The sequence below is a fragment of the Danaus plexippus genome, chromosome 10 (genome assembly GCF_018135715.1).
Source record: "Danaus plexippus chromosome 10, MEX_DaPlex, whole genome shotgun sequence".
Taxonomy (NCBI): Eukaryota; Metazoa; Arthropoda; class Insecta; order Lepidoptera; family Nymphalidae; genus Danaus; species Danaus plexippus.
Genome location: NC_083543.1, coordinates 3,305,323 through 3,377,411, shown reverse-complemented (window position 1 = coordinate 3,377,411; position 72,089 = coordinate 3,305,323). Strand labels below are relative to the sequence as shown.

The 72,089-nt window shown below is 29.0% G+C and overlaps 5 protein-coding genes across 5 annotated transcripts; 2 read left to right on the top strand and 3 right to left on the bottom strand.

The window, feature by feature from the left end:
• Window positions 1-20,655: 20,655 nt before the first annotated feature.
• On the bottom strand, window positions 20,656-23,735 carry LOC116767036 (max-like protein X). The gene is made up of 5 exons (XM_032657189.2): window positions 23,505-23,735; window positions 23,350-23,426; window positions 22,981-23,091; window positions 22,519-22,716; window positions 20,656-21,932 (listed from the first exon to the last, which is right to left on the bottom strand). The coding sequence occupies exons 1-5, from the start codon at window positions 23,578-23,580 to the stop codon at window positions 21,765-21,767; spliced, it is 630 nt and encodes a 209-aa protein (XP_032513080.1). The 5' UTR covers window positions 23,581-23,735; the 3' UTR covers window positions 20,656-21,764.
• Window positions 23,736-24,152: 417 nt separating this feature from the next.
• Window positions 24,153-36,317, top strand: LOC116766705 (F-box only protein 28). Its single transcript, XM_032656754.2, has 8 exons — window positions 24,153-24,305; window positions 24,588-24,883; window positions 25,097-25,345; window positions 25,463-25,658; window positions 29,920-30,124; window positions 30,806-31,004; window positions 31,593-31,709; window positions 32,199-36,317. Exons 2-8 carry the CDS (start codon window positions 24,617-24,619, stop codon window positions 32,448-32,450), a joined length of 1,485 nt encoding a protein of 494 aa, XP_032512645.1. The 5' UTR covers window positions 24,153-24,305; window positions 24,588-24,616; the 3' UTR covers window positions 32,451-36,317.
• Window positions 36,318-40,418: 4,101 nt separating this feature from the next.
• Window positions 40,419-57,767, top strand: LOC116766931 (putative carbonic anhydrase 3). Its single transcript, XM_032657076.2, has 7 exons — window positions 40,419-40,621; window positions 53,151-53,195; window positions 53,681-53,845; window positions 54,072-54,210; window positions 54,635-54,740; window positions 56,155-56,382; window positions 56,634-57,767. Exons 1-7 carry the CDS (start codon window positions 40,576-40,578, stop codon window positions 56,889-56,891), a joined length of 987 nt encoding a protein of 328 aa, XP_032512967.2. The 5' UTR covers window positions 40,419-40,575; the 3' UTR covers window positions 56,892-57,767.
• LOC116767023 (coiled-coil domain-containing protein 12) lies at window positions 57,333-58,901 on the bottom strand. Its single transcript, XM_032657169.2, has 3 exons — window positions 58,525-58,901; window positions 58,252-58,372; window positions 57,333-57,607 (listed from the first exon to the last, which is right to left on the bottom strand). The coding sequence occupies exons 1-3, from the start codon at window positions 58,668-58,670 to the stop codon at window positions 57,395-57,397; spliced, it is 480 nt and encodes a 159-aa protein (XP_032513060.2). The 5' UTR covers window positions 58,671-58,901; the 3' UTR covers window positions 57,333-57,394.
• A 1,234-nt stretch (window positions 58,902-60,135) lies between these two features.
• Window positions 60,136-70,408, bottom strand: LOC116767022 (putative uncharacterized protein DDB_G0271606). The gene is made up of 2 exons (XM_032657168.2): window positions 70,299-70,408; window positions 60,136-62,430 (listed from the first exon to the last, which is right to left on the bottom strand). Exons 1-2 carry the CDS (start codon window positions 70,305-70,307, stop codon window positions 60,784-60,786), a joined length of 1,656 nt encoding a protein of 551 aa, XP_032513059.2. The 5' UTR covers window positions 70,308-70,408; the 3' UTR covers window positions 60,136-60,783.
• Window positions 70,409-72,089: the final 1,681 nt, after the last annotated feature.

Below are 72,089 nucleotides of genomic sequence, written 5' to 3'. Positions count from 1 at the left end.
ATTCATATTTTATTTTATTACGTAACTTCTAAAGTACGAGATATTCAATAATTTAAATTGTATAGTAATCTGCAAGACTCATGAGAAGATTTGAATAGTCATAGTAGTCGTTTACTGGTAAGTAAAATATGTTTAATAAATACTATAATCTGATAGAGTTAATATCTATAAAATTATCAGTAAGGAAGTAGAGATTGAAAATTATAAACTAGCAAATATTTTTTTCCAATCTGGAGTAATGAAAGGTTTAGGCAGATATGAATATCAGAAATAATAAAAACATAACTGTTTCCTATCCTTATTTATAGCGAGAAAAACAGATTCGAATCTGACTTTGTGCTGTCTCAAACTGTTAGTATATTCTAATATTGATCTGTTAGAATATAAAAGTACAAGCGTGTACAAGTTAAAATCCTGATGAAAGAGTGACATATTATTAATAATAAAAATATTAAAAAAAAACTATATTGTAAAACCAACAAAAATATATACTTTAAAAAAAATAGAGATTTTATAGGAGACAACTTAGGGAATGAAATAATTTTAAATAACATAACGTGTACACTTGAACAGAAGACAGAATTGCATAGATGGTAGTAATAAAATTAATTTAGAATATAGAATCAAAACAGTAACTTTGATAAGCGATAACACTAGAATTGGAAGACCATCACTTTTTGTTGTATTTATGAATTAAACATATATGAAATATAAAAAAAATATATCTGGTATAACAATATATAATCTATTTAAAGAAGAAGGGGTAAACAGTGTCCCCTAACAATAAAAAACAGGAATTTATTTTTTTAATCTATAGCAAAAGTAAATGAAAACTTTGAAATATTTTCAAGGCTTTCTGCTTCAGTGATTTAAATAGAAAAATTCTAGGGAAGGGAAAGTTAAACGAAATCGTAATCTCTTAAATTCAAAGATATGCTTAAAATATTTTTTTGTTTACTTATTAACTATTCAATGTGATGTGAACTTTCACTTTGACTAAACATTAGCAAACGGCTTTACCATCACAGAATTAATAAAGTAAAAGCATTGTAGATTTCTGAAATACCTGCTTTTATGAGTTATGACAGCGCCCTTAAAACAATTACTATGATAATAATTATACGATTGCACGTCGTTACAATGGCATGTCATTACTATTAGAGCAAAATGATTATTATAAAGTAGTCGTAACGTTAAAAAATATTAAATTAACTTATAACGTGGAATAAACCAAACACTTTTTTAAAAATACAACGTTCCTTTCTAGTTTTATTTAACAGAAGGTTATTTTATGAATAAATATAAAAGCACATTTTATCCAAGAAAATTATAAAAGTGGGCTTAATAAAACATAAATCTTTACTAGTTTTTGTCCGCAAATTTCATATTCTTGAATGTATCATTTAGATTAAGAGAGACATGTACAATAATTAATATGGACAGCAACGGACAGCGCCATCTATGACTGTATCATACAACTTAATACAAAGTATAACTATTATGGGTTTGGTTTTGAGGGACTAACAAGGAATTTTAGAATAAAATATATACAGAAAAGTTTTGTCATAATCTGTTCAGCAGTTTAAGTGTAATAAAGCCTTGTTGGCTTACGTAAACTACGTTTACGTTCACCTATTTATTTGTATATTGTTAATAGTGGATTTTGTCATCAAACGTTTTAGAGCCGCAGAAAAAAATTTCGCTTTTTAAATTACTAAAAATATTAATAACCTGTATAGAAGCGTAATTTTCTTAATAACATAATTATACGTAAAATAAATTATGTTTTACAGAATATGTATAAAGTTAATAAAATGGTAAAGTATAAAAGAATTTCTAAATAAGAAATTGCTTTGTAAAATAAGTGAAACTAAGCGAAATTCTTTATACATCAAACTCGAAAGAGTCAAATAAAAGCTAACACGTGTTTTATTTATTAAAATGGTACATTAGAATTTGCTTATGCAATTTTTTTTATTTTCATAATATATAAATACGCGTGTATCTGTTTAATATGGGAAAAATATGTTGAAAGAATGCATACTTATACTTTAAACGAGGTTTTAATAACCACGGTTACTAATTATAATTTTTTTTTGCAAGAAATTTTTTAATTTTGATCTTGATTTCAAAACTCTAAACTAAAATTATTTACTCACAAAATAAAATCAATATAACAATGTTACATGTATCTTTAAGGTACGTAACATCTGAAGTATGTGCCTGAACCGTATAATTTATGCCTTTTTTTCTTTACATATTTCATTTAGTCAGTGTGATAAGTAGAGTTAGTCGCAAAATTATATTTGAATATTGATATTTGAATTCGTTTTAATTTTTGCAGTTGGTAATTCCAAAAAGAATTGAATATAAATATCTATATTTGACATCTTATACGTTAAGGTCAAAAATAGAGCCAAGTATTTAATTTTTTATTCATGTGTCATAGATGACAAAAGAACAGACGATCCATCCGATAGTAAATAGTTCTTGTCGTGGTTTTTTTTTGCAGTACAAGGGGTATAAATAGGTTACTAGAATTGAAAGCTGAGGGAAGGTATCTATGAGCGTGACTATTAAAAAGCCCCATGTAGCTCTTTGGGAAAACTTCGAGAAAGAAGTCGTTAAAAAATTATTCGTGACGCTCGTACAGTCTTATCATAAAAGGCATCTAGATGATGTGGATGGTATCCTAAGATACGTTCTCTGTATAATAAAAACATGTGGCCTGGCTTGAAGCATTTCATTGTTCTAGTGTTGTTTTTTTAGGGAAAGAGCCTTCGAGGGATAGAACTGAACAAGAATCAGTTTTCCCATTTCAGTAACCTTATTCAAGAAAGTTTAAAATTCAGACGAAAGCTTTATTATATTTTCTTCCACTTGCTCCTTAAGGATATTCGTCCGGCTGATGTTTAATAGATCATCAGTACTATCATCCGCATAACAACGTATCTTGTTTGTTTGCAACATGTCGTTGATATGCAGAGAGTACTGTACCGCTGTTAGTACCGAATCTTGGGGTACACTAGCATTAATGTTTAAAGCATAGTTTGTTAACAACGACCTTTATGTCCATCTTGTAAGAAAGCTGGTGACCCTACCGCACAATCTCTCGAGTAATCCATAGGATGGTAATTTCGATAGAATAACTTCGTGCCAGACTCGATCGAAGTCCTTCACGATATAAAGGCCGACTACCAAAAATGTTCGTTTGCTGGCGCTGGCTTCAGTCCATCGACAAAATAGATATATCAGAAGATCCCCAATACTTCATCCTAAACGAAAACCATATTGGCATAACTATAAGCCCGTTCCTTTCTAGATAACCCAAAAGCTGATTGTTGATATTTCGCTCTATCACCTTTTTCAGCAAGGAAGTAATCGCTAGGCTTATTTATGGGTTTGTTATTAGATTGATCTGTCTGGTCACAATCACAGTTCTTGAGAATAGTGTGAAAATTTACATTACTTAAAAACCTTAAAAAAAAAAAATTTTGTTAACTACAGTGCCAAAAATTTACCATAGACACAGTAGGAACTGTTAAGAGGTCGCCAAAGGTTAAGAGGTCAATTGAAAAATTTAGGTAGACTAGTTCTGTTTTAGACGCTGTGTACATTAGTATTCCAAAACTTATTTTCTCCTCGGTTGAATAATGTCGATATCGATGAAATTCAACATGATGGTGCAACACCTGTACAGACAGGGAAACAAATTTATTACTACATGAGAGATTTTTTAGTCGAAAACCTACTTTCTTGTTTCCATGATGAGAATTGGCCCTAAATCTTATGATTAAGAACTTTAGATAACTTCCTTCTGGGGTTGTTTGAAGCTACTGCTATGTCAAAACTAAAATCACAAACGCATTACACATAAAATTTTGATAAAAGAGTGTGTATGTACCAGAAATACCGTGGAGTATATTTGCGCCATGTGTGTCTTCGTAGATATGCGAAGCATTTTTAGATTCAGTAAAAAAATATGAATTTTGAGAAGGTACCTGAAGATTCCTTCAAATAGTTTGCTTCAAATTATTTATTAATAAAGTTTTACCTTTGTTTAAATTTGAGAAACTAGCAATTTTATTAAAAAAATACTTCAATAGATTTATATATACAGCCTTCTCGTATTGAAAATATTCCTTTTCGTGTATTTTGTTCATTATAATTGTTTTCAAATTACCCACTTCACCGATGTAAATAATTTTAGTAATACATCAGGTGATTAGTTTTGTACAAGTACCCACAATTGTAATACAGAATTTACCATATAAAAGTCCAAGCATAATCGTACTGAATTCATTCTACATTGGTCGCTCTTAGGAGCCACAGTGGTAGAATCTCTGCTATACAATTAGTGATGTAGGTTTGAAAACGAAGTAATTTATGTTTATAAAATTTAATACCGTATTTTTGTAAATAGCTTTTCCATAAAAGCTTTAGGAATGCCAATTTTTAAAAGTTGTAAAATGGATATAGTACGTTATCCTTAAGGTATAGACATATGCCGCCGCGGACTTTTCTGTAGACCTATACAAGATACACAATTCCTCCATACATTATTTTGTTGTATCTCAAAGACTAAGCAGCGTTTTCGTTAAAAGATCTCAGACGGCTCATGTTTTCCCGATATCTACACCCAAGTAAATACAAAAACTTAACAAATTATACACTAAAACCTTCCTCGAGAATCACGCTATGGAGTGGTGATAGTCGTTTGATAATCCTTGCAGTAGTTTTTCCGTTTATCGCGAACAGACAGACAGACGCGGCGAGGGACTTTGTTGATGATGATTGATTGATATACATATATTCGAATTTCCTTAATTTTCAGAGTATTTATTTCATCACAAATACTACGACGATTGTGATATGTCGTAGACGATTAAAACATATATATCAGATTTATTACAAATTAATTATTTTAAAGACAGGACGCCAGCTTCCCTGACGTCACTTATGTCACTTCTTTCAGTACGTTCCAGATATTTTAAAATGAAACTTCAATTCTTCTAAATGTTCTTGTATTTCTCGAAGGTTCTTCATAATCACATTCTTTATGATCCGCACTCGCTGAACTCTGCATTCCGCTGTCGTGCGTCCAGACGTCATATTTGTACCAGAATTCAAACATAATTCTATTCTCCTTTTAAACAGTCTTTGATTTCGTTTTACTTTTAACAATAATAAGGACGACCAATAAGTTGTTATAATAATTCATGACAGCCTTAAGTAATTTTCATGTTGCATCCGTCATTGAAGCTGATAGCGCCGATATATACAATTGAAACGAATAAAACAGAAAGGGGAGATATTTTTTGATATCATGTCCATCCGAAATACCATCGATAAGAATTGGAATATTTAAAAAATAAAGATACAACGGACTACAATATACTTGCACTTATAATCTTCATAGCAACTCCACAAGAAACTATTAAATTTAGTACGTTTAAAGAAATTATGAACAAGCAATTGAGGCTAATGTTAAAATCCTCAGTAAATCTACTTCTTCGATTGCTACATATTACAACGACGCAATAAACACTTTGACAGACAGTAAGAGCAAATTTGTTTTACTTCAATGGTTATAGTTATTTTGAGCTTTTACATTTAAATATTAAATATATATTTTTTTATTTTATTTATATAATCGAAAATCAAGTAACATACAATCAAAACAAAAAATGTTACATGTCTCTTTCGAAAAAACATTATAAGATCATGTTTTGTAAATATGAGACTTTGAAATCCCTTTCTATTCTTGTATCGATAATATGGTACATGAAAATGGTGTACTTTTAATGTTTTAACGTATCATTATATAACTAATTAAAATAAAGATAATCCTCTTTCAAACAGACTGTTTTAATTAAAGATATTTTAGCACAAAACACCAAAGGAATAGTCCTATTTTATTTCTATATATAAATAAAGTGAGCGTTCTACCACAAATATTTTTATTACAATCAATTAGATTTCTTAAATTCCTAAAAGTGTATAGAATGGTAAAAAGAAAATATTTTTTGAATTATTTACATCAACGTACTTTTAAAAATGAAGATATTCGACACAGTGAACGGTTTTGTTTACATAGAAATTAAAAAGAAGGAAAGCATCTGTATTTTTATTCAATATTTCTTGTTTAGTAAATATGGAGATGGATTCCGTGACTAAAAATACTTATTGGGTAATTGCAATTGTTAAATTGCTAACATTTTAACACCTCTTCGAAGACAGTCAGAAAATAATCTGGTGCTTTCTAAGGCTCAGTAGAGTTATATCTAATATCTCTAATATATTTGTATATCACACGTTTAAGTTGGTGTGCGAATTGGTATTCATACTCAACACCCAGAAAGAAATTATTTTACTACAGTTACTAGAGAAGACTGAAGTACTTCTATATTTTTTTTTGATTTCATTCTGCCGTTTCTATTACTTTCAGCAACTGTACTCAAGGGGAGAGGACATCTACCGCTAAGCATTTCTTAGCTTTCTCTCGTACTGCTCTGGATTCACGCAGTAGGTATTCGAAAACCGTATCTCGAAGTCTAAAAGCAAGCAACGTGGGAACTGCATATATATCTTTGATGCTGGAATCCCAGGTGTTATATATTTGCCAGCCATCGTCTCTATTGAAATAAAAATTTATTTTAATATCAATAACCTAGCAGGATACTTTTGATACTAATTTTTCTTCACGAGTAAAGTCTGTGGATTATCAAAACGATTGTATTTGTTTTTGTTATTGGATAAGATATTTTGTTATTGGATAATATCCAATACATGTTCACGAAGTACTTACTTCAAAACACGTGTATTTTAATGTCCGATTTATGTCCTTAACACTCTTACCATCGCTCTCTTCGTAATACATGACAAGCTACAGTCATAGTGACTTTGTATTTAACTTATTATTAAAAAATTGATCGAAAAGACTTACTTTTTTGTAGTTTATTTTTTTTTTGTTTTGATACCAAACTTGAAGATGTAAAATATTCTGTTAGTAAATCCCTTTTGCACTTAGCAGCGAAGCACGGGTTGGATGCTGGTGGTGAGAACATGGTTTTTTGCTGCATCACGTCTTCTAGCTGGTCAGCATCGTAATGGTACTGGGCTCTCTAAAAAAAGATATTTCAACAGTAGCATTGGCTAATCGAGGCATAGTGTTGAACCATCGCCTAAAATATGAAATAAGAATATTGGAGAGTTAAATTTAAAAAAAGATATTTTTATTTAAAGGTGTACTACCGAAATCTTTAGATATCATTATGAAAATAGATTTTTATTTTAGTGTAAATTCCTACAATTTTGGGCATCCAAATCGAAAATATCATCATAGTCAAGAAAGGGCAACAAATGGGGGCTATACAAGCATAATTTGCCTCTGTCAAAGTAGAAAAGTTTGCATACACTTATGAGATTGTTGGGACGGATGCATTTGCCGTCTAGTGTCAATTATTTGCAAATCCGAAGAAAAATATTTCTCAAACATAGTACAAAGCTTTTAAAGAAGTATATTATCAGAAGAAGGTATAAATTTTGGCATTTAGAACCAGACCAAATCAGTCAATCCATTTCTTGCTTACTTGGAGCTCAGAATTAAAATTAAGAATCGTGAAAATGAAAGACAGGCATAAAAGAAAGAAGACCGCCCTGCGGAACATCAGCATTAAAATCAGGCCAATCTAACGATGAGTCATCGGAGCAGACCTTTTGCCGGCGTCTGTATAGTTAAGATCAAAACCAGTTAATCATGGGTGGAAATATATTGAGACTAAAATTCTGAAACCCGTTACTGAAGACTAATAAGGTAAGCTATTACAGAGAGGTGGAGAAAAATTCAATTTCTTTTCAATAAAAAACTTGTTAAAATTTCTTCCGCTAAGAGAACAAGTCGGGAAATAAATTTTAGGAGAATTAAAATTGACGGTGTTAGTGGACATAGACCTATTTAAACCCAGTGACTTATATTTGAAACGCTTTTTAGCTCGATCTCGTATCTTCCTAATTTTTCTTACATTTTCTGTAAGAAATGGGCCAAGAAAATGATTAATTGTGATTGATTTAAATGAAACAATTTTTTTCGGATATACTTAGTATAATATACTACTACGCGTGCTTTATTTTTGTAAAAAACTACATATTCTCGACGTTTCGGTTACTTTTCAGCATCCGTGATCACGGGCAGACGAGGTGTGAATGTGTGTCATTTGGTCCTGTTATTTATTATCTACTGCCATCGATTTCTTAATTTTCTGGCGTATCGCTCTGGATGCCGGCAGAATGCGCTTACAGTGTCATGAGGTCCTGCTGTGTAGTCACGGACATAGGATTTTATATTTTTAAGGAGGGGATCCCAGGTGTTGGATAGTTTCCAGCCATCTTCTCTTTTGAAATTGGGATGTTTTTTAATTTCAATAGCCTCGTGGATTAACCTCGGTATGTACCTGTCTTCAGGAGCGAGGATTTGTGGTTTATCAAACCGAATATAGTGGCCTGGTTTGTCCATTGTGTGTTCACATCCTGCTGAATTCGACGCGCACCTATTTTTGATGTCTGAGATGTGTTCCTTCACTCTTGTACCGATCCTCCTCTTTGTTTGTCCAATGTACACATAAGCCACAGTCACAAGCCAGTTGGTACTCTTGATAGGTCTCAAAAATTGGCTCACTTTCTTATGTGGTTTGTAAATAGTCTCGATCGAAACTTTCTACAAGATGTCGCTTATTCTGTCAGTAACCCCCTTCACATATGGTAATATTGCAGGTTGTCGCTCAACTGTGGATGGCTTCAAGTGGTTCTTGCGATGCTGGCGAGGCACGGGCAGGCTGTTGGTGGTGATAGCATGTTTCACACGCTGCAGCTTGGCTTCTAGGTGGTCAGCATCACAAAGGTGGGCTCTCTGTAACAAAGTTTTGCCAACGGTAGCTAACTGGATAGGGTCGTGGTTTGAGATTCAACTGTGATAGATTTTATGGGTACAAGTTTTCATAAAGATTAATGACAGATTTTAAAATATGCTCCTTGGAGTCAACGTCTCAAGAGTGTAATAATTCAGACGAAACCAATCTTTTGGTACCAAAGCGTAAATCTTATAATTTAATATATTTTAGGTTATTTCGTAGAATAACCTTGATGCTTCGAAAAAAAAATATATAGAGAAGGAATAAAAGATCTTTCTAAAAAAGATCTTCCAAAAACGGAGAAGCTAGCTGCCCACAAGCTAAAACGTGATCACAGTTTCAAACCATGATAAGGTCTACGAGAGATTGATATTGTAAGAATTAATTTTACAATTTTTAATTGCTGAAAGTTAATTAATTGAGATAAAAAAAAAAAAACACTACCAGTTATTAGTAAACACATCGACTAAGCCCTTAATTATTTTCGCTTAGAATATATAAATGTCTTTAGTAGCTTTAAAATCATTTGATTTTTTTCTTTTAACTATTAGTAAACAGGTTGCTAAAATTATTCTTATTTAACTACTAATATAGCCTGACTCTTGCATATTATTGTCGAGGTCAACTGAGTCTTGCTACTTTGAACACCCATAAATCGCGACAACTGTTTGACTAAGCTCCCAAGCCCTAAAATTACGGGAAAAGAGCGAGGTTATTAAATTTATGGTTAATTGGTTTGTGTGCTTAAGTGTTATTAAAAGAAAATGCAAAAATTTTTTACGACTTGATATTTCCTCCCTACTAGTTACTATTATAATACAAGATGTAAATAATTACTAAATTAATATGATTAAAATAAAGATTTCTCTACATACATATTTGTATTATTTTCCACCTATTAAATAAATTGATAATAATGTTTCAATAATTGAATGAGAAGAATGAAGGCCGAACTACGTTGGTTCATACAAAATCCCAAAAGCAGAAAGCTTTCAATTTCTAAAAGGTAAAATGTAATTATAATTTTCTTAAACTAATTTTGTTTTCAGTAAAGGTATGGCACATTTAATCTTTTGATCTTAAAATTATTTTCCTTATCACTTCAGACCAATGGAGTCGTGATATTTACAAACCAGATTTAAATCTAAAAATATTTTCATCTTGATCGATTGATTCTCGGCAGCAGCCGTTAAAAAAAGACACGTAATCTATCATCAGCTAACATGTAGGTATATTTATTCAGTATGTTGCTAAGAAGAAAATGAGTTGAGGAGAAAAATTTTTATGAAAACATAATTTTTTGAAAGATTTAGTAATATATAAAGCTATACCTAAAAATCTCAAAGGCAAGCTTAGTTTTCAACCGATATCGAAAATAGACTCGCATTTTTTAAGGAAATAGAGCAGCAAGAAATACACAACCCACCTGTTGGAAGATTTTATGGACTAATTCGAGCTCGAAGGCTGTAACTAGCTTCCAAATAGATTAAAATACCAGGGAAAAGACATTTTTTTAAACTCCATATCGTTTATTTCAACCAATTTATGTAAAGAAAAAGGTAACACGCTTAAAACAATAATTAAAAAATGTTACAACATAATTCCCAACCTGTTAATTAAATAAGACAATCACAAGTAACATGTTATTGGTATATACTAAATTAGTTGAAATGAAGATGATATAAATAATACAATAAAGAAATGATATGATTTTATGGAATTCCTTCATATCAGTCTAAGAGCAATAAACAACACAAAAGGCTGAAATAGCTTTCGGAAAAACGCGCTGAAAATTGTGATGAGCTTTTTTTTTATTGCACAACATTAATCCGAAACCGCATCTATTTTATCATTTGCTTTATGATCATTGTTTCCTCGTATTAAAGTCACTGACTATTTTTGTGATACAAAAAATATTATCGTTCCATTACTGTTAACGTATGTGAAGTTTTCAATAAATGTCACGGTTAAGGCGGAATGGAAAATTATCTGTCAAGATGTGGCATTTATTGAAGCGGCATTCGTTGAACTACAGAGATGTATACACAGCATATAAATATCTAAGGCGACTTTGGATCAGTAATATTTCAGGGACGAAGGAGAGCGCACGTAACGTCCTTAGGAAATTACTATTTTAGATAAATAGTGTTGGTAAAAGTTGAAATCAAGCTTTATCGTGTTTGGTGTTATCAGTAACGTTAATCGATAAAATTATCTCAAAACATGACATCGATAAAGTTGGCAATTTTGTTTCGAAGTTGAACCGCCAGTAAAGAAAAAACTAAAGTTTTGATTTGAAGGTGGTTTGCTACAATAACATCTAATTGGAAAAATATAAATAATATCATAATGTAAATGTCATGAAAACTTTAAGGTAAGAATAAAATTTTATTTTATATTTATTAATTATGTTTCAAATTCGTTTTCATTGTTTATTTGCCTTCTAAAAAGAAATAAAATATTGATATATAATTAAATTGGTACAGGTACAATTTTTGTCACAACAACAAAAAAACTTTCAAATTTCGAACCCTTTCATCGTAATTACTTAAGATATATTTTCAAAGTACAAGTCTATTTCATTATATAAAACAATCAGCTAGCAAATAATTCTGAGTATTTATAGGAAAAGCGTTAAGACATTTTAAGGTTTAATTTCTGTGAATATTGTCTTTGTCAGTATTCCATAAATACATTGTACTGACATAACATTTTTAGAATCTCGTCTGCCCGTGATCACGTTTGCTGCAAAGTAACCGAAACGTCGGGAGTAGATAGTCCTATATAGTTTTTAAAATAATAAAACACGCGTAGTAATCCGAAAAATATTAGTTTCATTTTTGGAATTATTTAAATAAAAAATTATATTAATAAAATAACCGTTTATGTGTAAACTAAAGAGTATCAAAATTTTTCTTATAAATAGCGATTAATGGATTTTATACAGAACGTACATACAAAACCAATAAGATGATATTCATATAAGACTGAAAGTCACAGAAACGAGCCTGGTTATAAATGATACTAGTTATAAATCGCATTTAATAATTATGTAAGATATCATACTTACTTTGAAGTGCCTAGAATTAAAAACTTTTTTTTTATATTTTAATTACATGATACTTGAAATATATACTTTTATTTTTCTTTGCTTCTTATTTTATTGTCTTGAACCATCGATCCTTCCCTTTAACCTGTGACTTAATTCAATAAGAGTGTACTTTTTAAGTTTCAAAAAGATGAATTCCTTAAACCTGACAGCATATTTATGTAAAAGCTCTTATATCTTATCTTTTTAGGAAATCAATGACCGTATATATAGATCTCAGTGTTAAATATTAGCGATAATATATAGTCTGAACTTTATAATGAATCAAGTTAAATCGTTTATATTTTATTTTAATCTTTAAACAAGTTTTGGCAATCTTCAGAAAAATATTAGGTTTGACCGACACTTATGACAAGTGTCTTAAAGAAGAAACCAGAGCATATTAAAATATTACAAGAAACACTTTCATCATGAACAGAAGAACAATATGAAGATTTAATGAAACCCTTTGAATCAAAAGTAAAGTCAAAATCTTTCATTACATGTTATTGTTATAGTTGGTAACAAAATTAATTAACGTTTGAAACAAGTAACTTATTCTATTAAGTGAGACATCAAGCGACCACTAACCTCTTCACCTTCAAGTTGTATCTAAAACATATAACTGATACAAGATACTTACACTTAGGTATAATAGTTCATTATTTACGCCAATATTATATTATGTAAGTAACCTTGTAGAAGTTCTCCGAGAAAACTTAATGTAAATCCTCTCTTCATCAATAAAATCCCTCGAAAAGTATTTCCAATAGTATTAGAATATAAATTTCTTGACAAAAGTTCTACATATCCAAAATAACAATAATGTTCTTAGTTAATACATCATTTTTTATGTTCGCATCCCATAAAAAGATTGCAAATAATAACGTCTGTGCTTTAACAACTTTAATGCCATCAAACTTTGTAATATACTTTATCTTTTAATATCGGGGTCTTTTTAGCTAATAATCTTTGAAGTTTGTTATATTATTTTTAAACTAATATTATGAAGATGAAAGCAAGTACTGTATTACCTATACCTTAAATAAATAGACGTCGTTTTGACAAAATAAATAACTGTAATCCAACAGACGTATAGATTTATAGGAATTATTGAAGCTGAACAGGGTATAAAAATAAACGTATTCAAAATGTACGTCTGCTAGCACCATTCTGTTTGTCGTTTCTTTCAATTGTGTTCACTGCACGACTGAATGCGTGGAAATTCATGAAAGCCGTTTAAACATACAGTTTTCGAATGTAATACTTTGAAAATAAATGTAATATTCTATAAAGATTCAGTTTATATATCTGAAAACTTATTAAAATAACCTTGTATATTACGATAATCCATGGAAATTTATGACAATGGAAAACTTTCTGTAATTAAAACTAAAACTAAATGTAAATAACTTATAGTTGAGACACAAAACAGAGTCAGTTTTAAAGATCGGCACAACATTTACAAACAAAAAAAAAATTTCATAGCAACAAATTTCAACCGTCCTAAGTTGACCCCGTTAAAGTATTGATAATTATTCCTTAAAACAAGTTTCAATAAAAACCACAGGTATAAAAAATGACGAGCATATTAAAATTTTATCAGTACACATTACACAATTTATTAATATAATTTAATTTTAGAGAGACAGCGACATCAAACAAGTTTGTAAGCGGCGCCGCTGTAGTTGGAAAACAAATTACTATGCTTCCGCAACATGCGGTGTGAGACTTAAAACCAATTATCGATGCACTCAGAAACTTTACCAATCTTCAAATACAACAGAAAATACTTAATAATCAACCGATACCAACCCAAAATGTCCTTCCGTTCTTTTGAATCCGAGTGTCATTATTTAAAATCAAACTGTCATTAAATTGAATATCGTGTTGCAAAATGTCTTTAAAACCTCGTATCGTAGCAACGTCTATTGGCTGTGTTTTATTTCAACAACAAAATCAATTTATTAAAACTCTCCATAAAACAGTCAGTCATAAGCAAGAAGAAAGTCTAGTTAAAAATGTTTTCTGTTAAAAATTTAATTATATTATATGTAAGTTTTATAAATATAATAAATAAAATTTTGATTTTAAATTATGAATTGTCTAAGGTACTTGTATAATTCAATTCAATGACATTTACATCTTCGCGTTGCGACATAGTAGAGTTGATTGGAGATTAACTGCGATGTCGGAGAAAATTGTTTTCTCCGTGATGAAGGAAATATACCACGTTTATTTGCGAATTGATTTTAGACTCTTATTATATACAGAACATAATATACATAATAATTACTCTGCAGATTTGAGTATAAAAAAAAATCTTATACGTAATATTAATAAATTTCTTCTTTACTTTAAAATTTATATAAATAAATTGTCTTTGCCGTAATTCTTGATCACGAAATGTATTTGTATTTCATTTTTTTTTACAGATTGGTACGGTTTTTTGAAAATTATACTCTTTATGTTTATACTTTATTTAAAAAACTAATTCCTTTAAAGAAACTGGTCTCTTCATACATAATTTGGTAGTGAAAGAATTACTACCATTCCTTTCTTTTTAAAATAAAGCCTTCAACTTCAGAATTTCGATTCCTATTTTAATTAATATTAATTATTATTGCTCACCGAGAGCCTTTGCTTCTTTTAAAAATATGGTGGTATGACTTACATCTGCAATCAAATGAAAATCTAATAAAAGTAGCTACATTCTAATAAACTTCAGCTTCTGGTGGTTTATTGTATACAAACATATTTTTTTTCACAGATTCTTTAATAATTCTATATTTGATAAGTGTTTATATCTTTCCATTTGATTTATTTGATTTAGTTATATTTCAATATACGTATGTATTAACAAATAACACTTATTCCTCTTTGCATCCCAATTATAAACCGTTATGCGACAATCCAATTACTGGATACAAAAGTTTTATTAGTTACTATGCCATAATCAATTATTATATACAGTTGGTATTTTTATATAATTCCTTATTAAATGTGAGTAACGTACTTGTGAATGATATTTCAATTTACTTAAGTTCCATAATTAAATTTGTTCAAGGATTACTTGTTCTTAGCTGTGCTCTACTTACAAGTGATGATATTGTTGAGCTAACCGAGGTCGTAATCAATAAATTTTAATATCAACTTAATACATATTAGCTGCTCTTATGTTATTAATTTAATGATATTAAATTTTGGCTTGTAACAAAGGAAACATTTATTGTTACCTAGCATATAAAACCAGCAATTCAAATAAAAATACCCATTAGATGTAAAAGGGAATACTTTGTATTTTTGCCTTTTCCGACCTAATTCCGCTTGGACAACTATATGTCTACACAAGTATAAGTAATATTAGATTTTGATTAAAGATTGGTCCCGTATTATTAAACCGAAAGTAAAATGTTCTACTTTGGATTTAACTTTTATTTTAAATGAATAACAAGAACAATTAGGATAAAGTTATACATTTACATATATAATTTTAATTATTATTGCTTTTGGTATATTGAAATTAGTTTAAAACTGTTCGAATTTGTAAGGTCATAACAAGCCACTGCCAAGGCAAAGTTTTAGCCGAAGAAAAGCCACATGCTATATCCGAAACTATCACATGGCTGGCAACACTGATTCCACAGATGCAGAATAAATTTAAATACCTTTAATTATCCCTGCAATTACAGCATAGGTAATATTCTTTCTGTGCTGTGAACGAACTAAAAAAAAACCTACAAATAAAATTCTAAAACTATTAACGTCTTTATACCGTTTTGCTCAAAAATATTAATCTATTAGTAAAATTAAATGTTCCCGCTTTATAATATCTTGATTGATAGTAACCAATGACATAAACAAGTTGGGGTATTGGTAGCTTGGAAAATAAAATAATATTAAGGTGCTAACTGTCGAGTAATAAGCGAGGAAAGAAAAAAACACAATATTTCTATTTATATTTAAAAAATTACTCTTATTGGCTTCCAATGTATAACAATTCTTATTGTTTTTAGTAAACAGATTATTTTTCTGATTAAGATGAATTTATCTTAATAAATATTAGAAATATGTAGTCATATATTAGCCATAATAATTTAATTACTCAATACATACTTTTTCTTTTTCGAGCTAGATTGGCGAGTGATTCAGAACTACGCAAAGAAAAGTTTATGGTTCCGTCAAAGTGACCTTTACCATTCATTTTTATTAGTCAATTATATTTCTATAAAATAAACTACATAATTTTAATCTTGACAGAAGGCATACACTCAATACGCTGTAAATAATATCGGCTGGAAATAGAAAATCATTTTCTAATTTCGTTTTCGAAATTAAATCCAATATTTACAGTTTACTACAGATTTTTAATTGGTCATTAATCGAACACACTTGTTCTATTTTAGGGATTTATACAATTGGTAATCGTTGTTTGCGTTTTAAATACACGAATGAGAATTCAAAACTCTAAACATTGTAGTAATCTCCATGAGTATAATAAAATCATTTTGTAAAAGTTAAGTTAAAATAATACGTATGTACAATTTTTGTCATATATAGTATAGTAATAAACGATAATCAAATTATTATAAGTGTTAAGTACAAGTAACCATGAACACTGTACAAATTGCAATTGCTTTATATAATAAAGTTTTTAAGTTAAAATAATATTATAGATATTTTCCTGAACTAGCGCGCCAACTGCCAGCTATAGCTACAAGTTTCTCCATTAAATTGAATGGTAGTAAAACAAATACTTATTCCGGGAGTAAATGAAATAAAACTGGGGCACAAATAGATTGTTTCACCCAGTTTCACATGATAAAGTGAACTGCAGCGTACAGTTCCAACGGTGACGCCATTGTGGATAGATTGACGTATTGTTTCTGTTTAACTGATTCTATTTTTAAATATACAAAATATCAAATATGTCCACTATAAGATGAGCCATATATATAGCTTTTGTGTAGCTTCGCGAATTATCTTTTATGCCTACTTTATGGCAGATAAATCTTTTTAATGTTTATTTAGCGCGAACAATAGTGGGGATTTACGATTTAATCATAGAATCTTTTCAATTATGTTATTTATGTTTTTGGCTTTTCATTCATTCATTCTTGTACTTTATTCGTATTATTTATTAAGATTCTCCTTCTTACATCACGATACGTATATATTGATGGTCAATTTATAAAGCCATCGGCTGTTAAACACTTGGCTAATAAACTCCATAAACCTAGCGGCTTTGGCGGTTTCGACATAAAAGTATGTAACAGTAAAATATAATATTGTTTCAGTACAGAGTTACATATAAATTAATGTTGTCGAATAATACTATATTTTTCCTAATTAAATAAGCTTTGCGTTGATAAATTTAATTTTACGTTTATTAGATTTTATTATATGTTTGAAAAATAAATACTATAATTTATTTGTTTGAAAAGGTCGGGAGTATTGTAAATGTTAACGAGATTTGTCCTTTTCGATGTTTAAATAATTAGATCATTATTATAAGATGAATCATAAAGTAAGAAATATAATATCAAGTTGGTAACAGGACTCATAACTTCAAGGGAGTAAAACGGAGGACAACATAAAACAAGCAATTATTACCGTACCAAATAAATTTTTCTTTCTTATATAATTTTCAGGTTCAAAATTCTCGTGTTCTTGTAAGATTTTTATTTAATCAGCTCACTTTTACTTTACGTTACACATTTTAATGATTATTCTTTTGTATTTGCAACAAGTTTATATCTTCTCTTTAAAAAAATTACATTGTTAATGATTACATGAAAGAAGCGTCTTCCTTTATTTCAGATTGTAACTTAATTAATGATTAACTATAAATACTGTTTAATTTAAAATAATATTATACAGAGCTTTTGAACGCTTACTAGTGCTTCAGTAATAACAATATAATAATTAATGGACTTTCAAATTGCGAGAATAATATTATTAGACTACAATAATGAATTGTTTAAAAAACGGGAACCTTTTTACAGGTGAGGATCTACTTTGTATTAAAAATGGCACGAAATAACAACAACAGCATCGAAACGAACGGTGAACTGCGGATCCTGCTTGTGGTGACAGTAGTTATTGGTTTACTACTGATGCTATCCCTACTTATGTGCTACGCTTGTGTCCTTAAACGACTCTGCTGCGGTACACCAAGAGAAAGAGCGAAGAATCTAGCATGTGCTAGAAGAACTGAGAGCTATCCCATGGGAGATGTCACTTTAATCTCACAGCCAACAGAAAGTGAACGGGTCTGATGAATGACAAAACAAAATATTCATTCAATCGTTCATAGTAGTGAATGTTCGATGTTTTGATTAAATGCTTTTACGTTGGAAACGTTGGAATGAAAATGTAACAATAAATATTGACTGAATATATTTTTATAGTTTTATTTTTTTCTTTATCCAGCGGTCAATTAGATATTAATTGTTATATTTTTTATCATGTAGCCGAGTTATGAACTGTAACTATTCCCTTTTTATTTACATTTTTACCAATGATATGGGTATGAGACGGGTTGGCGCAGAATTCCTACCGAATTACTCAATTTCGACCAAAAATGGCTTTTTGTTTACATTGTTAAATGGACTGTTGGACTCTGGCCACAACGTCTAAAACTTCCTCCAGATAGTTACAAACATTTGTTCAAATGCAAAAACAAAGCCTAATCATGCCTATTCAAGCCACCGCACTAGCCGAGACTGATAAAAGCCTGTCTAGTGCATAATCGTTAATTTTAAGACGTTTTTACCGTTTTCTTTCATTGTACGGTCTTAGTGTATGATAATTTTTTACTTCAAGTTATGAGAGTGATCATTAATTTGCGCAAAGTAATTGACTAAAACGTCCGGATTTATGAAACTATTAATCTGATTTTACACCACGCTAATACCTTTGTCACACGCTCTCCGCGAATTTTTGGTGTTGCCATAATTATAAAAGATCAGACCACCTAGCACTGTTTCTTGTTCTCTAAACTGAAGAAGCTACGAAAAAACGATAATGACGATAACGACAAACTAAAACCGCATCGTAGTAGGATCTGTATCAGATCACTAAAGTATTTTCATCAAGTGATTTATGACTTTGAAAAGACACTGGCGTACCTAAATATTACAAGCACAAGTTGTAAAATACGTATCCATTAAGCAGTTACCCACAATACGAACGTAAAGTTCGCTATATTTTTTAAACGGACGTCTTATATAGATATCTGAATCTAATGTGTAAAGCAAATAAATTACTTTTAAATAAAAAAAATATATCACACCTACTAAAAAAACTAATTAAACATTCATAGGTTCATAAAATCAAAATGCTTCTTTAGCAATTTTTAATAACGTTTTTCAAAACTTCTTCATAATAACTTTAGCATACCTACTTACCTTTTATCGTGTTTCTATGACCTTCACAAACTCGAACAGATAGACATCAAAGCTGCTCTAATAGCCCCCTCTTCCTTTTGTAGGGTGGATCTCAGAAAATTTAAATAAAAATCAGTACTACCAACTGAAACCGGTATAACTATGTCCTTCCGGTTCTTTGAATGTTCTTTTCATCTTTTTAACCTTAAAAATACACACTTACGTAAATTACGAATTAGTGATGAGATATTTATATTATTGCATATTCTTGTATTATTTCAAATTACATCTCATTCTAAATACCTTCATTTTTGTCAAGACATTACATTTTCAAACTGAACACAGACAGTTTCTTGTGTTTTAATAAAAAATCTTCTTTCATGAAACTATTAAGGAAAAACTTGTTGAATACTCAAACCCGTAGTGCCTAACTAAATATTAAGATTTTAAATGACTACAACAAAGTGATATTTAAATAAGAATTCTAGTTAGTTAAAGATTATTTAATAGCACCTATAAAACATCAATTATAATTATAAAATTGTCTGTTAACGAGACATTTAATAATAAACGGAACGAATATTACCAAGCAACATTTTTGTATGGACACAATAACGTATAATGTTGCTGACTCCTTGATACGGTCACTTCGAAAATGAAATCGGAAAATTCCATATATACTAAATAATTGAATCACCAAACTAAAGTTTTTCCTCATTAAGATTTTGAATTTTCGTGATTTTATTCAATAATTTTCGCACATGTCAATAATAACATTATAATTAATATAAGGTTAATCTGGCGACTGCAATTTTGGTATTATGAAGAAAACTTATGGCAAGACTATTGTCAAGTACCTTACCTATTTTATATATATATATCTATCCATGTAAATAAAATTGGAGTGTCTGTTTGTAAAATTACAATAACCGTTTTTTACTATATGAAGATATATACGTATACGTTTTATAATTTTCGTCTGTTTGTTTGTTCCAGCTAATCTCTGAAATGGCTGGACTGAGCTTGACGGGACTTTTACTGGCAGGTAGCTGATGTAATAAAGAGTAACATAGGCTACTTTTCATCCAGATCCCGAAATTAAGCATTATCACGCGAGGTAGAGGCAAGCTGCATGCAGTTGTTAAAATATTTTTCTTTGTTTTCTTTTTACGCATTCAAAGTAGCGGGAAACAGTTAGTATATATGTATATACACATTACTAGGTTTACCATAAGTTGTACTTAGTAAAAGCTACAATAAAACGAATAAATTTTTGGTAACAGTTATATTATTTAGAATGATATGTTGTTGTTACAGAATATATTATAATTTTAACTCCTGTAAAGAAGATTGGTCATATATATTAATTAAAAAACATGTAGATATAAATTCTATCACAGACGCTAACATTAGTACTACATATAAAAAAAATCATACATCAAATACAAGCCAATTATGAAACATAAATATTTTATGACATTATAACAGTGCTATATAATATTCCTATACTTGTAAATTGGTAGATATAGTCATATATTTCTATATATATATTTTTAGTAACAATCTTTAGTACAAACTAATAAAGGCACATAGAATTTAAGGCAGTCAAAATCTTACTGATCAATAAATACTAACATTTTATAGAAGACACTGTATTTCAAATTATATAAAAAACATTTGTTAGTATTAAGAATATATTCCAAACATTCATATATAAATATATAAAATATTTTATAAAATTACTACATGATTCTGATGTTTTTAAAAAGCAAGGATACTTTTTACACATTAAATCTAATAAAAAAAATCCACTCCTGACACACTGGTGGGTAATAATGATATATTTATTTAGATGTCTTTGTTAAAAAAAAAATTCACCATGATTATGAACACTTACAACAAAATATTAAAATATAAAACATATTATTTCTCAATTATAAAATTGAGGTTTCGGATAACGTTCATGAACATTAACAAATATGCCATTTAATTATGACCAAATGTTTAAAATTATAAACACGAATAAAAAAAAAGTTTATAAAAAAATAGGACGTCAAATAGATATATGTGGTTACAAATTAAAAGCACAATGGCGACTATTACGTATATGTAAGTTTAATATATGTACAAAAAAAATCCACGTCTAACCAGTAATAGAAACGATTTAGTAATAAAACAGACATTATAATATTTTTTTAACATTCGATGGAAGCGGAGATATAATTTCATAAAAACAATTCATTTATAAAACAAAATATATACACTATATAAAACACTAAAGGTTACGTTTGCATAAAATTTCTGTACAAGTATCTGTCAATGTCATTAATAACACCCGGTTCTATGATGTCTATGGATATTTAATTCTATTTCACCTTCTTATGGCGTATAGCTTTGTTCCCTTAAAACTCCATGGACTAGTGTCCTAAGGGATTGCGGCTTGCAATATTCTTCTAGCCAATTGAACACACCAGCTGAGAATTCAGCGAAGTTGTTTGTTGGTACTGACTCGAAGGATTCGAACAGTTTATCCATTATACCCTGAAACTGTACTGCGTTTGTAAGTATATGAAGAATTATAAGTAAATAAATTTTATGTAAAATCTTTAAGAAAAAAAAATCCTATATAAAAACTTCATAGTAATAAAAACCATAAAAAAAAACGAAATCAGAGTTATTTAATCTCGTGAGAAATAAATTAACCATGAAGTATATAGGGATTTGGTACTGAAATAACAATTAAAAAACTGTATAGATGTTTTTAGAGGATTATTTTATATAAATATTGATAGATTGGGTTAAATGTTTTTGACATATTAAAAACTATTAGCAATGAAGTTATGTTACACTGTTTTTATGTATATAACTATGAATAAAACTCGCGAAAATCTTAGATCTCATTATAACTATGTTTGTATCGAATTTTTAAGATAAATCTTTAGCACTTATACAACTATACGAAGATAAAATTATAAACCAATCATAAAAAAATAATGTAATAGATGTCAAATATCATCTTATTACAGATTAAAAAAATATTTTCTAAACTAAATTAAGTATTGTTTTAAAAATTTTGAAACTATTTTATTACTTATTATAAATATGATAAAGAATATTTAATGTATATACTGACCACATGAAACTTATCCTGATCAGAGAGCCGTTGCTCGCTATGACCAGGTACAGAATGCTGAGCTTTTACTATCTGCTCATAGTTAGCTTGCATTATCCTTAAAGCTACGACATCTTTGCGTAGCGCATTACGTTCATCTTCCTGGCGTCTACGTTGCTGCAGTAGATACTGAATATAATCTATTGATTTTTGTAGTACCTAGAAATTTAATCATTAGAACATTACTATTTTTATAATTTTAGAAAGCATGTATGATAAAATTTTGGTATTAAACAAATAGAATATAGTATTTTGTAGTATTAAATTAATATAATTATTTTTAAAACTTATTTGTTAATATTTGTACCATTAACAGTAGTGCTAATAGACTTATAGACACTTTTAAGTAACAGCAAATTTATTTTGATGTTTAAATATAATTTTTATATCTTTTTACGGTTAATGATTTATAAATCAACTTACAGCAGCTTTGCTAGGCTTGTATCCGGAAGCCTCGGTTTGCTGGCAGGTTGGCACCAATTCTTGGAGGGAATCATATCCTTTTTTTATAGCATCTCTCCTCTTCTGTTCAGCCTAGAAATTATAATTGACGAAAAAATATATATAGTTATAAATTTGTTACTAAATATTAAGCAGTTTAAAAACTACATTATTTCAGGTGTTAATTAAAATTAAGAAATTATTACAGCCATTATTTTGCCAAATAATAATTGAAATGGATATATTCAGACGTAAATACTATTTATGTTATTGAAATAATTACTTAGGTTGGAGTCGCATAAGAAATATGTGAGGTTAAATGTCAGATATATTTACGCAATTGTTATCTACCTGGGTATGAGCTTCTCTTCGCCTTTCCTTGAAGCTCAAAGCAGATGCTTTATTATCTCCACTATCATCTTCATCTTCTGTTTAAGTAATAGAGATACGATGATATAAATAAGGAAATGTAGTAAAACAAAATCGTTAGTGCACTGTTTACAAACCTGAATTATGATTAGATGATGACGGCGTTTGATGTATATTCTGCAAAGAACCGCTACTACCTGACCTAGGATACATTATTAGGCACGTTTTGAACTAATATAACAACCATTAAAACTATTATTTTAGGACTTTTTAAACTATAATGCTTATCTTATCGCCATATGAAGCCTTTCATAAACACATAATAGTATCAAGTACTCGCTAATATCTACTACACTAACACAGTGACATTGGACACATGACATCGGTCCATAGATAAAAATATTTGGTGCTTTATGACAACGTTGCTAATTATTTAATTAAGTATGTGAAACTGTATGACAATGCTACTAGTAATATAAAATAAAATCGTAAGAGAAAATCACGTCAAATTAATGATAACAAAAAAAAATATTAAAAAAAAAAGTCAGGCTTTGCATGAAATTTGTTTCACCAATGTCGAATTAGTCATTACTTTATATATCCTTACATGACATAAAATAAAGCATTTGGGTGTATTTATTTCAATTAATCAAGCACATCACTGCAAAATTTTTAGACTGTAGTGCTATATGAAACATTGATTGACATTTAGTTTTATAAGGTTGGTATTTCAGTTGCCCTAAAAAGTGAATGGATTCGGATCGGATTGAATGTCTGATTGAAATTTGAATGATTTGCGAACGTCTTCATCTCCAACAAACAAAAAATATTTCTTGTGAAAGCATACACAGCTCTGATAAAACTTATTGCGTCTCATTAAGTATTTTTTAAAAGATTAAATCATTTTAAAGAAACAAATCATGTGCATGAACTCTTGAGTGAGTGTATTCATCAATTACATTGCAGTTTTATATCAAATTTGTACCCACTTGAACACTCAACTTAAGTGACCTAGCCAGCAATGGCCACCATTTTAGAATAGTTCGGTTGTGTCTTAAATTATTTTTAATTTATTTAAAATTAAACAGTGATGTTGAATAAAGTTAAACACTTTTTAAACATTTATACTGAACCATCTTAATGTATTTTATACAGAATTTATGCGGATGTGGATATATGAACGTTAAAGAGCAATTGTTATAAGAGAAAGTTTCTTTCAGAAATTATAGTACAATTTGTATCGGGCAAGATGGTGTCGACGAGGCAGATGAGTAGTATAGGTGGTGGTAGTGGCAGTGGTGATGGTGCTGGGCCGTCTCACGCGGAGGCCGTGACGGTGGCGCGCGTAACACGCCACTCCAGTGCCTTACTCCCCGGGGGCTCTTCACCGCACGCCGGCAGGAACATCATACAAGCACCCAAAAGCTTTAACACCAATATGTTGGATATGCCCATAGAAGTTTTAGAAAAAATATTCCGCTATTTAGGATTCAAAAGTGTCTCCCACTTGAGAATGGTGAATAATTTCACTCTTGTATAATGTATGATTTCAAATGACATGTAGTTATTATTTATAGGTTTTGGAGGTTATATATTATGTAGTCTTCCACACGATATTCTTATCATTAAACCACAATTCCACAACATTATATAAATATAATAATCAATTTTAAAGTATCTGCTGGTTGATTAACAATTACAGTATCAAGAAGAGAAATTATTTTTTTAGGTTAACCGACAATTTAATACAATATGCAGTAGTATGCTCAATTCAACATTTCAAAAGCTTCAAAACCAGATGCTTAATCGTTTCCAAGCAATAAAAGCTAAGATGCCTCGTCGTGAATCAGCCAGGCGAAGCCACCCTCTTGCCTGTGAATCCGATATCATTGAAACTCTTCATATGAGATTGAGTTTGTTACAAATGACCTTTGGTAAACACATTGAGAGGAAACATTGTTGTTTTTTTCCTGGAGAGGTAATTAGCTTTTGATATCTTAGAGATAATAAATTGATATAATTTTGTTGATAATAGTTAGTTACTAACAGGTTGATGGTGTTTTAAACTCCAGCTTCATGAAGTTTTTGCTTTTAGATACTGGATGAGGTTTATAGTATTTTGTCTTATTTAAAAACAACAACCAAATTAGCGAGGCCTTACAAAGTGACGGATGAGCTCTTTGATCTAACGACGATGGCAATGGAGTACTTCAAGGAACACATTGAACCAAATTTACCAGAGATCACATATTTTGGTACAGACTTTTTTGATATCACCACAGCATTTTCACGTGAGTACAGTTTTAAATTACATTTTATTGTATTGATAATTCATGGATAGCATAAGAAGTGATTGTTAGTTTTTTTTTTTTTGTAGTACAAAGACACCAAGAACATACAATTCAAGTTTTAATCTAACATACTAGGTTTTTGTATCATTTTTTACCTTTCATAATTATGCTTGTCATTGTTACTGAACATCTGATTAATAATAGTGACATTTTATAGACAATTTTTTTTGGAGTATTCATATATATTTGCTCTTTTGGTGATGTAGTATTAAATTTTTATCTTGAATTATATGACTTATTTCTTTTCTTTTAAATTAATTATACAGCTTTGTCCGCTCTAAACTTTTTTTTAAATTTTATTGTGCTTATGTTATTGCGAAAGTGATTTAGTTGGTTTAAGATTTTTTTTTTCTTTATAATGGAATTATTTTAAAGAAGCACTCGTTCTATGAGTCACAATTTTAACTATTAAACCTTTTTACATTCTGCATTAACGCTAAGTCATTAACGTCGTAAGTAATACATACTATGAATCTAAGCGATATATTGTCATCGCCATTTTGAAAACGTTATTTGGTTGTTTAAAGTAATGCCAATGTATGCAATACTTTGAACGTAAAGAGCCAAAGATTAAACTGAAACATTATACAGTATAAAATTGTTCAATTCGTTCATTATTTTTAAGGGCGACTTATTATTTTATTTTTATATAAAACGAAAAAAGTCATTGGTGTTTTCGATAAAATCACGTTTCGAATACAAGACGGGGTCGTGTCTAAAAATATATATATTTATTCAGACGTTTTTGTACTTTTATTTCGATTGAACCCCGATTCATATAATTCGATTATGAATAAAAGATTTACGCAATGTAAATATATTCATAAGTATAAGTGAACTTTGTTTCGAAATATGAATAGATTTATTCGTAAAGTTTACGTGTATCAGTAAAAATGTTCTAAGTTCGTTTCGATTTCGCGATTCTAATGTATTCAGAGTCCGGATTTAGTCTCGAGATCGTTGTCGTTAAAAGTGCAAAAAATAATCGCACAAGCCGGTCAATAGGCACAGCTCAGGATGATTTTAAAATGGTTCTACAATAATAGCGGTTCCTTTATATCTGTAACGATGATTATAATATAAATAATTTAGTAAAGTTTTAAATAATGTGCTCTCATTTTCATTAATCTTCATTTTCACGCCGAATGTTCTATAAATAAAATACGTTTATAACTTTTAAACAACTTCCGTAACATTATTGTCACCTCCCACTTTGTCTATTATTAAACTACGTTCATAAACATGTTTTTTTTTTTACACTGAAAAATTTTATTTATTTTCGGTTGCCAGTTTCTGAACCAGTAGCACGTTTTTTCATAGTCTACCTAAAAGCGCTTGTCGAAGATTTTACATGGAATGGCATTACGAAGTTTTTTTTGGCTTCACGTTTGGTATAAAGTGCTTTTTAAAATCTACATATACAGTTTGAGATATTTGGAATCTTTGTACCTACAAAGTCAAATAACTCCCAAAGGACGACGTCTAGTTCTTTTATTTGTAAAGCCACTTTCAAAACGGTCACAGAAGAGCCTTAGCTAACCCTTAACAAACAAAGCAAGTTAAAGCAATAAAATAAAACTTTGCCTTCAAAACCCTTCATTAAGCTTTGTGCTATTTAAATGTTTATATATATATTTTTTTTTTTTTTTTATTAAAGGCTTTAGAGAAGCTTAGATAGTTTTTTTAAAGGAAAACTTTTATTCTATAATTTTGTATTCTAGATTATTGTTCACCCTTAAATTTAAAATATTCAATCATGTAAAACAATTTACCACGTTTTTCAAACTAGGAATTACGTAATGAAATACTCAAACCCACATCGCGTACAACATAACACAACGTCCAAAGTGATGTCATAGCCGGTATCTACGGAAACGTACAAAACTTGGGTTCCTCGTCGTTATGTTAAAGAATAATATAAAATTAAAATATATCTTGCTAATTGTTGTGACAAATAATTTCCTAAACATAAGAGAAAACATGCGATTTTTTTTTTAGGTGAAAAAAAGGTCTTGTACACGGTAAAACCTCTTTACTCAAAATTTTGCTTTTATTACATTCAAAAGTTTAATTTTGGAACATCATTTTCGAAAATTTTTATTCAAATTCCAATTTACAAAACGCTACCTGGAGAATTCGTCTTTACCTGAATATGTATAAATTTGAGGTACTATCTGGAAGCTACTTAATAGAAGCATGACTGGCGTAGTTTTTTTGTTGAGCGGGTAAATGAGAGGCCCAACTTCATACACTTTAATACGTTCCACTAATGTATGCTGCGTAATTGTGCTCTCATTGGCCGTTGTTCACAACTACACTTGATACGACTGTATCACTATCGTTACTATTGATAGTATAAAAGTTTACATAAAGATAATTTATTTTGCTTACATAATAAACACGTGACAATTGTTAGCTATTTATTATATATGATATATCTAACAAAATGGAGACTAACTTTTTAAATGAATAAACACATTTCTTTAATCCTTTTAGGTATTAAATGTAATGTTATAAAGTAATCGAGTTTTTTTTTTTGCAATATAATTTAACTTAAATTAATATTAATGTGCGAAAAAATAAGCTAAATATAAGCGAAAAATATGAATTAATTTTGTAATGTTGGTTGATTGGAAACACTAAACCGCTACCAAACAACGTCATAACAGAATAATGTTTACGTACAGCTAAACCCGGCTTCGATAAGTTATTTGAAAGCCACAAATTGACCGATTGTAATTATCAACAAAATATATTGTTAGCAGCCAACCGTGAATACGGTTAACCAATGCGAGGAAATGAGATATACCTAAATTACAAATAAATTTATACATAAATACTTTATGGTGTTTTAAAATATATTTCTGTCCTGGCCAGTAACTAGCCACGATTTAAAAAAAATATAATATTACTATTACAACAAGAAGAAACTATTTTTTTTTTTAACACGTAATATAACTTGCTATATATATATATATATATAACATTTATTTTTATCAAACCAGAACCACTATATTCTAATACCTTAGTCAACTAATAGCTCCTAAGTAGTCATTAATAATTTAGGGTTCAATGCTCCGAAAAGCGTAATTTGTGCAACTATACAATGTATTATACAATTGTATTGCATTTATTAATTTATTACACATTTGTTATATATTCAGACCAATAGACATTTATTTCATATTTACTACACACGATATATATACTTTTAAATTGAGATTTTTACTATAAGTTTATCTTTATTATTTTTTTATCATAACTTACAATTGATATATGAAAATTCTGATCATAAGTGTAAGTTGCGAACCCGTTATTACTTGAGATGCATCTCGAACGAGTCTTCTTATATTAAGATCTTTCATAAAAGTAGACTAAGTGCCGCTTGAAAAAAAATGTAGATTCGATATGATCATAGGTAATGATAATGTTGGGAGCATGTTTGATATATTTATAACTAGATGTAAGAAAAAAAAATTTATACATATATTATCTAGTAATAAAGATAAATCTAGATGTAATGATTGTATGACGTGGTCTATACTGTATTTAATCTATATAAAGATTTTAAATAAATCACTTAAGACATTAAAACTGGTCACATATAAGTATGAAAAAAAACTTAGGCTATCATTGATTAATTTATTAATTAAAATTTTAATGTTAAAGTAAATGACTTTGTAACTTTAATAAACATCTATGTTGCATATGGTAATGTCATTTCAAACGACTGCTATGATCTTTAATGACTCATAAATTAGATATAATATAATTGCAGCTAAAACAAAATATAACATTATCACAGTTATAATTAAACTGGACATTGAAATCTTATAATGTTGAAATGTTGTTTTTTTTTATTTATTTTTAGTAATAAACTGAAATCCATATTAATATAGACTATAATTTTTACTTAAATAACCTTAATGGCTCAGTTCCGAATATAGCAAAAGTAGTATTTAATACTAAATGTGCTCCAATATGTAAAAAATACTATTTGAGAACTTAAATTCATCAATACATATTGTATAAGCTTGATGCAACGTGAAGATAAACGTTGAACTAATGGAACCGTGGAAATACACGGCTATTTAAAGATATATATAAATAAACAGAAGATAGGAGGTGATTCAAAATAATTGTCTTCACTCTAAAGATTGACTTAAACCACAATTGAACAGAATGTCTCATATAATTTCAGCTGGAGAGTCGAGTAAGTCCTACATGTGTTTGGACTCGCCTCCGCCCAGCGGTTTCGAGTCCCAACAGGCGAATAACACATCAGAGCGTCACGTCTCCTCGCTGAACCTGTACATGGAGGAGAGCCTGCCGCCCTCACCTCCACCGCCGCAGAGCAATATGGTTTTGAGAAAAAGGATACATAGGATCAAACAGGGGATGAAGAAGTTAGTTATACCCACACACACATGCGCGCACGCACAGACAGACATATATATACATTTTTATTAAAATACATTAAATTACCTAATGGATAAAAATATCGCTTATTGTTATATTCTAATAATGTTATGGATGCGAGAGTTTGTGACGATGTACGGTAATTCGTTACTCTTTTAAGTAAAATATACTGAATTGATTTTGAAGAAACTTTCTATTAATTGTGTTTTGACGAGAGAATATGTGGGCTATAATTCCGTGCAGTTTTTATGGGAACACATCATAACAAATGCATATATGTGTTATGAAGACACGTGACTCAAACGATAGATGTCGCTGAAGCTTGGCAAACATTAATCTATCAAAATGTATTAAGTACACATTAGATTATTCATTTATTATCTATATAAAAAGAATCGAGAACAACGTGAACCAAGCCACGGTGAAAAACGAGGCTAAAGAATAAAATTATGTTATAATACTTAGTATGTTTATATAACTTTTTTAAAATTCGCAACGATTGATTCTGGTTTATCTATCGTATGCGGGTTTTGATTGACGCTTACCATACGGGTCCGCTGGCGAAACTGTGCAAAACATTCACTATGAATATGCTATACACGTTATACCTTTAGAAGCCGGTCTATTTGAAGACATTTCTTTAACTTCTATAACGATCCAATTTACAGGTACAACGATCAACTGTCGGCATTACGGAGCGATCTGAGGAGTTGTAAACGTAAAACTGCGTTACAACAGAAACAGATCGCGGAACAACAGAAACAGATCGCCGAACAACAGAAACAAACACTGGAATACGCGAACCGTCTGGATGACTATGATAAGAAGAATGAGGAGACCAGTAGAAAATTTCAAACTTTATTACAGGTGATATAAATACCGAAATAGATATACCTAAATACCTACCTCCTATTTACTATTCTAGAATTGAAGTCACTGTCATTTTGCATATTATAATTGTATAATGTTTATTATTAACATATCTTGTAAGAATGTAATATGAATTTTCGCTCTTATTTGAAGTTAGTGATTATAATATGTTGTAAATAAAATTGCACGTAAATTAATATTTTTATGGACATTAAATAGTGTATAATGTATAATTCACTATCATTAGTTATGCAACAGTAATTTTTATCTCCTGGAGATGTAACTTTTGTATATTTCTTTACAAATGCATCTTGTTTCAGTATGATTCTGTATAATTCTTGTAAATATATATAAAAACATAATATAATTGTATAAATTTACCTTACATTCTTTTAGATTCTTTGAATATTTTAAGAAGTTAAAGTAATAATTAATATATACTTGATGTAAATCATTTTTTTCCCCCAATTTTCTATTACATATAAACAGTAAAGTCTAAAAATACTATAGCAATATATATAATATAATATATATATTCTATTAATACTATTAATTAATATCGTATCATATTATTATTTATTACAGGAGTTGAACAAATGTAAAACGGAACTGCAGTATTGGCGTTCGCGTTCACCAGCCGTGCCTCCTTTATGTGCGGAGTGCGGGGCTTCGTTGAGACTATCACCAGCACCTTCGTTACAGGTTAATAAAATTAATAGTTTACATATTTTAAACTGTATACATCAAGTAATAAGGGTTATATTACAGCCAGTGTTGCTAAAACTCTAACAATTGTGCACTTAAACATAGATCTGTTTAATTTAACATTCCATTATATGTGTTTGTTGAATAATATTAAATCAGCTTCCTGAATATCTTTTTGTGAGATAAGCCTTAAACTAACTTGTTATTTTATTATAGTATAGTTTATTAGTTTTACTTATAATGTGTACTGGGTAGTTGATATTATTCGTAAATTTTGGGTTCATTAAATCCATTGCCAGGGACGTTTGGTTTAAAGTGTTTTTAAGTATAACAATGCAAGTGTTATTGCTGTCAAAATAGCTAAATAGTAATTAAATTGATATAATAAAACTATAGAGGTTTAGTGCCTTATGCATTTTATTACTAATATCAAATTATCCACAAAAATATTTGTATATTGTTACGTTTGACAAATCAAATTCACAGTGGGCAGCCGGTTCAAGTACGGAGACAAACGAAATTGAAACGGCTAGTGGGAGTAAAATTGTCGAGACGCCAGTCGAGGTCAAAGACAAGGACGGCAAGGACAGCAACAGCAAGGACAGCAACGTCAAAGACAGTAATAGCAAGGATAGCAACGAGGATACGAGCACGCCGCCGTCACGCCGCAGAGCCTCCGCTGACGCCACCACGCCCGATAGAAAGAAGAGGCGACTCACACGACCAAGAAAACTATAACATTATACAGGTGAAACATACTTGGCTTGATAATCAAAGTCAATATACTTCAGTTAAATTTTGACTAAATGATGAAATCATCATCACCACAATGAAACACGATGAGAATACGATTATATGATTGGGATTAGTTTATTTGAATACCAAAATAGATTAAACACTGTCGAGTTTACAATAACTGTTTCTTACTACAACCAAACAATTTCAGTGTGTGATATAGTTCAGAGAGGAATAACAATTAGATTTTTGAATTTATAAAGACATACTGATTACCATAAACATTAATGTCAATTTGAGGAATTAACTATTCACACTATTAGTATTACACATTAGAATTTTAAATATTTACTATCAGTACACACTAAACATATTCTGTTCATAATTCATATATAACATTGAAAAATCAACATATTTTAAAGGTCTAGCTGAATCTAAATATTTATTACAAGATATTGATTTTAATAAGGTTTCTGTTTATTCTCTTGAAAACGAGATAACATCATTTAGTCAAATATTTCATTGTATTTTAAGTACTGTCCAAAATAAGAATGTGAACTTAGTTTCCATATTAATTTTGTTTTATATAGAAAGGATTGATGTCCATATATAAAATCAGTAAGAAAACCGCCTGGCGGATAAAATTTCATAGTAATAATTTTGGGAATGTAGTTGGTTTGAGCTAAGGTAACAATTTATATATATATTATTATTATTTAAAATCTACTTGTATTTATTTCAGCTTTAAAGTATACGATGTTGTAACAAATATTATCTTCTAAGACTATGCGTCCGAATGTAAGGCATATTGTTTCACAAACAGATTTTCACTACAGAGCCCGTACAATATGTAGTCATTCACTTTTCAATACTAATATATTATCTACAATAGTTGTAGCAAAACATCAACTATAACGCAATACATATTTATAGCACAGCAATTTTACCATTTATTATTTATTTATTGCATTTTTATATTCTCAAATATATTACAAATTTATATATATAAAAAAAATAATACATTCTAATGGAAATGCCTGTCATATTTTCGTGTTAAACAGTGAACTGCAATAAGAAGGATTGAGTTGATAACTTAAAATATTTTGTTCATAAAATAGAACACATAATTTACCACTCGCTTTACAAATGCCGTCTTTGTTAAAAAATTATTTCTAATGAAGGCTGATCATAGTAGATGTACATTCAGGGCAGTATTTATATACCAAACAATATATATGTGTGTGTACTATGGATCATGACGAGTTTTGTGGCCAATGAGAGGAATACATATAAAAAATATTTTAAAAAAAGTTCAAATGATGCATTAAACCTGAAGACTTAGTCTCGTAGCATATTGAATTTATTTCAGAAGGTGTTCGAACTAAAAGCGTAGTTCTAGATTTTTAATTTAAGTAATTTAGATGCTCTTCAAAATTGATGACAATATAACAGAAATGTTTTATTTTTAAATTGTGTTATGTAAGAGTTTAGTTAATGGTGTAGTTGTCATGGAATCAAATAAGATTTCCGTGTAATTGTGGTGGAGTAAAAATAACAATTTACAGGAAACATTGCTAGAAATAAACTTATTCATATTAGAATCACCTGCATTACAAAAAAAAAAAAATATTTTAATCTGTTACCTATATATAAATATTTAGTGTTGCACTTTTTTTTTTAATTTTAACTCTGCCATCTGGTTCCATGACAGTTATACATTTTACAGCCCTAGTTAGTTTGTGAATAGATTTAAGAGGCGGAATGTTGTTTTTTATTTGTAAATACTATATTTAAAAAAAAAATCTCTTGTGTAATGTACAAATAAATATATTTATGGTTATATTAATATACAAGGTTAAAGTGAATATTTTTGTGACATGGTGTATAGATGAATGACAGTAGTTGCGGCGTAATGCCATTTTAACTAAACTATCTATGTGTTTGTATTTCACGGGCTTCACACAATTTTTGCATCATGTCACTAAGTATGAGAACATATCAAAATAAATACAGAACATCCCGATCGCGCAAAATAAGTACAATAGATTTATAAGAGATTTATGTTTTATTTTATGAAAATTAAAAAAAAAAAAATATAAGAAGATTGTCTGCTTGTAAATCATTCACCTTTAATTCAATGATATATGTATGTATGACACGGAATTGTTCATAACGTCGCATTTTATTTTCATGTATGTGTAACTGTGGTAATTAAATAGCGGTGTGTTAGAAATATTGTTCGATAGATGAACCACGGCTGTCTTGTATCTAATGTAAATTAATTAATTTCTTTTTTTTTTTTTTAAACAACGATTTAAAATCGTATCGCTAGGATGCGCTTTGAATTACTTTATTGGTGCAAAATGTAGTCTTTGACAATAAGATTGTATAGTTACCAGCTATTTTCACTAGAGGGCGCTCTTCATAACAACCGCCACCATGGTTATAAATTGCGGATGCTATATATTTTGATGTTTTATATTTGATATATACAATGTGAAATGCTTACGCGTGTTCGTCTATGGCTGTCAGCCAAATGCTACATTTGCCACCATTATATTTTTGTATATAGTTAGTGTTGTACATACTATGTATGCTGTGTGTAGTAACGTAGAATGTTCCACATTGTTAGTATGGTAAGTAGTATTGATGAAATGACAAAATAGATTTATATAAAATAAAAAAAAAATAATAATTTATATATTTTTTGAAACGCTAAAATGATCCTTAGTTTTGTTATAGGACGTGTTATATTGTGATGGTATTTTTGATTAACATTACCTATATACTTATAACACAGGAGCTAAGGAGAAGTCGTTTGTCCAACATGAGTTACACTTACCAAACTATTTGTTATTGTATTCATGTCTAAGAAATTGTATGATTTCTTTGTATATTCTATATTCTGGTGATGTCGACTTGTGTTTCTCTTCCCCATTCTATAAAGAGGCAATATGTTAATACATAGTATTATTCATACAAGCTGCGATTCGTAATAGTAAAAGTTTTTTTTTTTTTTAATTTAAACGATTGCCGACACAACCATCTATACAGATAAGTACAACACCTTGTCATATTAAAGGTGAATGTTACATATGAGTTTGACCTTATAATAATTTAGCCAATTTAAGTTATTATGTATATACCATAATATATTAGTGTAAGTAGACCATTTTGGAATATCAACGCAGCATTGCCAAGCACATAATGTATTATCAGTTCTATATGTTTTCATTGATTGATTGATTGGTTGATTTTTTTTTTAAGTTTTTGAAAAACATTTCATTTAAATGATTCCGTAGTTTGTCTATAGAATTGTATAGATGTTTAACATGTAAGCTATTTTAATGTCAACAATGAATTTGTAGACTCTAAATTGATTATGTGCTATAGATTAGTTGTGAGGGGCTGTCACAGAATAATAATAATAATTAAAAAAAAAATTGTTGTGCCTAAACGTTTTAGTACTTAATACGCTTGCTACACCCATGTTATGTGGGTCGGACATCGACAACCATTGTATGTTTTAACTGGATTATTTATAGTAATATCTGCTTCAACAGTGCAATACGTGAGTATCCATTGAATGGTGTTTTATAAATATATATATATTATTTTTTTTTGTGGCAAATTCATTTAAAATTTTCTTTTAATAAACTAATTTTAATGGCTATAGGGCTGTAAATTTAGGTTACTATGTTTCGGTTGTTGGAAAAATAAATGCACTATAAAGCATTGCGGAGAATATTGTGTTTGGGTGGGTGTGTACAACCAGCAAGACTGTCAATTGCTGTATATATCCTTATAATATGATAGTTTTATTATAAAGTATTTTTATTAGACAAAAATACAATAAATGTGTGAAGTCCACTGATATGTTTTATTCTACTGCCTTATAATCAATTTCTTATTTGAATAAATCTATGAAACAGTATTTGTGATTTAAAAAATATTTTTTGTTTCACTTCATTATTATGAAAAAGGGTAATTTTTTTTTTATTATCCTACTAGCATTTAAAATCCGAAAGTTTGTGATGTGGCTTATTGTTGGTCTAATACAAAAATGACTAATAAAACCTTACATTAATAAAGACAGGCTGTAGATAATTTATCCTGGAATTTCGTATGCTGGTTGTTTTATTAATCTTTTGGAACAAATCTTAAAATTTTTTCGTATGCCTGGTCATGTCTAAAAAATAAGCTCATATTCACTATATTTTAATACGAATCAGGCGAAACAATCTCATTATACTTTTATATTTAGCTTCCTGAGAATGAATCCGTATTTTTACGAAATTAATGGTTTTTATCATTAATTCTCGCTTTTTTTCCCCCGAAATTTAATTTCCAAAACATTATTCTTTATTAAAGGATTTTACCATAGTTTTTTTTTGGAGTAATTTTTCAAGACATGAAACTCATTAAATTATCAAATTTTTCTCCTTCAATTCTGGCTCCATTTATATTATAGGTATTATACGTATGAAAATTTCTTACGATGGATATTTGACCAATGTTTAAAAAAACATGGCCGGCCTTTTAAGAAGATATATACGAAGATATAAATTATAGGATGATGGTGATAAAAAGAGGAATATGAAATAAAATATTATATAATAAAAATAAAAGGAAAATGAAAAATATCGAGGCCGATGGAGAATATCAAATGAGGATATCTTATTGAAATAGAATATAAGATAATGTTTAAATTATTCAAACACTATAGTTATTGTTCAGAAAGTTTACACAATAATTTATGTAGATTATAATAAATGTTCTGGAACAAATATCCTTGGGGTAATACGTAAATGCTCTAAATGGTTTCAAATATAGAAAATACAAATGATGTTATTTATTGATTCACATTTAAACCTGCGTTTCTGGATATTATTTCAATATAATAACCTATAACGATTAAAGCAATCGCTTCCGCGTTCGCTTTTTTACAAGTTTGAAAACATTATCCTAAATATAATAGAAAATGGAGATTGAAATGACATTTAATTTTTTAAATGTCATTCCAACCTGGATGTCATCAAAAGTTAATACCGGATCGTGTATCCTCCATTCTATGCGACACTGGCAGAATATACTGTGCACGTCTTTGCACGTATGAAGGTCATATTATAAAAAATAAAAAAACCTGGACGTCATTAAACTTGATGAAATAAATCGTACTGAAATTGGTTAAATGGTAAAAACTTACCTAATTTAATCAGCCTATTGCTTCTCACTATTGTACATAGAGCTACGCCAAATTATGTCAACGAAAACATATTATATCGTAACAAAATTAAGTATAATTGATTTTGTGTTATACTACTGTTATTCAAATTACCGAGAAAAAATAATAATACATTATTAAGTTTCTAATTTAAAAAAACATTGATGACATAGAGTAGGTAGGTACATACATAATAATAAATACGTAATTTTTTAAAGAATTCTATTTCAATGAGAACTCGGTAATTATGTCGTATTTTTATTTGAATTTTATTAGTTAATTAATAATGTAAACATATTTTATTAAATTATAAATAAAAACACTAATACCTTCTGTTCATGATCAAAAGGAAGTATTTTTTATAAAGTAGTCGCATTTTTTATGACAATTATAAGAGATGTGTCGTCATTTTGTTTTATTAGATAAAGGTTAAGAAATAAAATGTTTGTTAAATTATCTAAAAATTAACACCTAAAAAAACAACAATACCATTTATCATATTTGAGCTCAATTGTGACAGAAAAATAGGCGTAGATGTGACTTCACCACACAACATTAAACGTGTTAATATATTATATTTTCTTCAACAATAAAACAACAATCTAGTCTCTTTCTGGAAAGATATGTTCTAGGGCTTAATGGATTTTTTTCATTCTAATTGAAAACAATATTTTTAATATTATTTTTATTAATAGTAATATAGAGGTTTCCTTTGGAATGTTCCTTAACAGCAGAAAGAATTACTTCTTCAAATTACGACTTCAAATACCTACTTACTATTTGTTTAAGATATCAACTACTTAAAATCTTCATTTTCTACTGTTAATGAATTTGAAGTCAAATAGTCAAAATATGCATTGTCCGTTAATTCTTTTACAGTTAAAATAACTCGACATGAAATATTTTCAAAGGATAAAGTTGTAAATATTCGGCCTTCCAATGAGTGCGATCAGTTCTAGGCATTGATGTCGCTTCGTTAGAATTTTAAAAGAATACGGAACAAACAAACGAGCGAAATCACCGATTACAAGTAAAGAGGGGTACACATGTAGGTGGTATTAGAATTTATCTCGTGATAATAGATTAATTTTAATGACGACGATTTTTTTATTATTATTTTTTTAACGGTTTCTTAATTTGAGTTACAATGACAGTGATGATACCTCTTTTTTAGTATTCTGGATGCTTGTGTTAAGAGAGCATCGCTCTTCCACTAATTGTTTCTAAGTTTAAATACAAGGCTTACTTAAATCTAGTTTTTCAAAGAAGTTTATTATTATCTTACAATACACTATCTATATGTTTATAGAATAGATAGAGTGCCTGTGAAATAAACGATTAACACTGGATACTTGATGTATGTGTTAAAAAAGAATTAACTGCACTTATAAATTTAATTTTAATAATAATCTATCCGATTTATATTTTTATCAAATTTAATTTTTTCCAAAAGCAATATTTTACTTATATACGGAACAGTTATTTTATTGAAAGCAAAAAAATCATTATAACATTATCAAATATCTAAATGAAACAATTTTTACATTGTTGATTATTTTATTTAGTATATTGAAGAGAAAAAAAAAAAACTATTTTTTCTTTGTTTATAGTAATGATCTACTGAAAACGTGCTTACAAGGAAGTAACTTACCTTAATTTATACATAAAACCGCTAATTTCACCTTGCGATTGGAAAACCTAGTCTTGTTTGCTCTGTTTTGACATTAATTCTGTCCCCAAATATCAATCACATTTTTTTGTTAACTTCTATTTTCTAATTTAAAAAACTTGTAAAGTAAGCAAAATTATTGTTTTCTATTTTTAGTCAAATTATCATAATATTTTTTTAACATCGTCTGTCACTACGTGGTTATTTATTTATTAAACAACACATAAAGATTTTTCGTTCATTTTCCTATATGATGTTTATAAATAGAAAAAATCTGACCAGGAAACAACTAATTGAATATTCATAATAAACGTATTACCATTGCTTCGTTTTAAATCTCGATTTATTCCTATAATTTTTAAGTAGCTTAGTATAAAATATATAAAAATAATGAACGATTTTTTTGGAGAATGTAAAAACGTAGAGGTTTTCAACTAGAATCTGTATTTAAAATTTGTGAATTGTGAATGCAATAATTATTAGAAGTAAAATTTATGACTTTCAATATTTTTAAGAATTTTTTTTTTAATGCCACGATCCTTGTATACTTGGTAACCTTTGTTACGCGGTTACCTTACAGTTTTCATAATAATACTAGTCAAAAATATATTTAAAAGACTAATATAATGATTTTATGTTATCATTTTACTGAAAAGGATGAAATGTTATGTTGTTGATTAAGGCATTTGTCTCGGATATAAAATCACGGATAAACCTTTTGAGATTGTCAAATGTTCTTACTGGCATTGATTTACGATTTTTAAATAACCAACAGCTAGCATTAGATGCTGTAAATTGACGCTAGAATTAAAGTATTTTCCAATTCAAATAATTTAATATGTACTGTTTAATTTCTATTTAATTTCTAGTTTATTATAATCATTTATTATATTTATTTAACTTAACAGTGGACGCTTACCTACTTAATAAGTTAAATAGGTAATGTCTTATTACGTTCAAGTGGGGTCACGGGAGTCATATATCCATAGTCATATTGTAACTGGAAAATTTCACTTGTGAAACATCTGTTGTCCTTTCATAAATTGTAGGGCATTTATATAGAGGGAAATCATTCGTGTCTCACAGTACTACAGACGCGTCGCCCGCACAACGTTCGCTTGCGGATCAAATATGCGCTTAACATTTATAGAATTTATTAGTGGATGCATTGTTTAGAAATCCGGTAGCGAATTAGTTGCATTTATTAAATAAAACAGTGTTATGGTCGTGGAATAATGTGCGTCCTACTATCAGGTGTTTTAATTTACACGCTTATGCAAGGTACGTTATGTTTTTATTGAATTTTTTTAATATTAAATTTAATTCACTATATGGGTTTATCTATAGATAAATATAAAAGTGTAGTTTAAATGTAAAAAATTGCAAATAAAGGGTATATTTTTAAAAAATTTACCTTCAAATTGTAAAACAAATACCCAACTTCCGTTCTCTATTACCCACAAGACTGCTGGCTGGTGAAAGCTTTGTTACTACTTTTTACGTTAGATAAGGGCATATAATATTTAGTTCACACTTTCAATACGAATAATTTGTTTTTGCAGAAAGATATATTAATTTCGTAGAGCATAAAAATGGTTGGGGACATAAAATCTATCATAATTTTATCATCGAATAATTTTTAACTTACCATATAATATTATTAATTAATTTTCAATTTAATAAAATACAAAATAAAATCATAATTTAATTCATAAAACGTTAGCTCTGAAATATATTTCAGGATATGTTAGAACGACGTATCAATTAGTTTGAAAAAAAGATTAGGTATTTGTTAATTAATTGTATTGAGATAAAAAAAATCTTTTAGTTCATAATATTGCTCGTATCTTGACGTTATCGGAAATGTTTTGTGTAATTATTTGTCGTATAACCAACGTCGTGTTCGTATCAGAATTGGATGTCATCCACATTTCGTGTGCTTTTCATTCCTATGCGACGTAATTCTTTTCGCTCACGCAACAAGTAAATGATCTTATTCATTACAATTAGTATATTTTAATCATTAAAAGTGACTGATTTGTTTTGCATCATACCACATTTGAAGTGCCTCTAGAAATATTCCCTGAACTTATTACAAACAAGTCTTCACCAAAAATCTGTCAAACTGAACATTCTGATCATTTAAGGTGTCAAATCAGAAATTTTATTTTATCTGTATGCGTTTAAAAATATTTTTTTGAAGTTTATAATCAATATTTTCAAGATGGTCTAAAATAATTTTTCTTATATAAGACGGTTTTAATAATAAGAATTCGTTTTGACAAAAAATAAAACAAATAACTAGTATAATAATGAGATCTAAGACTTTCGCAAGTATTCATTGAAATAAAACTTGCTTTTCAGCAGCCAAAACGTCTTAGAATAATAAAATTCGCGTACTAAATCCGAAGAATATTAGTTTTATTTTAACTAGTATTATAATAATAGGGTATTTTGTCTTCCTTTACCTTTATTGCACTTTTTAATTCTAAGACACTATTATGAAAGTTGCGGTTCCCGTGATTTTAGGAATTGTTTGCTCCCATTATTCATAATTAGTATGTTTTCCTTTAAAGTAAATTAACTTACGAAGACTTAATTATATTATAAATGCCTGGTATGTTTCATATTTCATTAAAATGATGCGCATGTTACTCGACATAATCACTATTATAATGATTCACTATTCAAGTGGTAGGTACTTAATAAATGACATATATATCTTAAACCAAGAATCACACATTTCAAGAATCGGACACTTCTGCGTTACTTATTGTTTGACAAGGAAAGTGTCAAGACACGGACGTGGCATTAAACTTTTAAACACAATATTTTTTTTTTTATTTAAAAAGATCTTGTGTCAATGTCAAAGTGATGAGAATGTTTTTATGTTTTTTTTTACCTCACTGTTTTCCGGCTACAAATTTTGAAATATTATTGTTAAGGCCGTCAAAACAAACATGGTCACCTACTTTAAAAATGAGTTGGAAGGGTTAAGATTATATTGTTGCTAGGTTCAAATACTTACCAACAACATTATAATAAAATAGAATAAAGCAGAGATTTTTTATATTTTATATGGCTGATAAGCCGGGATTTCTTATTTGAATACTATGATTAATGTTTTAAGTATAATTATAAGTATACACGTAATTCATTGTGATTAATGGCGGATCTATAAACGTACGATTTTACGAAAAGATAACGACATGACACTGTCGGGCACGTGTTAAAAATCTTTTGTTTTCTAGAGCTGTTATTTAAAATTTTAATACAATACAATGTTAAATATATATTATAATACAAATGGCCATCTATCTATGTTCATTTTAATTTGATGTAATTCTTTTTATTTATTCTTCGTTTTTTATTATTTCATTATTTAACGCGGATGCGAATTTCAAAATGCTTTAAAATATTCGCCTGTGGTATATTCATTATCGTGTTATGGAGGTGTCACGGTAATTTGATTCGTGTAATGCAATTTTTTATAGTATTATATTTGGCATGTATTTTTTGTCGAACAGAAAAACACACAGGATCTAATGGAAAAGCAACGAATTGAGTCAACGTAAATATCTTATAACTCTTAAGACTCGATCGAAAATCAGGCCATTTGCGTTTAATTAGCGAAGTGTCAATTTATCACACAATCAAAGTACCTGTGATAAAATATTTGTGTCTAAGTACTATTGTATTGTTACAATAGAATAACTTCTATATTTATAATAATATTTGTAGCTAAAAATATCTTTAAAAAGAAAATTGTAAATGAACTTTGCATTTTATGTTGGACTCATATATGTCGAAAACCTATGTCATTTATGATAGTTATTAAATGTATAACGTAAATGTTGTGTAACATAAAATCAAATAAATTTAATGAAAATGTGGTTATCTGTAATAATTAATTTATTGCATCGTTAGGACGCAATAAATTTAATGAGAAAGCTTAACTATACTTTAAGAGACCTGATGCAACAATACATAGGTACTTACCGTTGACAAACAACTTTCACTGCAGTACCAATTGCCTATATAATTCTAGGATTAAACCAACACTTGCAGAATTAATTTGTGTACTATCTAATACATGTTTTAGAACGATTTTGTACAAACGCTGTGAATACGAAAGTACCTTTGTAAATCTGATATTTCATCGAGACGAATAAACTAATATATTTCTATTGAATATAATAAAAGATAAATCTATATATAGAAGAGAGGAAGTTTTAAATCTGCAACAAAATTTTGGTTATAAGCTGACCAGAAAAGTAAAAATTATAAAATTTTGGAAAAAATAACGAAGATTTAAATTTATTTTATTTCCAGACACGGCTATGATCGGCACATTCTCGTTGCATAGCCAATTAGAGCCGTTTACAGTACATTATATAATTAACATAATAATTAGAATATTGTGTTAATTTTTATTATATTATTTTATCTTGACTTTTATTATTTATTAACTATCGTTATTTATCGATTTTCGTTTGATTATTTTCAAATTGTGTAATTGTTATTATAACTTTGAGTCAAGTTACTTGAAATAAATAAAATAATATTAAAATTAATTTCATATCGGAAACTGAGAGCCATAAAAATAATAACAAGGTATAGATACTAACAATACTAATTTCACAAAAATATTTTGAAGAAGGCACGACCTTATGTCATATAGGCCTAACATACGAGTGGTTACCTAAAAAATTAGTTAGAAGGTAGTAGATAAAATATATAAATAATGAAGTACACAGTTATTGTATTGCTTTGTCATCATATTTTGGTTGTATTCTGTACGTAATGATCATAAGTTTAAAAGATAAAAATTATTTCATAAATAAAAGAAACACTTCAAATAATTTTGAATATCCATAGCATGAATACTTTTTACTCTACATTACGTTTGTCGTAGCGGTTACAATGGTCGTCTGTGCACACGTCTTGGAACGAATCAATAATTTAATGTTTTTGTAAAAAAAAAATCTTTATTCTCATCTGGTGCTTGAAGTAAAATATAATGCGATATGTAAGATTAATTGCGGTTTAAATAAACACCGATAGTTTGAAGGCACCCATTGATAAATCCATCACGGTAAAATTACACGAATAATACATACCTGTATGTAGTTTTTGGAATGATAATGCAAATTTTTTTAATACTCATATGTAAAAATCCCGCCTTTATTTTTGTGATCTAACGGGTTAAGCTTTATATGTTTTTTTAATGGATTTAAAATACAAAACATACAAAAGCAACGTCTAATATAACAAGCAAGTATTTAAATGACAGTATAATTTTCATATATTATTAGCCTTCATTATTTTGGTTTTCAATTAAATGCTTAACGGAAGAGTAATGGGTCTGGCAAACGCCTAATAATCTTATAATCTTATTCTAGAAAGTCTATACCTAATTTAATGATTCATTTATTTCTGAGAATGTTAAATATGAATGTTATTTTGATTGTCTTTGAATGTGTTTAATGTTGCTCTGTTTTGGGACTTCAACAAACCAAACGTCAGCATCTAAAATGCATCAACTTTGAAGTATAACTATTTACGAGCATATTAAAGATTTATGTTTATACGTGAATGAATCAAAACATACTGAATGTTTGCTATTTTCTGCTTTAATTAGGTTTCGCTTAATACGCAATGGCATTCTAAATTAAGGTTCTTCTAATGTCTTAAAATCCTCTTAAACAATACAAATTATATGTGTAGTTGGTAGAAACTTTTAGGGTGGTAGAGCCTAGCTGTGGTCAAATAACAGCTCGAACATGTGCTGGCTCGACCGGGGAAGTATCATCCTCTCACAGAAGATCTGACCTGATGACCTTGTGTCGTGCGATGAGTGTGAGAGCCGGTTGCCCTTACCCTGTTCCCACCCTTTCCTGCTATTTCCTTATTCCCACCCCTCCCTTTTCCTCAAAGACTAAGGTTGGCAACGCATGTTGCGGATGTCCATAGGCAACAGTGACTACTGCCCATCAAGTAGGCCGTCTGCTCGTTTGCCAACTTTTACATAAAACAACTTAGTAGATTGCAGCATTGCCAATTTGGCCTTTATTTATAGATGTAGTGAGATGTATGAATGAGCAACGTCAAAACCGTGGGTATTCACTTTGACGGTGTGAACACTTTCTAAGGACACAACAAACATTTACAGGTTACACTACTTCATTAGTATATTATCATACGGAGTAGTTTCACAACCAGTTCCACTAAAATCTTTATCAAATCCTAAAGCAGCCGCGCTTGATGTTATAAAATCATTTTAAACGCTCTCTCTTTTTCTTGAAAGTATGAAATCACATTTTCCCAATGAAGTGTTTTTTGTATGTTTACGGTAAAATTTTAAACATGTAATTTAATTTAGCGGTAAAGTATATTTTAGAGGAGAAGACGATTTTTTAAAATTCGTATTTAATACATTTTTTTGACAAATAAAGTTGTTTATAAAACTTTCTTTAAGTAATTTGGCATTTGTGTTGGAATAACAGAGGCCATGTTTATTTTAAAGATCCATTGTTTTCGACAGACAATTTTTGGAATCATTAATCCCATGCGCTGTAACTTTCTCGTTATCCTAGTACGTTATACGAATATTAATACTTAAAAGTTTTAAGTAAGTCCGAGTTGTTTTAAACGACAACTTATTCACTCTCTGAAAGTATATATCTCATATTTTGTCGACAAGTCCTTACACTTCATCAGTACATCTCAATATTTATAAAACTTCTAAATGTCACACAAAAAGGTTTTTTTAATTTTAAAATAAAGATATACATAAATATATATCACTAATATTTATTTATAAATAGAATTATTCTGACTCTTAATGATAGGAATAAAAAACCGTATGTCTCTGTGTACAAAAAAGGTTTCCTTGCTAAAGAGGGTGACAAGTTCAGGAAGTTTCAATGGTACTTCCTTTTCGTCGTGAGTGAGGGTTACATACCTAATTGAATTTCCTTTTAGTTGACAGCGAATTAGTTTTCCTGTACAAATTTATACTGATATCTCATTTGTCGCAAGTGCTCGTGAATTTTACAAACGGAAGACAAGAAGGTTATATTCATTATTTATTTTATAGCAGTATTTGTTATTTATCCTGTAAGTTAAACTTATAGTTATATTATATATAAATTACTTTGTTTGTTTTTCAAGTTTTATAGCTGTGAGTGATGTTATGTCTGCCTCACTAACAATGTGTCAAATTTTGTTTAACAAAATATGTCACATATATTTTGTTAGAACGTTAACATGTAAACATATAACATAATAGACAAAAGTATTAAAAGAATACAATAACAAAGATAAATAGAATAACTTTTATTTATACATACTCGCTTATTATAAATTTCTCACTTAGAAAAATCAATGAAACTGTAGGTATGTATTTCAATGGCATATTTTTTAAAACTCGGTTTATTTAATCCCAGTTGGCATCACTACACCACATACGGAACGTTAACATTTTTTCATTTATATAATTAACTCGGCTTATTGAATTGGAAAGATCGGGATTTTTAGAAATGGAAAATTCCTCGTATATATTGTAACAAACGATGCAAACTCCGACTAAGCAACAAGATAGACTTGGAACTGTTCAAACATTTGAAAACAAAACAAAAAACCTTAAAATCGCTTCGCTCAGTGAAAAGTTATTATATAACAAACGAAAAAAAAAATAGACGAATGGATAACTTCCCCTTTTTTGAAGTCAGTTGAAAATGATAGCCATAAAAGTGTCAAGCTCATATTATGTAGCTAATGTCCAACTATAATAGATGACAATAACATAGAAGAGATTCTGCATTAAAAATAAATACAGAATCAACGAAGGATCTTTTATAACAATTAACATATTAAATTAACATACAAACAGATAAATCTCATCTGATAGTCTAAGAATAATCTAGAATGGATATTGTTTCGTTTACACGTGAGATAACATCTGATTCGAATTACGGAGGACATTAAAATGACAACTGACAAGGTTCAAATGTTACTATAAAAAAAAAAGAAAAGATTGACAAAAATTAAAAAACAAATTTCTAATAAATATAGAGATATACCTTCTTAGAATATTAAAAATAAAGGAAAATAAATGTTTCAAATAAACATTAACTTATAAAAGATTGTTGCTTTTAACAGCAAAGTTTTTATCATCTAATTTTTTCCGTATTTTTAGTCATTATGTAAGAGTTCTTACAAAGGATGTATAATATTAATTTCAGTGGTATATACCTCGAGCAATTATCATTATCTCAAAATCACGGCATTTATAATAGAACACGAGATTTATACTGCCTATAGAATAAAAAAATAAAGGTAAAGCTTAATGTAAATTGAAAGAAATATCATTTTCAAATGGTTTTTTTTTTTGAAATTTACTAAACAAATGATGGTAGTGTTATCAAACAAATAAATCTATATCATTACGTTAGCAGTTAATAATTTATGATCTACTAATGAAATTACTCAAACAATAGTGTTTCTAAAAACGAATGCTTCCATCGTTTGTAAAAACATGGCCCGCGGTGATGCCTTAAAAAATAATTCTATAATAAATGCATGTAAAATTATCGTGATTACGGGAAATCGTCAGCGGGGAGGACTGGCCACATTATGTTTTGAATTATGAAGTTACCACTTTGTGTCGCATGACAAAGACTAGCTTTATTTATACCGACCTTTTATGATTTGACGTCTTTTATATTTTTTATATAAGCGATGTGCTTCAAATCTATTATTCGGTCTGATTTATATTCTTGTCGGACAACACTTCAATATTTTATTAGTGTTCGTGACTCTCATTTGTTTAATTATTTATCTACTGACATATTTCTTATATAATCTATTTATACATTTGTTATAAGATTACATTTATGAGGAGTGCTTTATGCTATGACGTGTATAATTGTTGAATAACAGATGCTTGTTCTTTTAATATAGATACTATATTATACATAGTTTCATGGCAAGAATTAGAAGATTTTTATTTTTATTTTACTCAAATTAAGATAACCTTTTTGAACAATTACTTTATTCAGACATAAAGCCTTCGACTGTAACTGTGAACGGTCATGGAAAAATTGTCGAAACAATTGCTATTGTAAAACGGTTCTAATTATAAAATTTGACATGAGCCTTCTGACGAAGGTCTTTGTCAGGTGTTTTATTGCAAAATATAATAAAGTTTTTGAATAAATTAGGAATATTCTTACAAGTTACTGTTCCATTTTATGGTAGAAATTACAAAGTCATGAGGTCAAATGTCGAAACAAGTTGCCTTGAATCGGTCCCATGATGAAAGTTTCTCTAAAACTGCTTATTGCCTTATAATCTCGAATTGAACGCTTAAATGACCCAAAACTATTATAAAATGACTCTTTGTTTAAGAGTACAATAGAAAAGATAAATGTCGTGAATTTCCTTTTCCCTCAGTTATAATTCTTGCTTATTGACCATAAAATCAAGCTTAGGTACTAAAGCTTACATTGTAATAAAATAACGTGAGAACTATGAGTTTGTTTATCATAAAATGATTTGTAAAAATATCTGATCTCACAATATATAGTATAAATTAACATTGTTTGGACAGTGTTGCTACCTACTAAAAAATAGAGGCACGTTCCTTAAATGCCCGGTGAAGGCAATCGCAATTAATAAATAAACACCGGCCTTTAGACTAACATAACAAAATTTAATTATTAATAAAATATCAATCAATGAACCAGAGCTACCTTTCCGTACACAGTTAAATAAATTACCAACGACAAAACATTACCTTGATCAAAATTACAATATAATTTCATTCATTTTGTTATTTAGCTCGAATTCTCTATTATATAATATATTAACTCGTCTATTCTTGAGAACAAAGCCCAATTTGGTATAATGTTCTATAAAACTCATTACAATATCTTTGGCAACGATAGAAGGTCAGACGACATAAAATGCAAACTGCAATAAATCGTATCAACGAACTTGATTCACTTCAATAGTTCGTTATGGCACAGTTATTTTTACCGTATTTGAAAATAATAATGTTTTTAAATACTAAGAATATTTTTTTTTATTCTTACATTAGTATTTAAAATAAGAATTAATAGTTAATTTTAAATATATAACTCGAACACTTTTTACTTTTATATTTCGAACTAACTTCTTCATACGTCTAATTTTTGTTGAAAATATTTCGTACTTACTTCAAGTATATTTTTAAATATAGGTATACCCATCAGGACTATTTCTGGATGTTAAAAAATCTCCCAATCTCTTCTGTTATAGTAAGACTATTTTTTTACGTAAGTCTACAGAATAATTTAAATCAAATCAGTGAATTTTCATATTTATTACAAGCTGTTGCCCGCTTGTTGGTCGCTTTTCGCTAGAGCTGGGCGATTATGAGAGATACTAACGAAATCATTCGGTTATGAAAATGTCTCGAGATATCTCGATTATAGCAGTTAGTAGTCAGTCACAAGACGAAAGTCGATTCACATTTCACACTATTTATTAATTACTAATTACTAATTAGTATTTACTATTTACTCACAGCAGAGCCGTGTAGGGAGAGACAAGGACAACACGATGCGGTTTTCGCTCGCATGGACGTTGCTTGCGACGCCACGCCATACATAATAGTGTTCTTGTATTATGTTGTATCAGACTATTTTTTTTTTTTTTATATAAGCAAATTCTACTACAATAAAGTCTAATAACAATAACACTAGTAATATTTAAAATGTTTTATTTGTTGCTTTAGTGTTTGGGTTTATTCAGCAGGAATATAATAATATATGACAGAACTGTTTAAATAAATAAATTGATATATGGACTGTTGCATCACAACATATTTTTGCAAATACATATTCATTTACATGTAAAATATAGTCAAGTACTTTAAAATATGACTGTATTTAATGTCATTAATTTGTTTTCTACATGTTTAAACCATGTTTTAGTACATTGAAGATTATTTTATGTAAACTTTTATTAAGAAACAGACTGACTTTGCTCTGACTGACAGCTCAGGTCGTGGGTTCAAGCCCCAACCGGTGTCAGTTGTTTTTTGAATTTCTCATGAAATATTTAGACATTTATTAATTTGGTTGGTCTTTATCAAAGCTACATTAATTCAAGCTCAAAAGGTACCTATTCTGTTGCGTTGTTCTAACATCTCAAGTAATATGTTTAATAAATAGCGACAGGCTAATAATAGGTAATTGCAAGACTTGAAAGACTCTAGATACAATAACAAGACCATACCTAGACTGGTCAAGTCTCATCTTGTTATAACATTTGGGTAACACTACATAAAATATAAATGATAAAACTGAAAACACGATTAGTAGTTCTTGTTACTAATATCATTCGATTATAAAAACATATTAGTTGCTAATCCCATAATCGATTATCAACATTAGTAAGACAAAATAAATCTATTATGCCAATATCTCATAATTGCCACCTCTACTTTTCGCATAACCATATATATATAGACCAAACTTAAAATAATAACATACAGAAGGGAGATGACAACAAATGCTAAACAACCATAACCAACATGGTAGTGATTACACAACGGAGAATCTTAACACCGCGATCTAGGTTGATGACGTATTTTATCAACGCCATCTATCGAGCACAGTGTTCAAAAGTTCAACCGCGCCCGCGCGTACTGCGTTATTTGGTATTTTTGTTACCTCTCATAAGTTTTAATATTAAAATTAACATATATTAGAACATATTTTTTAGTAACATATATAACTAATTAACAATTATCTAATATATAACTAATCAATATTAAGTTGTGGTGTTTAAAAGTTTTGAAGCAGTGCTCGAAGTAAATTTTCAATTGACCATAACTTCTTTTTCCCTTCACCGATTTTGACGAAACAAAGTTTTGACAATGCTCCTAATTATATGTAATCCAACTGCGTTCAAATCCCTTGAGTAGTTTTGAAGTTATAACGTACCAGATAGACAGACAAAAATTAAAAAAATTGTTAGTTTAGTTTCTCTTCTTTAATTGTCTCCTATCAGTTTTTTGGAAAAATATTTAATGTGCAGACATTCGATTTTTACTGTCCTATTATATGTATAGATTTGAACTGGCAATATTAGCCTAAAATCATATTGTCATAAAAAGAGTTGATCAGAAAAAGGCCAATTGTCCTTTGAAAGATATCGTAATTTTATGTATACCATTTTAATTTTATATTATTATGATGATTGATTGTTATTTTCCTTTATACTGGAATTTAATATTCTTGTATAGTCTAGACTCTAGGGTATACGTAAATAATTCAAGGGCACCCAGTTTCGTGCAAGACGCAATATTGCAGATATGAATTATGTGTGCCATAATTACAGATATCGTATTCAATCGATCACAATAGATCAAAATTTTGTTTTCCATTACGTAATATAGTATAACAAATATATCATAATTTTAATGCTATTAAATATAGGTAATAAATCTGTTTATTGCTTTGCATTTATTTCATCAATACCAATCATTGGGTGATTTTATTGAAGAATAGAGCTTATACCTAAACACAACGTATTGGTTTTAGAAATAAAATATTTTCCTGCCTCACAAATTTACTGATCGCATAAAATTTTTCGAATCCATCTTATCAGCATATTTTTTTCGACACGCCTAATTTTATTTCTAATCTAAAGAGACAATTTTCGAAATCGGTTCATCTCGTAAACTAATGGTCCAGCAAAGTGAAGTACCTAAAGAATTACTTGTCCAAAAAGAAATAGTCACAATAATAACGTATACTTAGTCGTCATAATGTTTTTAAAAATTTTATATAAATTTTTAAACTTAATAAACTGAACGAGTATATGTATAAAATCTCATAAAATTTAAGTTGTTCCATGTAGTAAATTGAAACATAAATATATTGAAAGAAAATGTAGTCTTCTTTGAAATCAATTTCTTGTCTTCCTATTGCTATGTTTGAGCGTATACCACCTTGGAACGTACGTGTTTCGCTTCTCACAAAATCTGAAAACGCAATAGACTGGAGTGTCTGCTGTACTAAACTATGATTTAATATTTTTTTCATTGCGTCATAAACACGTTGTCATTGGAATCGCTTGGTTATTATATTATAAATAGTAAAATAGTTTGCGGAGTGAGCGATGTCACTAGTATAATTTATTTATACATTTCCTGTGGTATAGAGGTTCCGGCGTCAGTAAGTGAACAAAGGGTATACATATATGTAACTGTCGTATACAGTGAATTAAATATAACCAAAGGTTTAGAAACGACGACCTTTTTATTTAATGAGATATAAGATTTTCGCGAGTATTCATTTAAATGAAACTAGTGTTATTCGGATTTACTACGCGGATTTTATTATTTAAAAACTACATAATCCCGACGTTTCGGTTACTTTGCAGCAACCGTGATCACTGTATTATTACACTGGATTATGTAGTTTTTAAATAATAAAATCCGCGTAGTAAATCCGAATAACACTAGTTTCATTTAGACCTTTTTATTTATTAAAGAATGTAACATAATATACATTTTAGGGAGGGATTATTTATACCCGATTTCTTTCATTAGCCCATCCGACATACACAATTTAAAGATCAATCTCGTATCTATCTGTATATGATCGTCATAAAAGGTCATTGTGAGCAGTGTCACTAGAAAGACTGCTCTTCTATAGCTATTAACTATTAATAGTTAGGCATCCTATTAATATATTTCAAGTTAATAATTTTGTCACATTTATAACAACTTTGATTTATTCATTTTTATTTTCAGTGTCCACAATACATGGAGAAGATTTCGGCTATGATGGAGTTATTGGTATAGTATAATTATATTTTTATTTATATTCTTTCAAACTGATAAATTGTTGAATAAATTTCATATTCATTTATCCTTTTTGTATCAAGAATAAACAATTACTTATCAAATTATTTAATAACATTAATGTTTTATGCAGAAAACGAAGCGGTTGTGAGAACTTAAATAATTATGCATATTTAATTGAATAAATGAATTAGAATTGAATTGCAATAACAAATAACTTAGGATAGGAAGTGGTCTTATTAATTATCCACTATTTATATAATTATACACCTGTTAAGTAAATCGAATGGATGTGTAAGACAAAGTAATATTCACTGTAATCATTTCTTCCTAGAAGAACGTATAAACTCTAAAGTCGTAAAATTTACTACACTTAAAATAATAGTTTCGTTTATTATTGTGCTCTCGTTATCAGTTGAAATGTTACAACTATGTAACAAATGTCGGCTCTAAATAATGGGTTTAAAATTTTATTCCAGGTCCCAAATATTGGGGTGAAACATATCGGGAATGTCGAGGCAAACACCAGAGTCCTATAAATATTAATATTCTGCGTGTAAAGCAGGTTGCTTTACCAGATATAGTGTTTATAGGATTCGACGATCCCATAGACGATGTTCACGTAACGAACAATGGACACACGGGTGAGTGTGAAATATATTTTGGAACTGAATACCTGAACACCTCAAGGCTAGTCGTAAATTATTATTGTAAATGAAGTATTCTGCAGGAAATATGTTCATTGTTTCGAATTCGGAAACATATAGTTTCAAAACACTAACAATAAAACATAATCGGTTGTAACTTTAAAATATTTTTTTTATATCTATGGTATTGCTGTAAATTGATTCATGGTGTTTTTGGTTTAAGTTTTGATAGAAGTGGAGAACGAACCACATCCACGAGTCAGTGGCGGACCCCTGGACGGTAACTATGTGTTCAGTCAAATGCATTTCCACTGGGGAGATAACGATACCCTCGGATCAGAAGATAAAATTAATCATCGAAGGCAAGTTAGATTAAGGGTAACTTCAATAGTTAAAGCTACATTCATTCGTATCCATAAGCCTGATGGATACAACGACATATAAGACACTTATTTAAAAATCGCAGGTTGTAGTTGTAAATATTAAATTATAAGAGACATTAACGAAACTTTAATTAAAGTTGTGAAAATAATAATATAGGTATAATGTAAATATTTACATTGTTTAGAAATATAAAACTATAATTGCTTAAAACATTAGCACGGGCTAAAAAACATATTTTTTTTGAAGAAACATTGTAGTAATCTGTAAATATGAGTAACTACTTATGTCTCTTTATGTCTATTATTTTCGAGTCTTCGTGTTTTTTCTTCTCAGACACTAACAATAAAGTAAACATAGTCAGCCTTTTGTCATAAAAATAATAAATATATATGTTTATTTCAGTTTTCCTATGGAATTGCATATGGTGTTCTATAAAGAGGTATATAAATCGGTTAAGGAAGCCGTTAAACACCCGGATGGCCTAACAGTTCTTGCGTTCTTCTATGAGGTAATAAAATAAAATTTCAAATTTTGTCTTTAGTTATGGCAGCTTAAAATAAACGATAGACAACAAAGTAAAATTATCTATATTATGATGACAGATTATAAAACGAAGCTGGTCCTATACTTTATAGTTCATTTGTTTTGTAAAAAAATATTTATAAATATTGTAAATTAAATTTTTATAGACTAAGTGTTGCTGAGTGAATTTGATTGTTCACGTGACTAACCCTTGGAAGTTGGACAACTTTTTTCCATACATTTATCGTTCTGTTTATCTAGATAGTTGGGGAGGTTATTTTGCTTCAAACTAAAAGATCGATCTTAGCTTTTTATCTTATTTCAAACATTTTATCCGTATTATTCATAAGTCGTATCACATTATAAAAGATGGAATTTATAATCAAACAAGAAATTGCTCTACTTTTTACTTGCAAGTAAGTAATATAAAGTAGTTTTATTCTTCTTCTTATAAGGTGATAGTCTTATAGTAGACATGACATAAATAATACTAGATACATAAATATTTTATTATTGCAACACAACAATCATAACGGAAAATTCAAAACAACAGCAGTCAGACAGTTCTTAAGAAGTACTTATTAATTTTATTGTATGTGTGTATGTTCTTGTTTCTGCTAATTGGAAAGATAAAACCGAAACACTTTCGTGAAATGGTAGATTTATATGAAATGACACAGATCAAGAAGAAGCAAAACTGTTTGTTCTAAATCAATATTTTTATTTTAATACAAGCGATGATTCACTATACACATATACGTACGTAATACACGTTCGTTATCTAGATTTTAGACTATTTATATTTAATAATGCTCATATTTTCAAGTCTTTTTATATTATTTGTGCAATTGGATGGTTACCGGTAAAGACGAATTTCTGTCGCCGGTCACCGGTAAAGTCTGAAGACTCGCATAAAGAAATTTAATCATAAGGAAAAGGGAAAGCTTAAGTTTTCGCTTGGAATTGCTTTGAATTATTTTCTTAACGTGACGATTTGTGCTAATTGTTTTCGCTGTAATCCTGTTCCTCCCGTCACTTGTTTTTGATCTACCATTGAGTATGCTAAAATGACAAGAGCTTGAAGATTTTATTCATTTTGCATAATAAGAAATAGTTTGACGTTGTAAAACGATCTATCATGTGTTCACATCTCGATCTTTTTTTTACATACAAACAAATTCCCATAATAAAGGCGAACATTGTTTATTTTAAGAGTTGCATACCTACCTATATATTTAGAAATAATTAGGAAAAACGACTACCAACGTTTAATTTCAAATTCAAAATAGCTTGAGTTTTAGGTAGCCTTATCTGTATTTTTGCTATTGGGTTATAGCTAAAGGAAAAAAAGAAAAAATATAGTTAGAAATAAATAATTTAAACTTTATAATTTTTTTTAGCTCGATCGTCACAACCATCCCGCCTACGATGATATAACCTCAGCGTTAACAAACGTCACCGACCCACATTCAACAGTAGTAATGAGCCAGCCGTTCTCTTTCCTCAACATCCTCCCTCTAGATTTAAGACGATATTTCACGTACAAGGGCTCATTGACCACACCACCGTGTTCTGAGGTGGTTATATGGCTGGATTTCGAACAACCCGTCAGATTGGCCCATGAACAGGTACATTTTTTTTACATCAATACTTTTATCAGTTTCTTAGGGAGTCTAAACACAAATAATATTTGCCTGTTGCACTTAGTTTGTTATATAAATTTTTATACAATCGTTAAATTTTCCCTTAATTATAAAAATATACTGGAGGAATAATAAAAACTTTTGCTTCCTTCAATAATTTTAGAAACATGACATGTTTTTGGGTAACCTCCTATATGATAAAAAAGACATTAATTTCTTTCTCTTATTTTATATAGATCGAAATCTTCAGAGAACTTCGGTCGGCCAATGGGAAGATCAGGCACAATTTCAGGCCAATACAGCCTATAGGCGATAGGACGGTGTTCTATAATGTAGACAATAATTATTTCACATACAACGAAATTGACGATCCTGACACTGAAAAAACAAAGCCAAAACAGAAGAAAAGCGGACACAACAGCGGCGGTAACATACAACTAAATATGATTTACTTATTTAGTGTGTTACCAATCTTAGTAAAAAATCACTACTGAATGTATAATACTGTTTTGTATAAAGTATGTAGATAAAGAAGATAATGAAAATGTAATTCATATTCAATAGACAATGTTCAGTCAAAAAACTGCACTTTTGGTACTGTAAAGAGTTTGCGCATTTCATATTTAGAAAATAAATTGATAAATCAATAAGTATCAACAGTAAATAATATGTTTAGTTATTGTATGTGATGTTTGTAGTTTTGTGACATAGTTAAAGCATAACAAGATGTCTGCAATGTTTGTAAAAACGAGAAGATTATTAGGAATTTGGTTTAAAGATGACGGTCACACAAAGTGTGGTAATATATGTATTTTTAATACTAACTCATTATTATCTAAATTACTTGTCTGTGATAAACTAAAGATAAAATTTTCTATTTATAAAAATATATAAAATCTCAAATGATAATTTGTTTGAAAGAATATAATGCGATATTGATGAAATAAAATTAACATTTATTCTTAATATTTAATAAAACATGCGATTCTAAAATGCTTCAATCATCTTCGGTAGACTTATTAGCATTCAAACTAACTAGTGCACTCAAATTCTCTTCATTGCCTTCCTTAAGTCTCTCCCATATTAATTCGGCGATAGCTTTCTGTGTTCGTCTTTCAAGTTTCTCCAACTTCTTTGCTACATCTCTCTTCAAATCCCAGTCCGGCTTCCTAGGAGCTAGACTGGATATATCCAAGTCCTGAAGTACCACCTGGAAATTATAAATTTAATTAAAAAATTTATTTATATAAGTATAGCATGTAAGGTACAGCTTAAAGCTTAATTAACTTAGGTATTTATATTAGGTAGCTATAGCTTTACAGAGTAATGATTTTACCGTCAATGAATTAGAATAAATGTATTGTTTTAGACGACTTATTATTTATCCATTCCTATCCGAAAGATTTCCATAAATTTCAATATCCACAACTCAAAGTTTTTGGTTATATTGGTAATCAAATCTATTTATTTTTAACAGTTTATCTATTTTTAGAGTAATGTTAATTGAAAAATGATTATTAACAGTTTAGAATGATTATTTAAGAAGAATAATAAAGTTAAGCATGTAATTCTTTGAGTTAAAATATAAATGATGCAAAACAAATTGTAAAGTTAATAATGGTTCTTTGTATTGAGCGAATTATATACCGTTAAAGTGATAGCCCCGAGTGTTTCAACAAGTCATGGATTAAATTAAATGCCTATAACATTGCAACGATAACTTCAAACAACCAATATGACTTGAAAATTCTTTAACACTCGATTTTTTCTGTCTGGATCGGACCGGATCTGGTATCAAACTATTCAAAATATATTTATAACTATATATTATGTTTTAATGAGTTTTTATCCCACCTTTTCTTTGCCAGCTTCAACCAGATCTTTAACTTCCTCTTCGACCTGAGCGGGCTGAGCATCTTGTAATTTTTCTTTCTGTAAGTTCTCATCTTGTGGTTTGTAGCTTCTGAACTTCGGCCTATTAAATGAATAGTGTAATGTAATTATAATCAACATTTTTAATATGTAGAGAAAAAATCTTATAATGACACTGCAAACGTTAAATCAGTATCCAATTACCTAGTTTTTGTTATAATAAGGTTATGAGAATCCAAGTTAAAATTAACTTACTTTGGCAAGACAACAGGTTCATTTTTTGAAGTGTCCCCAGTTTCGTCATTTGTGTGTTTTCGTTTAAGATTTTTAAGTCTCTCTTTTCTTTTAAGAGCTTCTTCTTCTAAAGCACCAACACCTTCCATTGTGTCTAATATTATCATAATATTAAACAACTTAGACAAATTAACAGCTTAAAATTGATAAAATGATATTGGATAAAAATAAAACGCTTTTATTGAAAATTTCGAAATGGTTATTGGTTGTTAATTCGAAAACTATTCAAAAATAAATATTTCACGATTCTTTTCAGTGGTGAAAAGAAATTTATAAATTGTATGTTGAGTTCTTTACCAAACAAAAAGAGCCAACTTTGAATCCTATTTCAACATCAAAATATATACTAAAATTTTTAAGATGACATTAAATATATCAAAGTCACAACGAAACAAATGTCAATTTCAAATTTCAACCCTAAGCCATGAACCCATAGCGTAATAAAAAGACTAGTCCATGCTCCATAGCGTAAAAAAAAACTTTTGAGAATACCTTAGTTTAAAATTGAGATTGTTATATAATCCAATTCTTTTTTTTCATAAATAAATATATCCTTTGTAAGTAAACATACTAAGTAAAAATAAATTGTTATAATAAGTAATTTTAATAAATAAATATTAGCTACCGAGCTAACAGTATTGGAGCATCATGTGTTTGCTATAAACAAAATGGGCTACTCGACTCATTTTGAGCACAGAGTCTCTTGAGTAAGTTAATTAATTATTTTGTTTAATTTTTTTTCGTTTTGATTAATCTTCTGAACGCCATTGAATAAATTATAATTAGCTGATTAGTGATTTATTAGAAACTATTTAGGGAAAATTAAAGTTGTAATACTAAGCTTTGTGCGGGTGATGAGTTTTTAAATAAATGAAATACGATCATACATCAGAATCTAAGTTTGTAGACGCACTTGCATCCTCAGACCTATTTAATGGAATTTCGGTAACGATGACCTCTCGATGGGTGGTTAGGATATAAGTATATAAGGTGGGTAAATGTGGTTTGTAAAGCAGGTGACACCTTTATTACTGAGCGGGTTGAAAGTTTTGCAGAGGTGGACAGTCTGGAACCCTTTTAATCTACTCTAGCGGCGGGTAGCGCTACTTGTACTCAGGGTATCGTTTCCTAATACCAAAACCCAAGACTGACTGAAGTCCCCCTCGTTTCATAGTGGCGGGCAATTCAAATCACATGTCGTGATATAGTTGTTGTACGTCAATACTAGGACTGTAAGTAGATTTGATTTTGCTAATATTTGTTACCTCGTCTGTTCAACGATGATTCTTGAGATCCACTTTGAGATTATGATGATATAGAAATTTTTTATTAAGCGTGATATAAGTAATAGTAATATACATTGATCTAGTGACTACTTCATATCAATATTATTAATTCACATACATATATTTTGTGTAAATTAATAGACAATTAACGCATTTTATCTTTATTGTCATCAATTATTAATTCTTTTTTCTTTATTTTCAATTTTATTTTTTATATTAATAATAATACACATGGCCCTAAAATGTAATGCATTTAATTTTTTTTATTTAGGAAAATGAAACAGAATTTTATTATCAGCTATTTATTGTTAAAGTATACATAATCATAATTTAACATAATATCATTTTCGTATTTACATTCTTATTTTATAAAAATACATAAAATATTTTTGGATACATTTTATTTGTATTTAGGTAAATGTGAAAATGGCAGTAAACTGAAAAAAAATAATTGTCACTTTGATAAAGTAATCAAGTTTATTCATTTAGCTGAAATAAGTAGAAATTAGAATTTAACCAACCTAATTTAACCTCTATGACTATTGATTACTTATGAGCCATTATACACTTAAATCTAAATCAGTACCTACTTATAATAAGCATCTCAAGTTAGCTACTTATGGCAGGATAAAGTTATTCTGTAAAATAAATAGTTTTTGTATATTTTGTACATTCATACAGAAATGTCATTCTCATCTTATAGAATCACGTATTGAGCCCTAAGTTGTTTGAACAATGACTTACGATTTTTATAAATTCACTGGCTTCTTTATAAAGATTTAATTTGATAATTTAAAATAAATGTTTTTAAAATATTAGTCAATTACTTCTTTACTAAATGTAAAACTTTCGACTAACATAACTTTATAATTCTCTTGTATATAAGCCTCTTTGTGAGTTTGTTATTTCTACTTTTTACATCTTACAAATATGTTTATTTAAGAGGTCTCGTGTGTCTACGGCTGTCAAATTGTAATCTATTGTTAGATATTGGGATCCCATGGTTAAGAGATAATACTTTAGTGACGATGTTTAGGTCTTCATGTGCTCTTGGATGCAAACTTGTTTGTGATAAAAGCTGTTTTAATTCACTATCTGAACCAAATTGATTTATCGGAAAGAAGCGATGCGAAAACCCGTGGTCAAAATTATTAAAATTAACACCTAAATTTCCAACGCCGCTTTCGTGTCTGAATACTCGGTTGTGTTGTGGGGGGTTAGGCTGTAAAAAATTTCCGATTCCTTGAGGGAGATGATTTTCTTGTAATGGAAACTGATCTGATTGCTGCTTGCGTAAATGCAAAAGGAAATCGACAGCTTCTTTGTTTGGCAGCTGTTGCTGGCCTGCAAGATTGTTTGGATTATCCAGTACTACACTTGGATGTATTGATACGTGGGATTTCTGTGGTCTTAGGCCATTATTAACAATTGGGTTTTGTGGAATGTGCTTGTGAGTGGGAAAATTACTGTTCAGTCTGGATACCTTCTGTTGTTCAGCAACAAGTTGTTGCCTTTTAAGTTGTTCTTGTTCAAATAACGACTGTTGTCTTTGTGCTTCCTTTTGTTGTAAAAGAATTTGTTGATTTCTTAACAATTCTTCTTGCTGTCTTTGTTGAAACTGGAGGAATCTAAGCTGTTCTTCAAGAAGCCTTTGTTTTTCCTCTAACTGTTTCTGTAAGGTTAGATGTTGGCTTATAAAATCATTGGAAGGTGCATTAAGGAAACTACTGGGCGTTGGTTTTGGTGGCAATAGTTCGGGAAGCAAAATATTGGTTGGCAGATTGGCTGCTTGAGGGATTCCGTTATTAGTTTGTTGATAAATGGGAATAACTCTTTTTGGAATACCATTAGCGTCTTGTTGCACAGTAAAAGCGGCAACTAACGGAGCTTGGAATACTTGAACGTCTTTTTTATCAACATCCTCTATGTTTTCGCCATCTTCATTATGCGTAGGTTTAGGAGTTGTTGTTGTTGTAGTAGTAGTTGTAGTACTAGTTGTTGTCATGCTGGAGATCGTTTTGGGTCTGTACACAGGTTGATTGATTTTTTCACCGTTTGCAATACTTTTTTTAGGATTACTTTGGATACTTCTTACTTGTTGTACGTTAATACCAGATTCCTTTGCCTGAAATATTTCACTGAAAGGGGTTTGTGTAGGTAGAGTTGCTGTTGCCGTCACGTGATTCTCGACATTACCTACAGTTGAGCTTATTATAGATATGTTATTATCGATGTATGTGGGGCTTGTGTTTGATGAGTTAGCAAAGGCTGACTGTCCATTTACTAAGAAAGAATGAATTTGAATGCTCTCTTTATTTGCCTGGGTTACGGAAAGGTCATCCTCAGCAGTTAATCTATCAGTATTCGTATTGGATGTACCGTCTGTAGTTTCAAAATCTGTGACGTTATTACCTTCTTCTAGGTCACTGAGAGCCTTCAGTAAAGCTTTCCTGATATAAGGATCCAAGCGAACTGAAGGCGTCGGGTCTACAGTATTTACTTTGTCATAATAATCATCATTTCTAGTCGTTTCTTGAGCGTTGTTGAAGTATATTAAACTGATTAATATAACCGCCGCAGCCTGCAACAATAAGTAAAATACAAATAAGTAAAATAAATTCATTTACTTAATGTAAAATATGAATATATACTTAATTGATAAATAGATATTGTCTTACTCTCAGTTAATATTAGTTATTAAAAATAAATATATCGATCTAACATATTATTAACAAAAAATAGTCATAACTTCCGTAAATAATGATTCTGCAATTATACAATGCTTTCAGGTTACGACTTTGTGGAACGTTTTTAAAATTGTTTGTGTAATGTAGAACAATAACAACTTCTTGTAAGACAATTACATAATAAATATCATCTTCCTCTGTGTAAAAAATTGTAAGTAGATAATCGTCTAACTAACTATGTACCGTATACATAAAATATCTGTACTTTTATTGTAAATACGTCGTTATATATAGATATATTAAGATCGTGATTGAATTAAAGATCATCTTGAAAGGTGGTTTTCTTCAAGTCTATCAATAATAAGTTCGTGAACGGAACTTCCCTATATAATCTTAAAGAAATTAACAAAAAAATGAAAGTAATTAAAAAGCGTTCACGATAAAGATATCACGTAATAATTTCTTTTACCACTCTTATAAACATGGAAACTTGACAAAACATTGTTATTAGTAAAATATTCAGGACTGCTAAATTCTTTTACACCACGGAATTTTATAAACGTTTAATAAAATTTTTACGTTTTCAAGTTAAAAAAATAATTGTCATCTGTTTATCAGACAAGAGCAATGAATTGTATTTTATATTATGTACCTACTATTATTTTTAATAGTGTTCCAAACATTTTTTGTTTTGATAAAAAGATGTTAGATTATTAAAATAATAAACACGGGATTTTTTCTTTGGACCAATGAATACTTGGTAAAGGTATACAATTTCAGTAAGCTTTAAAAAAATACTTTTATCTTTAATTACATAAGAAGAAACCGAAATCGAGGATGAATAATAAGCCACCAGGAGACCATATAATTATGTGGGTACCTGTAATTTAACATAATGTTATGCAAGATCATAGTCGTGCATGAGACTTGTCTCAATTAAAGAAATATGCCTTAAAGCATTCCGATGTTTGACCCTTTGAATAACAATGATCGCCGCGCTATGATTTATAATCTTTATCTATGATTGCACGTCATATAATCAAGAACATTTACCACTCACAATATGTAATAAAATTGCTAGAGCTTTCTATACGAAAGAAATACGCATGTAGAATTTACGTATAATGACTTCTTACTTAAATTAAATTGATATATATTATTAAAATTATGAAAAAGCATGTTTTCTACTGACAAAAAATTTAAAAAGGAACAGTTGGATAAAGGTATCCATTTTATTAGCTGACGTATTTCTGTAAGGCACCTTAATATACAAAACTTTCACATAACCTAAGGATTCAATAAACTAATACCATTTATTTTCTCCAACCATAATAAAGGACAGAACGATAAATTATAAGATGAATTCATTAAATCAATACAAATACCTGTTCACATAATAATTTAAACTACTATTATACTCATGTAAGCTATTGACAGTTTCGTGGGTGGTTTGTAAGACCATACATGATGTCACTTATACATACAATGGCGTGGATTATACAAGAGTATTGTCAACAGATGGATTTCACTTTCAAAGGTGAACATATTTTTTGTCAAATAAGTTTCATACTCATGTTACGAGCCCATCGATTGTTATGCATAGCGATATTAATATATTCCCAAATGCCAAATCGATTTTCAAGATCGTCCCAAACTTGACGAGTAATGTTGTGTTACTAACAATTGTAGAATATATAAGTATACTCCCTAAGTACTCACTCACTCACTCGAAAAAAGGAACAAATTCAAATCTGTTAATAATGTAGGTACCGTAGGGATTTCCGCAGAGTAGGTATAAGGTAAGCACCATAAAAAAGTACAACTTTATTACTCAAAAACACACCAAACATTCGAGGATCAAAATTGTATTAAATTAAAGAAGGATGTACGATATTAGATAATATTTGTTATGTGCCTTACAGTTGGCAAAGAAATTTGCGTTGCTCGAATCTTTCTCACTTTTCGTCATTTTCGAAAAAAAAATCTGTTCTAAATACAAAATGTTTTTTTTTACTGACAATAAATACAAAAGTTACGCTTAAACAAACAGAAGTAAACATATTGACAGTGTTAATTTACTTTTAATTCCATTTTTGCATTGTAAATAGTCATAATCGTATTAATTGTAAATACAAACTACGGTTTAATAAAATGTATCTGTTGTCGTAAGGGCAGTCTTTGCCGCAAGCGTAATTTGACAGCTCTCATAACTACAATGAAATGTTATTCAAATGAGATGAAGCCTTTTTTCACGCATCAGGTTTGATATGTTAATGTTTCGTATTGTATGTAACAAAAGGCCTTTAATTAAGCGGGATGAGATGTCAAACATAAATAACAAGTGTTGCTTAAAAACAATTAGGACGAACCCTAGTATGAACTTGTATCGTCTTTTAACAACGATAATTCAAATTATTACTTTCATCAATAAAATATTTATGTTTGTTATAAGAATACAGACATGCTCAAATAATATAATCACTAATTAATAAAGATACCAACGAATCCGAGACCTTGGTTCAGTTTTTTACAAAAATAAGCGATGAAAGCGAAACACAATAAAGCTAATATATTTTAAACTGAGAATTTGGCGCAAATGAATGATTGACAAATTGTCAGACATCTGAAAATGATCAAACTATGAATCAAGTTTTGTACTTAAATAATAAAGGTATATATATTTCAATTATGCATTACTTCTAGAAATAAATACATTTCCTTGAGGATACAAAGTATCAATGCTAATATGGTTAGAATATAGCAATCACGATTAACATCACAAGTAAATACAATGGCCGCTTCGCAATGAGATTTCAAATCTTTGGGTACACTTGTTAAGCATATCAAATCATAATGAGAATTTTCTTAGAGTTACCCAATTTATGCATTCTGGTTAGAAATCAGAAAACGGCCTTAAAGATGCTTAACATCGCGATATTATTGTTATTTCAGAAATAAGATCAGTTGAGCATTCACCATACAGATTGAGCAATCAAAGTTGGTACATTATTTTATTTTAACTATTTAATTATTTACCTTAAAACAATATTCTATGAGTATTTGAATGTAACCGATGTGTATATTTCGACATTATGTTATATGCCCTTACGTTATTTTAAGGTTGTAATGGATTTATAGTGTAAGTAAAGGCTTACTACGCAGTAAGCAAATATTGAAACAAGTAAAAGTAAGCGTAGGTTTACCCTTACTGGTACTGCATTGGTGCTAATAAGTAACGTAAGTTTTGAAAAATGAATTTGAGGTACACCTGTGGCTATATTTTTAATGATTTTAAAACCAATAATATTAAACATTTTGATTTTCTTACGAATGATAGCTAAGTTTCGCGGGTATTCATTCAAATAAAACGGGCAGTTCCAACAATCAATGTATTTCATTAATTTACAAAGTTTATTTAGGTTCTTGGGACACAACATTACCACAACGTGTTGTGTTTTAAATTTTAAGCAATACATTTCCGACATTTTTAATAACGTGTGGACCCTTATAAATATGATTCTTCATAAGAAACGTATGTTAAACTCCTAAAAGTATAATTAACTAAGAAAAATTATAAAAATAAATTTAATAAATGACTTTTCATTGAGTAAAACTTGCAGGCTGTACACAAATTTATTTAGAAAAAATGAATATTAAAACGGGAGATTCAAATCTGTTTTCATTGCTCTGTAATTTATGTTTTTATAATTGCAAACTTAATTTTGTAATTAAGCTGTCAACTGCTGATAATATCATTATGAGCAGAAATTATGGATTTTAACATACAATTTAAAAGAAAACGTATATTTTGTGTTATTTATAATTTCGGTTGAATATTTGATATTAGAAAGGCGAATGCAATAACTTTCACGTAAACATTTCTGCTTTACGGTAAGTTAAGATATAATGATCATAACATGGACTGTATGTACAACAATTTAATAGACTTATAGCAATCTTTATATTTATTTTTATAGTATAATATATTACTATATACAAATTCTGAGCATTGTATATAAGCGTTCTTATTTCAAATAATCCTTTTGATTTGTAAAAAAAAAAAAACGTTCAAAAATTCGCAAATATTATCTTTCAGTCGTATATTATTAAAACTCATAAGTATTTGTAACAGGAAAATATATACATATATTATAAAGTGGTAACTCAAAAAAATTATTAAATCTTAAAAAAAATATATATAATAAATTGTTTATGTAAAAATAACAAATATATTTGAATATGTGCAACGTCGAAAATCTGATAAATTAAGACAGTAAAAGACATTGCAAAATATTATGATGACGTGATTAGAATTTCTATTCAGTGATTCGCAAAATAGCGGATGGATCGAGTCTGTTTAAGATGGTGATAACCTTTTAAAGTTACAGAATAACAGCACTCCTTCCTTCCTATTCTTAAATTCCTGTTTAACTTCACTCTGAAAAAAAAAATATTACTAAAATATTTGAAATAAAAGATTATTTAGTAATTTTAATCTAAATAGTTCAGCAATAGTTCCACGAACAAAGACGAGATTCAGCTTATGGTTTGCAGAGAGATGCATTGAAATTTTGTTTCAAAGTTATTTTAATACCGCTATCAGTAACTGACGGGTGAGTGAAAAGCTCGATTATAAAACTGTACCGTTAAAAGTAATTAAATGTTTATTAAGTACCCACAGATAATTAATATGAGTCTCAAGTCTCTTAATTTTTATATTGATATAAAATTTTTATATTCCATAGTACTTATCACTTAAATTTACAATCCATTAAACACATAACTGACACTATTTAAGTAATTATTGTTATTATGTAAAGGTTATTATTGGCAATTTTAAGGACAATCTTTGATTATAACACTTTATTGTCTCCGCTTTTGATGTGGCCTTTTTAATTTCACCTAAAAACAAATTATTGTTACTCAACTTAGTCTAAAAATATTTGTGTTTCTGTGACGGAAAAGTCATTAATACCACTTATTAGGTATAGTTTTTTGGTTAAAATATAAAAAAATAATAATTAATTACATATTTTACGACTTACATACAAACATTTTATGTCTATGTTATGAAAGTGTTTTATTTATTTATTGATATTATTTTTATTTGTAAAATTAATAATTCCAATCCTTATTAGAGTTAAGTTTAGAGCTCCGACTCTATCAAAGCCATAATTTTAATTATTATTTACTAAATGTATGAATTCCTTAACATTCATTTTATTAAGATTCTTATAAATATTACGTCAAACATATTTCGCTTAGGAAATAACGTTTCTGAAATTTTTGACGATGCTTTCTTAATGTTTTCGGTATTGGGTGTTTCTAATCGTGAATAGTTCTCAAGTCAAATTTGGTAAAACCGTGAGATATATTTTGGAAAAAGTAAAGAAACTTTCACCGTCTCACGCTGTCATGTAATTGGGCGGTAATGTACAATTATAGTTATGAATACTTTATATCCAACATCCACTGAGTGTTCAATGTATAAAGTAGATTAAAAAAATAAAAAAATTAATGACAAACCAGCAATGTATGTGATACAATGAAAAAGTGACATCTTTATTAAAAAACGTCACATCTTACACAACATCCAGACAACACGATATGCAAATTAAACGCTATGCTAAAGATATAAAGGTTTAAATTAATTTGGATGTTTCTTGTAAATATTTAGAGAGCATAGGTCACACGTGGTACTGGTCCGTTACATAACTGACAAGTCATCTAACAGAAATTTTTAAGTAAGTTTCGCAACAGCAGGATATATTAATTCAATTCCTATGTTAATCTGATGGCTTACGAGAATCCAATGGATGTCAATGGACGCTATAAAAATAAATAAATCACATTAACACCAGCTTGTGTGAAATATAACTGCTTTGAACTCTTTATAAATGTAATTATGTAAGAATATTGGTTTTTATTTTATCTAAGTTTGAAATTGATATCAAAATTATATACACATTAAATGTATGGAGATGGAAATTTTTTTCCCAACAATTTTATAATTTCCGTCTCCATAATTTTCATCTCAAATTCGATAATAACAATAACAAAATTATAGAAAAATCTGTTCAGAATAATTACGTGATATCCTGGACTATTTTTGGTTCAGTAAATTTTCATATACCTACCTAAAGTTAAATTTTTCATCGTAATTTTTTAAAATAAATATTATCTTTAAGAAAATTTTAACGCTAACATTTATATATTAATTAATCGGAGTAAGTTTAGACAAATTTTGGTGTACGTATATAATTTTTTTTTTTATAAAAATATTTATTTTTTAAAAAGCTCCTTTATGCGATATATGAACCAAATATTTTTACCGGTAATAAATATCATTTAAGTGATTGATACAGAAGTTTCTCCAAAATTTAAACGAGCATTAACTCAGTTTACCACACGCCGTAACTAAGTCAGCGATAAATTTGATTGTTTTACATAAAAACCTTCTTAATATTCATTAAAATTGTGATTGTGTAACTTAACAGATGTCACATGTGATGCACTAGGAAGTATTTGGTTTAACTTATTTATACTAACCGTGTCATGCGGTTTTAATTAAGAAATATATATAGATAATAGGCTGTATGCTACATTTATGTATTCATTACTTTATTATTAAGTTTTGCTCAAAATTAATTCCATAGTTTTCGGAGAAAGGAATACAAACATCTTCATATGGATTCAATGACCTTTGCAGACATTTCTATGATCTGTAATACTTTTTTTATTCATATTTCCAAAGAAATTTACGATTTATAAATGACACTACAAAAATATATATTAATAAAATGAAATGTTAATCTTTTAATATTTTTTTAATAAAACAATTGATTATTATTGATGTAGGATCAAATTTTTATATTTTTAGAAAACAAATATTAGCTCATCCATACATTTTAGTGATAAAAAACTTATAAAGAATTATTAAAGTTAGTACGTATCCTTCACAAAGGGTATTTAATTAATACTATTGTTTGTTTATTTAAAAAAAATGGTAAATCCTAACAACTGAGAATCTGCGACTATTTATTTAAAAAAAACGAACAAAAACCGTATGTCAAAGAGTAATATAGAAGAAGAAGAAATATAGGCAAGAATTCAACTTCAACTTTATCTTAAATATATAGATAATCGTTGCATTGTACTTCGTTAAAAATTTTAAAACACTGTAATTTCATTCACTTATTCTTTATCACTTAAGATTGAACGTAAATAATTGTTACGTTTAAACTTATTGCAATACTTTTATGCAACTGTAATTTATTACAAATTTACATGAGAGGAAAGCGTTGCGTAACTGTATATAAAAGAAATTGAAGTTACCATAGCATATAAGGTGCATAACGCAGTCACCAGACGTATATTTTCCTAAACGCAATGAGAATCCTTAATGTCCGTATCCAACAATTCGCTATAATTGAAGGAGATCGCATCAGGCATGCGAATTACGTCACTGGGGAAAGTGCATTCATGGCATATCAGATGTATTGTATTAAGTAGTAATGCGACAAACATTTAAATCTAACGTATTTAACGTAAAAAAAACGGTTTAAAAAATTAAATTATTACATAAAAATATATTCAAAGGGGATTAAGAACAAAATTATGCACTCATTATTTCTTTCTCCACTAGAAATATGGATGCAATAATATTTTTTTAAATAAAAAGTCGTAAAATAAAAAAAAAATATATGGTTATGAGCGTCTTATAATAAAAAAATCTGTATATTAAACAAACACCGGTACTCACAGGCCGCATCGTGTCTAAAGTGTTACACTCGTTACTTCGATCACAACACTAGTGCTTTCTTCGCTGTTCCAACGAACACTGTCCTCCCTTGCTTCAGACAGCTTCGTACTGTGTTTTGATACAAGAAACTTGTTTACAGACGACATGCAGACGATTGTTTCAAAATAATGCACTCGATTACTATTTTATGCAGGTTCAAGTGACGTTTATACAACCTTATGATAATATTGATAATAATAATCGTTACTTCCTTCCAGTAGACTATTAAATACAGTTGAAATAGCTCGGTTAGTTCAAAATAATATTTTTAATATCAAAATTGCATGATAAATTTATACAAATCGAGTTTTAAATACATCAATCCATAGAATCGTGTAAGCTAATTGACGAGGAAGTAATAACATTTGTCATGCTCAGTAATAAATGATCCGTTATCACTTCATGACCATAATAGAATTTAAAGAATTTTTCTACACGGAGAAAATAATGAAAACATTCATAAAATATACTAAGGAGTGAACACTGGTTTGGCTGCGATAAAAATGACTTACCTAATACACAATCTGTTCAGTTTCTAGTTAGATAATAAAAGACAAACAAATCCACTTATATACATATTATTATTGTATGTAACACAGGTATTAGGTATAAAAAGATTTAAAAACTTAAAAAAGCCACAGAGAACAGTAATATTTTACAAACGTTTGAATTAAGTCCAAGGATTTTGTTTCGAAATTTAAAATTATAAGTATACATATATTATTAACTATATGCTCTATATTTATATTTTTAAATTAATTATGAATAACTGTTTATTGAATAGTGCTAACAAACTACACGGACTGAATACTCAGGTATTATTAAGGATAAATGTGATATGGGATATACAATACAAATCTCTCATTAACAAGTGTTGTAAAACGACATTAAAGAAGTATTAAAATTAATAAATAGTTCAAGAAAATTTACTCTTATACAAAGAACGTTTTATAATTTTATAAACGAAATTTAAACAAGAGAATTCAAAAGAATTATGTTATGAGGAAATAAAAATCAAACGTACGCTTCGTTTAAATTGTACATAGTCTATATAATAACTCAGATATTATTCATATAAAAGGACAGATGTTAAATTGTTTTCAAATCTACAATAACAACCATTGTGTGTGACCATAAGTTTGTTTATATTAAATGTTTATAGTTTAAGAACATATCACCTTAAGGTACTGCCACAAACTGTAACGTCTTAAGTTTAGCTTCATATTAATTTAAAGCCTTTCTCAGTTTGCGCCATAAATCTTTTTAATTAAAATAATTAATTTAAATTAATTCCATATATTATAATATTTCGGAAATTGTTTTCAAACGAGCCTTAAAACTATTGCCCAAGAAAAATATTAAAACGAATGGATTCGTGCATTTATACAAATTACTGTAATTTTGTCACAACAACCATAATATATTACGTCCATATAAAAACAATGTTATTAATCACTCGTCATGAGAGACAATATTTTTTGTAGGCCCACATGTAATACATGTTACGTGAATTAGGCATTTTCAATTCGTCATTTTATCTGACGCATTTCTCTCTCAGGACATGTTTTGAGGTTGGAAATAATCAAACTTTATGAAATTAAGTTACAAGAAGTGAATTAATAATTTATATATTTTTTAAACGAATAATGTCACGATTAATTTTAAACAAAATGTCATTTCTACAGTGATATTTAGCTATCTGTGAATGAAGAAATGTCTGTGGAAGGCGAGCGCCAACCGGTCTTTTTCTAA

Coding starts and splice junctions, on each gene's coding strand:
- LOC116767036 (XM_032657189.2), bottom strand. CDS start 23,580: ATGTATCCTAGGTCAGGTAGTAGCGGTTCTTTGCAGAATATACATCAA. Junction 23,092..23,349: donor GAAGAGAAGCTCATACCCAG/GTAGATAACAAT, acceptor TATAATTTCTAG/GCTGAACAGAAGAGGAGAGA. Junction 22,717..22,980: donor ACAAGCCTAGCAAAGCTGCT/GTAAGTTGATTT, acceptor TTAAATTTCTAG/GTACTACAAAAATCAATAGA.
- LOC116766705 (XM_032656754.2), top strand. CDS start 24,617: ATGGTGTCGACGAGGCAGATGAGTAGTATAGGTGGTGGTAGTGGCAGT. Junction 25,659..29,919: donor TATCACCACAGCATTTTCAC/GTGAGTACAGTT, acceptor ATATAATTTCAG/CTGGAGAGTCGAGTAAGTCC. Junction 30,125..30,805: donor ATCAAACAGGGGATGAAGAA/GTTAGTTATACC, acceptor TCCAATTTACAG/GTACAACGATCAACTGTCGG.
- LOC116766931 (XM_032657076.2), top strand. CDS start 40,576: ATGTGCGTCCTACTATCAGGTGTTTTAATTTACACGCTTATGCAAG. Junction 53,196..53,680: donor CGGCTATGATGGAGTTATTG/GTATAGTATAAT, acceptor ATTTTATTCCAG/GTCCCAAATATTGGGGTGAA. Junction 53,846..54,071: donor AACGAACAATGGACACACGG/GTGAGTGTGAAA, acceptor TTTTGGTTTAAG/TTTTGATAGAAGTGGAGAAC.
- LOC116767023 (XM_032657169.2), bottom strand. CDS start 58,670: ATGATAATATTAGACACAATGGAAGGTGTTGGTGCTTTAGAAGAAGAA. Junction 58,373..58,524: donor GAACCTGTTGTCTTGCCAAA/GTAAGTTAATTT, acceptor TTCATTTAATAG/GCCGAAGTTCAGAAGCTACA. Junction 57,608..58,251: donor TTGAAGCTGGCAAAGAAAAG/GTGGGATAAAAA, acceptor TATAATTTCCAG/GTGGTACTTCAGGACTTGGA.